The sequence below is a fragment of the Oncorhynchus clarkii genome, chromosome 27, assembly GCF_045791955.1.
Source record: "Oncorhynchus clarkii lewisi isolate Uvic-CL-2024 chromosome 27, UVic_Ocla_1.0, whole genome shotgun sequence".
In the NCBI taxonomy this organism is placed as follows: Eukaryota; Metazoa; Chordata; class Actinopteri; order Salmoniformes; family Salmonidae; genus Oncorhynchus; species Oncorhynchus clarkii.
This window is the reverse complement of record NC_092173.1, coordinates 15,357,398-15,426,504: the sequence shown is the minus strand read 5'-3', so window position 1 is coordinate 15,426,504 and position 69,107 is coordinate 15,357,398. Positions and strand designations below refer to the sequence as shown.

The window sequence follows — 69,107 nt, the reverse complement described above, 5'->3', positions numbered from 1 at the left end:
GGTAAAAAACTTCACACATCCTTAAAAAAGTGCTTTCTGGACCGTTTTTCAAAATTCTTTCAATTTTTGTGTCAATTACACATGTATAAGAACTTTATCAACATACTTTAGTCATACTTTATTATCATTTTTTTTTTTTTTTTTACTTGTGCATAAGGCATATGTTTTCTCCATTTGGAATATGATTTCATAGGAAGTCAAAAGTCGAAAATTTGATTTTTTTTTTAAACTTTAAAAACTAAAAAAAGTGCTTTCTGGACCGTTTTTCGAAATTGTTTCGATTTTAAGACAATTAATCATGTGTAAGAAGTGTATGAATATACTTTTGTAAAATGTTATTATCATAATTTTTTTTTTTTACTTGTGAATAAGGAATATGATTTGTCTATTTGCAATATGATTTCATAGGAAGTCAAAAGTCAAAGTTACCCAAAAATGTTTTGGATGTTTTTTTGTTTATGTTTCCTTACTTTTTCAAAGTCACTGTGCATTTGCAATATGTTTCAATGGGCAGGTACCGTCACGAATTTGTCATGCTCAAAAATTTTTAGATGTATTTTTTTTTGTTTCTTACTTTTTCAAAGTCACTGTGCATTTGCAATATGTTTTAATGGGCAGGTACCATCACGAATTTGTCATGCTCAAAATTCAAGCTTTACTTTGCTCAAACTATACCTTTGTCATCTTGTGATCTAAAATATGCAACTGGTTACCCAAAAAATGTGTTGATGTTTTTTTGTTTATGTTTCCTTACTTTTTCAAAGTCACTGTGCATTTGCAATATGTTTCAATGGGCAGGTACCGTCACGAATTTGTCATGCTCAAAAAATTTTAGATGTATTTTTTTTTGTTTCTTACTTTTTCAAAGTCACTGTGCATTTGCAATATGTTTTAATGGGCAGGTACCATCACGAATTTGTCATGCTCAAAATTCAAGCTTTACTTTGCTCAAACTATACCTTTGTCATCTTGTGATCTAAAATATGCAACTGGTTACCCAAAAAATGTGTTGATGTTTTTTTGTTTATGTTTCCTTACTTTTTCAAAGTCACTGTGCATTTGCAATATGTTTCAATGGGCAGGTACCGTCACGAATTTGTCATGCTCAAAATTTTTTAGATGTATTTTTTTTTGTTTCTTACTTTTTCAAAGTCACTGTGCATTTGCAATATGTTTTTTCACTATAAAATCATATTGCAAATGCACGTGCATCTGGTCACCCCCCCCAAAAAAAAAATTGATTTTTTTGTTTATGTTTCCTTACTTTTTCAAAGTCACTGTGCATTTGCAATATGTTTTTTCACTATAGAATCATATTGCAAATGCACGTGCATCTGGTCACCCCCCAAAACATTTTTTAGATTTTTTTTGTTTATGTTTCCTTACTTTTTCAAAGTCACTGTGCATTTGCAATATGTTTCAATGGGCAGGTACCATCACGAATTTGTCATGCTCAAAATTTTTTAGATGTATTTTTTTTTGTTTCTTACTTTTTCAAAGTCACTGTGCATTTGCAATATGTTTTTTCACTATAGAATCATATTGCAAATGCACGTGCATCTGGTCACCCCCCCAAAAAAAATTTTGATTTTTTTTGTTTATGTTTCCTTACTTTTTCAAAGTCACTGTGCATTTGCAATATGTTTTTTCACTATAGAATCATATTGCAAATGCACGTGCAACTGGTCACCTAAAAATAAAAATAAAATGTTTATGTTTCCTTACTTTTTCAAAGTCACTGTGCATTTGCAATATGTTTCAATGGGCAGGTACCATCACGAATTTGTCATGCTCAAAATTTTTTAGATGAATTTTTTTTTGTTTCTTACTTTTTCAAAGTCACTGTGCATTTGCAATATGTTTTTTCACTATAGAATCATATTGCAAATGCACGTGCATCTGGTCACCCCCCAAAAAAATTTTTTGATTTTTTTTGTTTATGTTTCCTTACTTTTTCAAAGTCACTGTGCATTTGCAATATGTTTTTTCACTATAGAATCATATTGCAAATGCACGTGCATCTGGTCACCCCCCCAAAAAAATTTTTGATTTTTTTTGTTTATGTTTCCTTACTTTTTCAAAGTCACTGTGCATTTGCAATATGTTTCAATGGGCAGGTACCGTCACGAATTTGTCATGCTCAAAAAATTTTAGATGTATTTTTTTTTGTTTCTTACTTTTTCAAAGTCACTGTGCATTTGCAATATGTTTTAATGGGCAGGTACCATCACGAATTTGTCATGCTCAAAATTCAAGCTTTACTTTGCTCAAACTATACCTTCGTCATCTTGTGATCTAAAATATGCAACTGGTTACCCAAAAAATGTGTTGATGTTTTTTTGTTTATGTTTCCTTACTTTTTCAAAGTCACTGTGCATTTGCAATATGTTTCAATGGGCAGGTACCATCACGAATTTGTCATGCTCAAAATTTTTTAGATGTATTTTTTTTTGTTTCTTACTTTTTCAAAGTCACTGTGCATTTGCAATATGTTTTTTCACTACAGAATCATATTGCAAATGCACATGCAACTGGTCATCCCCCCAAAAAAAATTTAGATTTTTTTTTTTATGTTTCCTTACTTTTTCAAAGTCACTGTGCATTTGCAATATGTTTTTTCACTATAGAATCATATTGCAAATGCACGTGCAACTGGTCATCCCCCCAAAAAAATTTTAGATTTTTTTTGTTTATTTTTCCTTACTTTTTCAAAGTCACTGTGCATTTGCAATATGTTTTTTCACTATAGAATCATATTGCAAATGCACATGCAACTGGTCATCCCCCCCCAAAAAAATTAGATTTTTTTTATGTTTCCTTACTTTTTCAAAGTCACTGTGCATTTGCAATATGTTTTTTCACTATAGAATCATATTGCAAATGCACATGCAACTGGTCATCCCCCCCAAAAAATTTTAGATTTTTTTTGTTTATGTTTCCTTACTTTTTCAAAGTCACTGTGCATTTGCAATATGTTTTTTCACTATAGAATCATATTGCAAATGCACGTGCAACTGGTCACCCAAAAATAAAAATTTTGGATTTTTTTTGTTTATGTTTCCTTACTTTTTCAAAGTCACTGTGCATTTGCAATATGTTTCAATGGGCAGGTACCATCACGAATTTGTCATGCTCAAAATTTTTTAGATGTATTTTTTTTTGTTTCTTACTTTTTCAAAGTCACTGTGCATTTGCAATATGTTTTAAAGGGCAGGTACCATCACGAATTTGTCATGCTATAAAAATCTTGCAGGAATGTGAAATTGACTGGCCCGATGAACTCGGGATGGCTTTGCAGTGATTCTGGGTCATCTCAATCGCTCGTTTGGGTTGATTTCAGAATGTCGCTTTTGGTGATGTTTTTTCACTATAGGATCATATTGCAAATGTACAAGAGTCAAGTGGACAAGAGTCCATCAGTCAATTAGATATCATTCTGACCACCAAACTGATACAAACTGACACCAAACCCACTTTTTCCAACTCGTTTAGTAGCCAACTATTACATACTTCAGAGCTGGCCCAAAATTCACAACCCCTTCGGTTCAAACCATAAAAAAACCATAAAACACGTAGTTACGTTCTAGCTGCGGGTCCATTTCTTATGTTATGTGTTGGCCTAGCTGAGGCGACCCCGAATCCCAAGTTTCGGCTCGATAGGTCATTTGGTGTCCGAGAAAAACCCTAATTGGTGCTGAAAATCCACTATTTTCCATGACTTGCTACGGGGTCCTTGAATGAGCTATTGGACAGAAACGTTGGGGTCTGTCTATATGGGCCGAGACGTTTGCAATGCACCTAGTCTTGCGACTCTGGGACATTTCTAAATGTCGTCATTTTCGTGATGCAAAAATGAATTGAAGTTATTTCAAATGTACGAGGCTGTTTCTCGGTCCGAGAACCTTCTAGAGCCACGTAACTCACCACGCACCATCTACGGGAGGTCTAGAACAGGTTTCTAAAGTTTCGGAACTCTAGGTCCGACGGTTCTTTTTTAGCTCCAACAAAGCTAACTATTGGAGCCAGTGTCTGTCTCTACGCACCCCAATTACGTCCCTCCTTCCAAGTTGTGTTTTAGTGTGATTTTTTTTTCCTTTGAATTTTTTTGGGAAAAATGACTGATTTACAGTTCATGGGGGTTGCCTAATCACACATATGAAGTTTTGGAAAGATCAGACTTTTTTAACCCTTCGAAACAGCCCCTAAGACACCAATTATGGCACTTCCGGTTGGCACAGGAAGTTATAAATCAACACATATCCTCATTGGGGTATGCTGTTACAGAATCCTGAGTTTTAAGTCCTTACGTTAAGAATTGACTGATCTACACAGGGTTGAATGCACTATGTCTATCAAACTGCATGCAGTGTATGGGTAAACACTTTTAGGGGCATTTTAACCACTTCCGGTTGGTCCAGGAAGCTTAGAATCAACACAGGTAGACCTCATAGTGGCCTGATGGACTGGTACCGAAGACAGGTTCATACGGCATTCATAACCCACATAGGCCTCAGGTTGAAATTAGGGGTGCAGGCAATGTATTCCTATGGGGAGAGATGACACTGTAATCTGTGAGATCAAAAAACACTGTTTTACTGTTAAGGGTTAATGCCACACGGTCAAGGTTAGGCTTGTTCAGATCGGGAGGACCTTAGGAACATTCATGTGGTGCAATTTTTCTTCTCACTCTAACGGTTCTCTCACTGTCACCCAAAAGCAAATGACATTGTGGTGCAGGCTTCATTTTGGGCCTACTATTCTAATGCTCGCTGCGCCTAGACCGAGCGAGCTACGGTCAAGCGGGATATCTCGCTGAACTCGGTACGGCCTAGAGATTATGGTAATGCCATTTCCTGCTCTCTGTGTCTTTAAGCACCGCACTTTATCACTCCATCCTTCCTGTGTGTGTGTGAGGGAGCTTTTCTTTGACATCTGTTGGGATTAATGACTGATTTACAGTTCAGAAGGGTTACCTAGTCACACATATGAAGTTTTGGAGAGATGTGACTTTTTTAACCCTTCGAAACAGAGAGTGTGACCCAATTAAAGGCACTTCCGGTTGGCACAGGAAGCTATAAGTAAACACATGTCTTGATTTACATAGCCACTTACAGAATCCCGAGTTTTAAGTCTTTACGTTAAGAATTGACTGATCTACACAGGGTTGAATGCACTATGTCTATCAAACTGCAGGCAGTGTATGGGTAAACACTTTTAGGGGCATTTTAACCACTTCCGGTTGCTCCAGGAAGCTTAGATTCGACACAGGTAGATCTCATAGTGGCCTGATGGACTGGTACCGAAGACAGGTTCATACGGCATTCATAACCCATATAGGCTTCAGGTTGAATTTTGTGGTGCAGGCAATGTATTCCTATGGGGAGAGATGTCACTGTAATCTGTGAGATCAAAAAACCCTGTTTTACTGTGAAGGGTTAATGCCACACGGTCAAGGTTAGGCTTGTTCAGATCGGGAGGACCTTAGGAACATTCATGTGGTGGAATTGTGCTTCTCACCCTAACGGTTCTCTCACTGCCACCCAAAATCAAATGACATTGTGGTGCAGGCTTCATTTTGGGCCTTCTTTTTTTCAAGTTTGCTGCACTCAGAACGAGCTACGGTCAAGCGGGGCGTCTCCTTGAACTCGGCACAGTCTGGAGACTATGGTGATGCCATTTTTTGTGTTGATTTCAGAATGCCATTTTGGTGATGGTCCCTCTCCGTTTAAACATATTGCAAATGCACAAAAGTCAACTAGCAAGTCAGTGTCCATCAGTCAATTAGATGTCATTATGACACCAAATGGATATCAATTGACACCAAACCCACTTTTTCCTACTCATTTAGTAGCCAACTATCACATATGTCAGAGCAGTCCCATAATTCACAGCGCCTTCGGTTTAAAACATAATAAAAAGGTAAAACACATAGTTACGTTCTAGCTGCGGGTCCAGTTCGGACATTATGTGAAGGCCTATGTGAGGCGACCCCGAATCCCGAGTTTCGGCTCGATAGGTCATTTGGTGTCCGAGAAAAACCCTAATTGGTGCTGAAAATCCACTTTTTTCCATGCCTTGCTACGGGGTCCTTGAACGAGCTATCGGACAGGCACGTCGGGGTCCGTCTCTATGGGCCGAGCCGGTTTCAATGCACCTAGCCTTGCGTCTCTGAGACTTTTCTAAACGTCGTCATTTTCGTAATGGTCAAAATGAATTGAAGGTATTGCAAATGTACGAGGCTGTTTCTCGGTCCGAGAACCGTCTAGAGCCACGTAACTCACCACGCACCATCAACCGGAGGTCTAGAACAGGTTTCTAAAGTTTCGGAACTCTAGGTCTGACGGTTCTTTTTTAGCTCCAACAAAGCTAACTATTGCAGCCACTGTCTGTCTCTACGCACCCCAATACGTCCCTCCATCCAAGGTGTGTTTTAGTGTGATTTTTTTTTCCTTTGATTTTTTTTGGGAAAAATGACTGATTTACAGTTCATGGGGGTTGCCTAATCACACATATGAAGTTTTGGAAAGATCAGACTTTTTTAACCCCTTGAAACAGCCCCTGAGACACCAGTTATGGCACTTCCGGTTGGCACAGGAAGCTATAAATCAACACATATCCCCATTGGGGTATGCTGTTACAGAATCCTGAGTTTTAAGTCCTTACGTTAAGAACTGACTGATTTACACAGGGTTGAATGCACTATGTCTGTCAAACTGCAGGCAGGGTATGGGTAAACACTTTTAGGGGCATTTTAACCACTTCCGGTTGGTCCAGGAAGCTCAGAATCAACACAGGTAGACCTCATAGTGGCCTGATGGACTGGTACCGAAGACAGGTTCATACGGCATTCATAACCCATATAGACTTCAGGTTGAAATTAGGGGTGCAGGCAATGTATTCCTATGGGGAGAGATGACACTGCATTCTGTGAGATCAAAAAACACTGTTTTACTGTTAAGGGTTAATGCCACACGGTCAAGGTTAGGCTTGCACGGATCGGGAGGACCTTAGGAACATTCATGTGGTGTAATTTTTCTTCTCACCTAAACGGTTCTCTCACTGTCACCCAAAAGCAAATGACATTGTGGGGCAGGCTTCATTTTGGGCCTACTTTTCTAATGGTCGTTGCACTTACACCGAGCGAGCTACGGTCAAGGCGGATAGCTCGTTGAACTTAGCACAGTCTGGAGACTATGGTGATGCCATTTTTTGTGTTGATTTCAGAATGCCATTTTGGTGATGGTCCCTCTCTGTTTAAACATATTGCAAATGCACAAAAGTCAACTAGCAAGTCAGTGTCCATCAGTCAATTAGATGTCATTATGACACCAAACCCACTTTTTCCTACTCATTTAGAAGCCAACTATCACATATGTCAGAGCAGTCCCATAATTCACAGCGCCTTTAGTTTAAAACATAATAAAAAGGTAAAACACATAGTTACGTTCTAGCTGCGGGTCCAGTTCGGACATTATGTGAAGTCCTATGTGAGGCGACCCCGAATCCCGAGTTTCGGCTCGATAGGTCATTTGGCGTCCGAGAAAAACCCTAATTGGTGCTGAAAATCCACTATTTTCCATGCCTTCCTACGGGGTCCTTGAACGAGCTATCGGACAGAAACGTTGGGGTCCGTCTCTATGGGCCGAGCCGGTTTCAATGCACCTAGCCTTGCGTCTCTGAGACTTTTCTAAACGTCGTCATTTTCGTAATGGTCAAAATGAATTGAAGGTATTGCAAATGTACGAAGCTGTTTCTCGGTCCGAGAACCGTCTAGAGCCACGTAACTCACCACGCACCATCGACCGGAGGTCTAGAACAGGTTTCTAAAGTTTCGGAACTCTAGGTCTGACGGTTCTTTTTTAGCTCCAACAAAGCTAACTATTGCAGCCACTGTCTGTCTCTACGCACCCCAATACGTCCCTCCATTCAAGTTGTGTTTTAGTGTGATTTTTTTTTCCTTTGATTTTTTTGGGGAAAAATGACTGATTTACAGTTCATGGGGGTTGCCTAATCACATATATGAAGTTTTGGACAGATCTGACTTTTTTAACCCTTCGAAACAGCCCCTGAGACACCATTTAAGGCACTTCCGGTTGGCACAGGAAGCTATAATTAACCACATATCCTCATTGGGGTATGCTTTTACAGAATCCTGAGTTTTAAGTCTTTACGTTAAGAACTGAGTTATTTACGGAGGGTTTAGTATGTGTGTGTTATTTCAGAAAATCATAGAAAATCACAGAAATGTCGCAGAGCTCCGCAGCACACTTTAAAAAGATTCGTATGAACACCCTGCAACTGGATCTGTAACCGTTGAAAAAAAAAAACGCCTATTTGTGACCATCACCAAGATGTCATTGTTCCGTTTCTCTTAAATGACGATAGATAAATGGCTGTTTTTTTTTTTATTGACACCGGAGGCTCCTTGACTTTGACCTGAAGTGGAAAAATAATTTCTCTATTTCCATTTAGGACCTTTAATCCCAGAAAAACGGCCATAACTCAAAAACCGTCGAGGCCTAGACGCCATCTTGTTCGGGGCCAACTGCCCATTATGCCAAACCTACGCTCACCAAGTTTCGGCTTCGAAATATTTTCCGTTTTCGAGATAAGGCCCCGTCGTGATTCGTGATGTTTTGCCAAATTGCCATATGATTCCGTATGCCCTCTTGTGGGAAATTCCGGGACAGCGGAAAAACGGTCAAAAACTTGTTTATTTTTTAAAACGGAAACCGAATGTCCGACAAAGTTCATTTGATGACTTCCCGGTAGGTCTGGCCCTACCGCACGGCCCGACGCCGACCGCGAATTTTACAAACGATTTCGGACGTCTAGTAAGGGACCGTACATTTGCAATATGGACTTTCTCACTGATCATACACGAAATGCCGAAATGTTCCCTTAAGGTATGGAAGAAAATTAACAAAAGCTATGGAGAACTCAACCCAAGTCAAGTTATTTTATCTCTTTGGCTTACAAGAGACATTTAACAACAAATCGGTATATTTTACCTTGTCTCTTATCACATACCTTCTCATCATCACTGTGAATCTGACTCTGATCATAACAATCATTCAGCAGAAAGGTCTCCATGAGCCCATGTATATCTTTCTGTGTAGTTTATGTGTCAATGGATTGTATGGAACTGCTGGTTTCTACCCCAAGTTCTTACTGGACCTTCAGTCAGATGTTCAGGTGATATCTTATGGTGGATGTTTCACTCAAGCCTATGTAATATACACATCTGTCATGTGTGAAATGTCTACTTTAACAGTGATGTCTTACGACAGGTATGTGGCAATATGCAGACCACTACTATATCATACAATTGTGACATCTTTAACTGTTAGAAAGTTACTCTTATTTTCTTGGTGTTATCCTTTATTTATAGGACTCATAGTAGTTAGTTTAACCGTCAGAGTTCCTTTGTGTGGATCTCGCATTGATAAGATCTTCTGTGACATTCCGTCTATACTGAAACATGCATGTTTACCCATTCCAATCAATCAGATTTTGAACAAATTTGTAATTATGGTTCATGTTTTACCGATACTTTTCATTGTATTTTCTTACTGTCAGATTGTAAGAAATTGTGTAAAGTCAGCTAAGGGAAGGATTAAGTTCACACAGACATGTGTGCCACATTTAATAACAATATTTATTTTCATCACAGTGACCCTGTTTGACAATTTGCAAGGATGGAATAGTAATGTTAATATTACACTAAATATGCGTAATGCAATGGCCGTACAATTCCTTGTTATTCCACCTGTCTTTAACCCTGTCATATATGGACTTAACCTCCAGCAGATTCGAAGGGCAGTTTTTAGAAAGTGTAATGCACATAAAATCATTGATATGAAATGTTAGTTACATAATCTTACACACCAGGGAGACTTCCTGATACAATAAGTCAACAAATACAAAGGTAAAATCTGACAAAACTGTTGCAAGGTTAAATGGCGCCTCATTTCTTGATACCTGTCGCCAAGGGCGCAACTTTTGTTTTAGAAGTGGAGAGGAAGGGGGGGACAACACCTGGCAGGGGGTCCTCCCTAAATTTCACTCTACCCGACCCCAAAAAATCTTAGTCAACCATTGAGTAGTCTTTTCTTTCGATCTAATGGATTTGTATACATTTAAAAATATATATTTTTCCATTTATACACCCAACCTATGTGACAATTTATTTTACAATTTCTACCAATCTGCTTACCAGTAATAATTTTCATGTGCACATTATTGTGGAACATTTTCGTTTAATATATAATAGTCTTTGTATCTCAAAATCATTGTCTGTGGTTTATCTACAATCTTTGTCATGGGGTATGTTTTTCATGGGGTATTGATAGACATAGTAAACAATGCACACAATGAAGTTATGAAACAATGAATAGCCATGAAATGGCAGGAGAGAGCTCATTCTGGAGAGAGACATGCCTTGTGCGTCTGAGCCACAATCCCCATCTTCTTGGACTGGGGGATCCCTGCGGCCTCCTCAATGGATTAGTCCACTAAAACAGGCGCAAATCACATAGGTGTCTCGTTGTGCCATAAAATATATACATATGCTTGACCAAAAAAATCTAATGTTTTCTACACATGCCCATTTTGTCATACAGTATTCCATAAGGCACACAGACCTTATCAAAGTTTAACAGTATACCCCTAATCTAGTAATAAATCTAATCTAGTGATACATTATTTGACATTTCGTGCATCCATTGTGACATTGTGGGAGGATGACCAACCTTCCAATTTTATGGCAAAGCATTTCTTAACTGCTATAAATGCTATGGCTACACGGTTTCTTATTATAACAGCCTCCAGTATCAACATTTCCAAACAAACAAAAAGAGAATGTAGCCAGCATTCACAAGAATATGCTGGAATATGCAAATATGTCCCCTTCTGTTTTTTACACCTCCAGCTATGGAACGCCGTTTGGGTCTTTTGCGTGTCAAAAAGATACACGACAAATAATACTATGTAAACTATATGCAAATGTTGGCCAATCACTATATGAAAAACTTCTCATTCATCATCACCAACAAACGACTAAGTCATGTCGAACCTTGAAAACATGAGAGACCGCTTTTTACGTTGTTCCAGCCAAGTGCAACCACCTTTACAACCACCCCAGGAGGATTGGGTGGTTCAAAGGTAGGATTCATTCTGGTAGGTTAGGCAAAAGTCAACATTAACCAGCACAACTACCTAGTAACGTTAGCTAGCTAATGATTGCAACAGCTAACGTTACCGCGGGGTGCGTGACTCTGGGCGGCGTTGATTATGCTGAGTGTCATTATTGTAATTTTTATAACGTTTGCACATGTCACATTTCAATCATTCAGGAGACGGAATAATGCTGGAGTCCAAAGATGGCAAACCGAGAGGTGCAGGCTGATAACTATGAGGGTTTGCCTCATCGCTGACCCTACCATCCATCTGGCAGCTGAACAGGACAGGTACATTTTCCCTATATCCATATAGTACATGAGGACACGGTGCGGTGCACAGTGCTTGCTTTGTAAGTAAGCTAAGTGTGAATCTATCTTGTGATTAAACATAGACTTATTAAATGTTATTTTACTGATTTGAAGATAATGGACTGTTTCCCTGTTTTATATTAGGATCATTTTTCCATATCTCAGTATCTTTAGAGTATCCTGTGAGGCAGATCAATGTGCATTATGGTCAGGAGGAGAGCAGCTTCTTGAAGGTTTTGGGGAAACATTCCTCCAGATGAATCCAAATGTAGAGGCCTTTAAAGACAGACAGGAAGAGGAGGCTCATTCTCCTACAGCTGGACAGCATGTGTCCAGCTGCAATAAAATCAGCTGGGCTAGGGAGATTGAACTCTAGCTCTAGTACTCTATATCATCGACTGTATCCTTATGTAATACATGTATCACTAGCCACTTTAGCTATGCCACTTTGTTTACATACTCATCTCATATGTATATACTGTACTCGATACCATCTACTGTATCTTGCCTATGCTGCTCTGTACCATCACTCATTCATATATCCTTATGTACATATTATTTATTCCCTCACACTGTGTACAAGACAGTAGTTTTGGAATTGTTAGTTAGATTACTTGTTGGTTATTACTGCATTGTCGGAACTAGAAGCACAAGCATTTCGCTACACTCGCATTAACATCTGCTAACCATGTGTATGTGACAAATAAAATTTGATTTGATTTGATTTGAAAGGTATTAAGACTGAAGGTATTTGATAGCTTATGTGTTAGGAAGGGGGAGGTAGATTGAGCTCTATTATGTCGCGTGATAAATGCCAGAGGTAATGAATTAATTTTAAAATAAACTGGATTTCCCTCTGTACACAAACGTTATAAAGTAATTGAGCAACTAGTGATTTCTTGTATTTTTATGTTAAAGGAAACTGTAAGGGAGGACAGAACCTCAGAGACAGAGACTCCGCCTATGGAGATTGGCCTCCCTGTTGCCTCACAACAAGCTTCAATGACACTAGAGGTTTGGAACGTTAAATTACTTCTTCCACTTTTAGCATCAAATTATAAAGTATAATATTAGTTCTAGGATTGTCATTGTAACGTAACAATCAGAATGGCTTTATGTATTACTGTACCTGTATTGATTTCAGTCTCTAGAGGAAATGTGGGAGATACAACATCTTCAAGACGAGGCCAACCATCTCTCTCTGGCTGCAGACCAGGAGAAAGTATGTATATGATATAGCTTAGTAAATCTGTTCAGATCACACATCAACGGCATTCCAACAGGAAACACTTACATTTTCATACACAAAATTCATTCAATACTTATTTTTGCCACAGGAGATTAAATGTCATCGTTTTGAGGAGTGGGAGAGCAGGCGGGGGAAGGTAAGGGATTTCACTAAGTTGATATCATCTGTGCATTACGTAAGGGATAAATGCAGACGTTCTTTACATTACCTTGGAAATAATGGACGACGCAGCGGGACAAGGTGGAGCCGAGTCCCTTTGCGGAGTTCATTTTTCCAAGGTAATGTACAGAAAGGAGACGTTTATCCTTCTTATATTACAGTTACCAAGAAAATAATACTAAAGCACACATTTATCGGCAGAAATCCTGCTGCTACTGCTACTATGCACTGGCTTCTTGCTCCAACCAGCACCTCAGGCTTCACCTGTTTCACCTTCACCCTGTTTCACCTTCACCAGGTTATGTGTTCCTGCCGGGGGCATTGGTATAGCTTATCACACTCACTGCCTGTAGGCTATTTTATATTGACGCTTTGCTTGGGCAGTGAGCTACCCTGAATAAGCAGAGCCTACATCGCCACGGCTTGTATTATCCATTGCTTAATACATGGTAAAAATGTATTTCTACATGCCTTTTTCTTTCTGAACTGGTTTTAATGCCCATTCTAGAATTCAACAATGCTGTGGTATAAAACATATTTGTAACTTAACACTAACAGTAATGCATAATGTAGTCAATAGAGGAGAGAAGACAGAGGGTGGTCTCTCATCCAGAGCAGCCTGATGGAGTGCCCTTTTAGATAAAATACCCAGATGCGAGGGAGCGGATTAGGAGATTACGGCTCTCTGAATCCATTCAGGTAAGTCATTAATTTACTTGTTGATAAAGTCAGTACTATAAATGTACATTTCAGGTTGAATTACAATTGTTAATGTTAGTCTTTTGTTATATAGATGTTGTTTGATTTTGTGGGGGAGGATGATGACTGGAGTGAGGTTTTTACCCTCCAGGCAGCAGTGGGCTTCGCAACCCTGAAGAGCACGATTAACGGGTCATTGGAGGACCATGGCATTCGGGAGTCAACAACACTGTATGTGTTGTGGTTGTCTGTGGAGGATGTGCAGGTGACTAGCATGACAATACCTAAAAATAATATATTTGATGTTTGTATTGGACTACATTTGAACTACTTGATAGTTATAACCTTTGTGTGGTTGTTTCTGTCCATTTACAGGCCATCCTATCACCTCACCTCTCACCGGCCCCCCACTTTCTCCTTCTCCCTCACCTTCACCTTCCCCTCCCTAATCTCCATCTCCATCATCGGACCCAGAGAATGAGTTTTTTTAAGAGCATTTGTTTATAAACAAAATGTAGTTTTTAAAACCTTAATGTGAGAGTATTTTCCCTTAGGATCAATCCTTATTCGATTTGTCATACATTTTGAATGACATAATGGACATAAGTGCCATTTTACGTACGCTCTGGAGCCGAGTGGACCACTGCCCCATTGCCAACATGATAAATGTCCACAGGGGCAACGTCCTAAACAGTAGCCTGTTTGCATTTCAACGCAAAAACTTTAATGCAGGGGCTAAGATGGACGTTGCCGTTGTGGATGTTGAGTCCAAGGTGGAGGGGGCAGTTGACCAAGGGGGTCCCTCCAGGGAGTATTACAGGCTCCTCATGAGGGACATCATGGACTCGGCCATCTTAGAGGGTCCGGAAGGAGCGAAACGGCTGTCCCTTGAGGTTCAAGGTAAGCCTTCTTTTTACCCATATTAAGGTCTGATTTTCATGTAAAATACAGAATTTAAGCTAAACAATTACTGAAGAGGCTTTTTCAGGTGCTCTGTCCAGGGCGATATATCATAGGGATTACAAAGCTGGAACACAATTGAAATTGTCTTTTTAGCATCACATGAGGGCCTTTATGGAACCATTGGGGAAATTATCAGGGTGTGTGTGGTCCATGGAGGGGTTGGGCCACACTTCTTCTCTTAGCGACTCTTCGCAGCAGTGTGTGGGAAGCCTGCACCTCCACTCAGTTTGGAGGAGGTGAGCCACACTACTCTGAGAGCACATATGGAAAATGTAAGTTTGATGTCCTCGCTAACAGCAACAGGAAATAATAGATCATAATTTTTTACATGTATGGTTTCTTTGGCTGTGTTTAAAATTCTCAATTGCCTGTCATACATTTTTCAAATTCTAGATCAAAAAAGCAGAGGACCTATCAGAGGTGAATAACAAATTGGAGGAATCGGCAGACTGGCTGAGCCTACTGGGGCTGAAATACAATGGAGGACAGAGATGGTGTGGTTAAATTGGTGGCTCAACAATTTGTCCAAGGGAGCATGCAGGTGGCCTTGGAACAGTAAGTCAACTCTGTCATAAATCTGTGAAGTACTTGTCATTACCTCCTCTAACATAAGTATTTTTAATCAGTCTACCCCCCTAAATCAATACACATCACTATATTGTCCTTAATACTTATTTTAAACATACATACTGTCTCTAAACCATGACCATGACAAACCATTGTTCCAGTTTATCGGTAACTGTATATTATTCCATTTTGTGATTTAAATGTGTATTTTAAATGGCGATGGTGTTGGAGTTTGCTACTGGGGCAACAGTGGTGCCACCCCTTGGGTTCGAATTCCTTCACACAGCGCGAGAGCGTCTCGCTGGGAAGCAGAAGAAAAAGTACACAGAGGCAAACACGTGTGCTGTGACACTAAGGCTCCCTCTTCATAGCACCTAAAATGGTTTTACGGAATTCGTGACATCCGGTATTGTGAATTCCCCACATTTCGGTGTTGCATAAAAACATATTTTTACGATACATAATTGTATCTAGTAGCACTAAACTACAGTAGCAATAGAGTGTTTGAAAATGTAACTGCACATCAACATTTAAGCATTATCTACTTAGATCTGTATTGTTTGTACAGTGCATTCGGAACGTATTCAGACTCCTTGACTTTTTCCACATTTTATCACGTTACAGCCTTGTTCAAAAATGGATACCATAATTCCCCCCCCTCATCAATTTACACACAATACCCCATAATGACAAAGCAAAAACAGGTTGACATTTTTGCACATGTAATTAAAAAAATATATATTACATTTATGACCCTTTACTCAGTACTTTGCTGAAGCACCTTTGGCAGCGATTACACCATTGAGTCTTCTTGGGTATGATGCTACATTATTTATTTAATCCATTTTAGAATAAGGCTCTAATGTAACAATATGTGGAAAAAGTCAAGGGGTCTGAATACTTTCCAAATGCACTGTATTTCCATGTTGGCTGTTATTGTTCACTTAATGATCATTAATATTAAATTATACCGTCCATATTGTTTGTCTTGGTGTTTTTAAGGTTTAGTTTTAGAAACACTTTACTGACACTTCACTAATAACCTGTCAGAAATATATGTATAGGTGGCAGGGAAGTCAGGCGCAGGAGAGTCAAACGGAGTGTAAAAGGGAGTCTTTTAATAAATGTCCACGTAACATGCTCCATAACACTAATAAGAAAAATGAATATAAACAAATATGGGTACGAAGACCCGTCGCGCACCTATACAAAAAAACACTACACTGACAATAAACAATCTCTGACAAAGGCATGAGGGGAAACAGAGGGTTAAATACACAACAGGTAATGAATGGAATTGAAAACAGGTGTGTGGGAAGACAAGACAAAAACAATGGAAAATGAAAAACGGATCAATGATGACTAGAAGACCGGTGACGTCGAACGCCGAGCACCGCCCGAACAAGGAGAGGCAACGACTTCGGCAGAAGTCGTGACATAACCAATATTCTTTGCTGATATTGACTGAAGTACTGCTGATAATTTGATGTCCTACCTTAATAACAAATTAACTTCAGACATCGTTTAATTACAACTACATGAAATAAGGCTTCCCATCCATTACATTAAGTGACAGCTCCACTTCTGGGAACTGCACCTTCGTAGTGACTTATCTACCCTCCTGTAGGTTTTCAATCCAACCTCAATTGTAACTAACCTGATTAACTTATTAAGCAGGTAATTATTAAAATCAGGTGCACTAGATTAGGGTTTGAGTGAACCTACAAGACAGTAGCTCTCCAGGTACAAGGTTGAGAGCCCTGCACTAGTCCATCTTCAACCACATCACATCACACAATGTGTCAACAATGTTATGTTACTAACTGTAATAGGTTGCTGTTAATCACAATGATGTAAAATGTAACAGGGGCCGGACCACCGAATCCCTATCTTCATAATTATTATTTTTTAACCATAGGGTGTTCTCCACACAATTATTTATTTTAACAATTTACAAAAGTCCCGATTGGGCATTCCAAAAAATGTTGTTCTGTTTTAATAATGTCCTTTCAGAATATTCTGTTGTCCTCCCAAAGCAGGCACGCTCTGAAGGCTCCAATCCAGTGCTTGCAGTAGGCCTCTCCTGGGTCGTTTTGTGCTGAGTGTAAGACAAATATTGTGTCAGCAGATGGAATATTGTGCTAAAGTCCTATAGAGAAAAATACAATACCCATAGCAGTACCTGACACTCTCCAAATATGACCAAACAAAATCGTAATGGAATGGAGCTAAGTAAGCTTTTGTTAAGGCCACCTGTCTAAACTCTGGTCCCCATCCGTTCAGAGTTGAAGATGTCTGTCGTACTTTTCTAGAGACCAAATCATACAGTGTGTGAAAGAGGGGGAATGTTATTATAAAATGTATAATAGTTCTAATAGTATTATAAAAATTAACTGATTCAAAGGAATGAATGCCACTCAATACTCAGGTCACTGCTGAAGATATAGCGTCCAATCCCTCATCCAAGTAGGGGAGTATCAGGAGTGTAGTAAGTCAGGTTGGAGGAGGAACGAGTGGCGCTGAAGATATTACTGCCATAACCATCTGTAGAATTTTAACTCCCAGGCTGCCTCTGGGGCCATCCAATGGATTTATTGTCCGCAACAGTTCCATCTGTGTGTTGCTGATGGTGAACTGGATTTGTGCCACAATCACCCCTTCCAACCAATAAAGAGCTGCGGCGCCAGTGGTTGGAGGAGCTGTGGTGGTGGTTGGAGGAGCTGAGGTGGTGGTTGGAGGAGCTGAGGTGGTGGTTGGAGGAGGAGCTGAGGTGGTGGTGGTGGTTGGAGGAGGAGCTGAGGTGGTGGTTGGAGGAGCTGAGGTGGTGGTTGGAGGAGCTGAGGTGGTGGTTGGAGGAAGAGCTGAGGTGGTGGTGGTGGTTGGAGGAGGAGCTGAGGTGGTGGTTGGAGGAGCTGAGGTGGTGGTTGGAGGAGGAGCTGAGGTGGTGGTGGTGGTTGGAGGAGGAGCTGAGGTGGTGTTTGGAGGAGGAGCTGAGGTGGTGGTTGGAGGAGGCGCTGAGATGGTGGTTGGAGGAGGCGCTGAGGTGGTGGCTTGAGAGCTGATGGTGGTTGAAATTGGGGCGAACAAATCCCTTGCTGCTGTCAGATTGGCCCTCTGCATTTCCAGGGAACCCGAGACGAACAACTGCAGAGGTGACTACCGTTGTTCAGTCCTCAGCCCATGGTGGTTCCACTGACTGGCAAACACAGCAAGATCTCTGTTCACCCGTGGCAGGAACACAAAGTGCAGTGCCCACAGATCCACCTCATTGTTGATGTCGATGATCTGCTCCGTCTCTAAGAAAGTGAACAGGTCAGGTAAACATTGGAGACTCCATGCCAGGCGTCCCCCCACAGCCGCTCTATCCCCTGGTTGTGAGAGCTCCTTCCTCTGAGGGCACTTCCCCTCTCACCACCCCTGAATTGCTCCATGAAGGCACAGATACAGTTGTTTTCACCACCCCGGTCACATCTCATCCGGGATGGTACTCCGTAGCTGGTGATGGCTGCTTCGAATGACTCCATGACTGTGGCAGTCCTGTTGTTGTCAGAGGCCTTCAGAAACCCAACAAGTCTGCTGTAACCATCCACAGCACCATGGATAACAATCCTCCACCTAAAAAACAAGATACATTTGTTATACAAAACCTTTTTTTTCTCTTCTAGTGACGCCATTCTGTTTTTATCATTGATAACATTATTACAGTGCCTTGAGATGAGGTAGTCATTCAAAAATCCTATTAAACACTTATTGCACACAGTGTGACTCCATGCAATTATTATGTGACATTTTTATTCCTGAACTTATTTTGGCTGATCATAACAAAGGGGTTGAATACTTACTGACTCAAGACGTTTTAGCTTTTCGTTTTTAAATGAATTTGTAAATAAAAAAAACAACATAATTCCACTTTGATATGATGGGGTATTGTGTGTAGGCCAGTGACAAAGTCTCAATTTAATCCATTTTAAATTCAGTTTGTACCAAAACAAAATGGGGAAAAAGTCAAGGTGTAAATATTTTCTGAATGGACCATATAAGCAGATAAATCATTATTTTTTTACAATGTTAAGTTTGTAAAAACATAGCGTGAATCGTCGTGACATATGAAATACGAGTGAGAGTGTGATCAATGTCTAATAACTACGTACATTTTTTATGAATGTGTTCAATTATTATGTGACGTCATATTCATGTCTTGATTGGTCAAGAAGCTAATTTGACGGTCAAATAGGGTTATTTGACATGTATCTTTTTGACATGCAAAGACCCAAATGATGTTCCAGATCCAGCAGAGGAATTATATTTCTGAGTGCATGATATTCAGTTTCACTGGAATATAATATATTATATGGATGGTCGTAAACTGCAGTAATTTATGTCTGGTTGAAGTCCATGAATGGGCATTGAAACATATCTGTATCCATTCATCATCCGAAGTGTCTCCCAGGTCTTCCTCACATTTTTGTTTGACGTGTTTTGTTTCATCAGAAAAAGCCTCTATCAACCCTTGATACAATTTGGAAATCAACTTCAGAGGTTTGTCAGACTGCCTTAAAATAGTTTCAGTCTTTGAAGCTTCTGGCTTGTCCAGTGTTTGCTGCACCGAGAGAATAAAGTGTTGCATCTGAAAAAGTTCATCTCAGCAGTCACAGACTGGTCTTCCCTGGCTGCTTGACCCTGCTGAGACCCCTGTCACCATCTGATCCTGCTCAGTCATGACAAAGAATTGCCTTGAAGTACATTTATACATTATATTATCCAAGAATAGAATCAATGGTTCAATCATTGAAATTACCATTATTCCCAGATCTCAGACTGTATCCTACCCATCAACTCAAGATGGGACTTTGTATCCATTCACTGATTGTTATAACACACTGCAAATTTCAACTGAGCTCTGTAGACTGGTCTTTACTGGCTGTCTGACCCTGCTGGGACACCGGTCACCATCTGATCCTTCTAAGACATGATGAGCATAATGTTGTGTACTGACTGTGCACCATGACAGTGAAGCCTGTAGAGCTGTTTATACAATAGTGTGAAACGTAGGGAATTATATAGGGAAACTGACAGATCAATAACGTTACATTGCTATACTGACTAATAAAAGCTCACATTACGCTGTCAAAAAACATCAGAATATCAGTGTTCAATTGTTTGGCCGCTGGTTCCATTTCATATATGAAATATAAGCTCTTTAATCCAAACCCTCAGCCACTCTCAGCCCATCCCACCTATCACCATAGACCACCCTTGTTTGGTTTTCCATGTGCCAAACATTTTTCAATTGTGCTGTGATGTTTTACAAAATGTTAAAACCTTTCTACTCGTATTTTATCCACAGATTGGTAGCTAAAGATGAAAACCTTTCCTATTAGTATTATTATATCATTTATTGACTGACTATGGTTTCCAAATCGCCCAACACTGCTATTTTTAAGGTTAATTTTTATTGCACATGATTTTTTTTAACCATTCCTGGACCTGTGACCAGAAACAAGCTACATAGGGGCAATACCAGAATAAAAGATCTATTGATTCTGTCTCTTCGCAGCAAAATCTACAGAGCTGAGATGGTTTTATGCCCCATATATATAGTAATCTATTGGTGGCAAAAATGTATTTAAATGGAAAAACTCTTAAGTGTTGAATCAAGTGTAGTTTGAATCAATCGTAACACTCTCACTACTTCATCACAGAGGGAAAGGCCAGCAAATCAAATTATTTATTGGGCAAACATTGCATCTTGAGTTAGATAGACATATTGACTAGCCAACCATTGATTGTAGCTTTGCTGGCACTTCCCTCTGTGATTAAGTAGTGGTAGTGTTATGATTTTTAAGAGGATGAAAAATAGCTTCTATACATAACTACATTTTGCAGTATTGCAGTCAACGGAAGTGCCATGTTCGTTAACAGATTTATAAATTTTATTTCAGTGCCAGCTGGCAAGTGTCTTCACTGACATTTTCAACCTCTCCCTGACCGAGTCTATAATACCTACATGTTTCAAGCAGACCACCATAATGCCTGTGGCCAATAAAGCGAAGGTAACCTGCCTAAATGACTACCGCTACGTAGCACTCACGTCGGTAGCCATGAAGTGCTTTGAAAGGCTGGACATGGGTTACATCAACACCATCATCCCAGATACCCTAGACCCATTCCAATTTGCATACCGCCCCAACAGATCCACAGATGACGTAATCTCAATCTCACTCCACACTGCCCTTTCCCACCTGGACAAAAATAACACCTATATGAGAATGCTGTTCATTGACTATAGCTCAGCGTTCATCACCGTAGTGCCCACAAATATCATCACTAAGCTAAGGACCCTTGGACTAAACACCTCCCTCTGCAACTGGATCCTGGACTTCCTGACGGGCTGACCCAGGTGGTAAGGTTAGGCAACAACACATCTGCCACACTGATCCTCAACACGGGGGCCCCTCAGGGGTGCGTACTTAGTCCCCTCCTGTACTCCCTGTTTACACTATTATTAAGTTTGCTGATGACACAACTGTGGTAGGCCTGATCACTGACGACGATAAGACAGCCTACAGGGAGCAGGTCAGAGACCTGGCCGTGTGGTGCCAGGACAACAACCTCTTCCTCAACTTCCTCAACCTCAGCAAGACAAAGGAGATGATCATGGACTACAGGAAAAGGAGTGCTGAACACTCCGACAGGCCTGTAGTGGAGCAGGTCAAGAGTTTCATGTTCCTTGGTGTCAACATCACGAACAGACTCTTGTGGTCCAAACACACCAAGAAAGTTGTGAAGAGGGCACGACAATGCCTTTTCCCCCTCAGGAGACTGAAAAGATTTGACACGTTGTAGTGGAAATTTCCTGTATTACCAAATCATGAGAGCAAACCACCACACAAGTCAGAGTTATCATAAAGTCCATCTTTAATTATTATGAGCTCCATCACAACCCTGTGACTCTCAGATCAATTCAGTCTATAAATGAATTCTCTGAGAGTGCTTACACATTGCAACTGAGATCCTTTATAGCAAAGACACACATAGCCAGACAGCATTGGCTATAAATTATCGTTCAGCTTTGTCTCCTAAACTATGTTCTTATCTCGCTCTTGGTACCACTCAGGACCAAAAACAAAACCTCATCCACTAGCATATATCAAATACATCCCTTCCTGGACAAGATCCCAGAGAGACAGTGACTGGCACACAGACATTGTGGAGCCAAGAGATAATTGGTTCCCCCTCAATCATCCCTTCACATGGTTTAAAAGATACGTTTACACATGACACATTCACAGATAAGACTAACCAGACCTCTCCCCCCTCTGGGCCCACATAAGCATGCTATAAAATGAATAAAACATCTTATTTATAAATGTTACCTAAAGAATTCTGATTCTGCTACGACATTCCCCTCTCAGGGACATTGTCCCTTCTAAAGAATCAGAATATTAATTACATACTCAATATTTAAAAGAAAAGAAAAAAAGAAAATCCCCTCAATGTCAAATACCTTAGCTTATATGTAAGCTTTCTCCCATCTGAAACTAATTTACAACCTTTATTCTACAAGACAAACTTGCACATGTTTAATAACACAGAATCATCCATTTGAGAAAAATAAAAACATAACATAGAAATGCTCCCTAAGTTACATGAGAACCAGTATCTTAACACAGGCCTCATCACAACATATAGGACAGACATCCCTCTAAGTCCTCATGCTCAGAAATATACTCAGGAATAGAGAATAAGTCAGGGAAATCATTCATATTCCAAATCATTATTAACAACCCAACTATTTATCCAACCAAAATTTAGAATGACATTCCTCAGTGATTCAAATTTGTCTTATCACTCAAAGTAAAATATTAGCAGATTTACATTCATTCAGTATAATTATCCCATAATTCTACTATTAACTTATTTAATCATGATTATAATACAGATCAGTATCTCAATGCATTCTTAATCTAAATTACTACAATTTACATGGTGTAGACCTCTTCAATCAACCTGATACCACAAAAGTAAAAGCAAAACAACAAAAGCAACAAAAGCAATTTTATTGGCACAGTTGACCAACCCCCTCTCTCAGGCACTGATTCTTCTGGCGTCTCTTTCATTCTTCTTCAGATAGCTTTACAGTTCAAAGTGGACGGCCCATGATAATGTCCCAATTTCAATGTCTCATCTTTACCACTCATGTCTTGTCCATTCGTCAACCAATACACCAGCATCATAACAAAATGTTAGAACAGATCTCTCTCCATGATCACTCCAAGGGGACTCACAGTATGAGAGAAACATGAAAGAAAATCAGTTGATAGCTTAGATCTGATACTGTACACCAATTTCTGGCTTGGGTCCTTTCTCTCAGTAGAAGTGGTTTGGAAGGCCTTCTTCAACGCCTTTGTCACTCTTCTTGAGCCAGTTAGAGGGGGGTTTGAGGTACACACACTATTCGGTCCAATTATCTCTTCCATGCATTAAGATACCATCTGATGTCCCTTTTCATGATAACCTCGAAAGAACAGATCAGAACAACAGTTTAGTTCAGTTCATTAACTACATGATAAATTATTACTTTTACCAATTATTCTTAATACACATATCTAAACATATTTCACAGAGAATATCAACACATTCTATTGAAACTATTCTTTCAAATTGGTTTATACTCCCCATCTCACTGTCAACTCCATCGTAGAGCCAAGGATCAAGAAGTTAGACCTATACCCCTCGGGAATAGAACAAAACAATGCAATACACTCAACAATACAATACACTCCTTCACATATCACTCAAGGTGTATAACGTCAATTCAAACCCTCAAAATACTGAATCCTGCCCCATGTTTTACACATATCTCTCCGTATGAGAGTAATGTAAAACAAAACTGGAAAAAAATATAAAACAAAATTTCAACTAACCTAATCAAATTAAAATCACTAAAACTAAAAAAAACTCCACAAAGAAAAATTATTTAACCCATGTGGTCATAGGAAAATAGACTTAAAGCAGCATACCCTTAGTTAAAAGCAATATCATCTCCTTCTTCACAGTGGTCCAAATTACAAATATGGCTAAGAACTATAAACTCAAACATATTTACCAATTACACAAATTATCTTGAAAGCAGTATTACAAATGGCCATAAATTCATTATCCAAATGGCTTTCCAATGCGGGTGATCAAGCCACAACGGAAGGTCATCAGAAGGTCATAGGTCATACAAAACCCTTCAAATAAGTGTTTTTCACTATATTAGACAAATTGCAAACAATAGTCAAATAGTTCCTACATGTTGTATCCCAGGTTCCCAGAACATTCCTTTATCAAAATAATTAACGTGTGTAATTAAAACTCAGAAAATAAAAACTCATTAAAATCCCATGTGCGTGAGTGCCCCTTTAAGATATCTTTGCACTAAAACAAAAACTTCCACGTTTTTTATTTATTTTTGTATCATCATTTTTAAAATGAACAAGATAAAACGAACATTCAGATAGGATAATGGGGACAATTTCAGTGAAAAATATAAGAGGGCAACAGGACTTGTGCAAAGTTTCAGAATGATAACTTCCAAACTGAGTGTGCTACATGACATTTATCATGAAGTCACCCAGGTGTCCCACACAAGTAGCCCAAATGTACCCAAGTGGCCAAATTGGTGAAGGTATACATTTTGAAACAAATAACTATATACAAAATACCAAAATGGTATTCTAACACAGCCCCCCCAAAAATAGAGAAAAAAAAATGAAAAAAAAAGGGAAAAATAATAATTATTGATAAAAAAAAAATATATATATATATATATATATATATATATATATATATATATATATATATATATATATATATATATATATATATATATATATATATATATATATATATACACACACACACATTTACAAAATAACATGGGTAACTATTTACACACTTTCAATATTTGGAAGACCCTCAGTCCTCTATCAAATCAAATCGTTTTATATAGCCCCAGCCAAAAAAAACAAACAGCACGCAATGCAGGTGTAGAAGCACGGTGGCTAGGAAAAACTCCCTAGAAAGCCAAAAACCTAGGAAGAAACCTAGAGAGGAACCAGGCTATGAGGGGTTGCCAGTCCTCTTCTGGCTGTGCCGGGTGGAGATCACAGTGGTTGTAGAGGGTGCAACAGGACAGCACCTCAAGAGTAAAAATGAACCGTTTAGGGTTCCATAGCCGCAGGCAGAACAGTTGAAACTGGAACAGCAGCAAGGCCGGGTGGACTGGGGACAGCAAGGAGTCATCATGGCAGGTAGTCCTGAAGCATGGTCCAAGGGCTCAGGTCCTCCGAGAGAAAGAAGGAGAGAAAGAGAGAGCAGACTTAAATTCACACAAGACACCGGATAAGACAGGAAAAGTACTCCAGATATAACATACTGACCCTAGCCCCCACCCACTTTGCCATATAACCCCACCAACTTTGCCAAAACTCTAGACAATATTCTGCTGCTGATGCCAGATGCCATAGCAGTCTCTTAATGAGGTAAAGCAGAGGGTCACTGAGCATGTGGTGCATGTGATGGGAGACTTCATCTTGCAAACAACACAGCAACGCCTCCATGCTGTGCCCTTTTGACCCTTAGGCACATCCATGCCTGCACAAATATATTTGGGCAGATGAACACTTGTGGCAGGAGCAGAAGGGACAGGGTTTGGTGCAGTGGTGCTGTAGCCAGCAAGCTCCTTGATGCTCCCTCTAATGTAGACTGATTGGAGAAAGCATGCTGGCTGTGTTGAGATGTATGGGTTTGCATTCTACACAATACCATTATATATATATACACACACACACAGACATAGGCTATGGTCGTTCTCATACAAACAAACAGACCCTCACTCACAATGACTAGCTAACGTGTACTTTACCCATTTCATTACATCTTTATATATTGCAAATAAAATGTAAAAACAATCACAAATAATATTTTATATTCATTTCAAACAACGGCATAAGCATGAGAACAACTTACCAGTCCAAAACAATGTCCTCTCCGTTCAAAAAATATGCCTCAGTTTCAGTCTTCAAAATGGAGTCTTAAAAAAGCAGATCTGTCTCACTTTCATGATGAATTTCCTCTAAAATTGTTTCTACATTCGTATATCTAGTCTTAGAATTAGCTTTCCTTGACTTATTCGCCATGATGTTGGATAAATAAACATGCAAGTCACCGAAATACTGCTGTGCGTAATAAGCTTTGCTCCTTCACGGTTGAATTGGCAATGGCGAAAGAACGGTCCTTACGCCAGCGTTCAATGGAATGGTTTGTCTTACAACAAAGAATCATGGGATATTGCCGTTTACCTCTGCTCATTGGCTATCTACCCAGCTAGATTTCAAGACGATCAGTGGTCATTGGGTTAAAGACAGTCAATCAACGAGACAGTGGTCATATAATTGGTGCACAATGGGCTCGTCACTTGTTGTCTTCCAATCAGTTTTTCCGGGTCAATACGTCCCGCAAAATGACCCATCATGTTTGGTTGTGATACAAACAAACAGTTGATTGCAAGGAAACCAAACATGACTGGATAAAGTCAGGGAAAGTCTGTCTATTTTATGTTGGATGTTACGTCGAAAATTGAATGACACGAAATTCAACGAGATAAGCGTTCACAAAATGCTTTGTGTTAGGCTATAAAAGATGGATTTAACTGAACAAAAGACCATTCATTGTGTAACAATGAGCCTTGGGATTGTAACCAGAGCAAGATTTACCTTCAAAGGTAAACGATTTATTTCAATGCAATCTGTGATTTTGTTCCGCAAGTGCTGGCTGAATAAGTTGTTTGATATGGGGGTCTGTGCTCAGATAATTGCAGCGTATTCTTTCGCAATAAATCATGTTTTTAATCTGACAACGATTAGCAAGATTCTAGGCTTTCGAACCATGTGAGACACTTGTATTTTCATGAATGTTTAATATGACTATTTATGTAGCGATCACCGTATGTTGTCTAATTTAATCCCGCTAACGGGTTCGGTGCGCAGAGAGGTTAAGAGATTAAACTTCTTCTGGATCGGAGTCCCTTCCACGGGACGGTTGAGCACAGGATCATCTATTGTGTCATTGTAAGCTGCAGCGTTACGATTCCCCTTCACTGGAACTAAGGGGCTTAGCCCAAACCATAAAACACAGCCCTAGACCATTATTCCTCCTCCACCAAACTTTACAGTTGGCCGGTAGCATTCTCCAGGCTACCGCCAAACCAAGATTTGTCCATCGCACTGCCAGAGTCCAATGGAGGTGAGCTTTACACCACTCCAGCCAACGCTTGGCATTGTGCATGGTGATCTTACGCTTGTGTGCGGCTGCTTGGCCATGGAAACCCATTTCATGAAGCTCCCAACGAACAGTTATTGTGCTGACGTTGCTTCCAGAGGCAGTTTGGAACTCGTTATTGAGTGTTGCAACCGAGGGCGGGTGATTTTTACGTGCTTCAGCACTCTGCGTTCCCATTCTGTGAGCTTGTGTGTCCTACCACTTTGCGGCTGAGACGATGTTGCTCCTAGACATTTCCACTTCACAATATCAGCACCTACAGTTTACCGGGGCAGCTCTAGCAAGGCTGAAATTTGACGAACTGACTTGCTGGAAAGGTGTTATCCTATGACAGTGACACGTTGAAAGTCACTATGCTCTTCAGTAAAACAATTCTACTGCCCATGTTTTTCTATGGAGATTGAATGGCTGTGTGCTCGATTTTATACACCTATAGCCGAATCAGCTCATTCTACATCTGCATTGCTTGCCGTTTGGGGTTTTAGGCTGGGTTTCTGTACAGCACTTTTTGACATCAGCTGATGTAAGAAGGGCTTTATAAATACATTTGATTTGAAGGGTGACTTTAACTGTGTTAACCTTTCTAGCGCACCACATATGATTATGTTAGGTCATAGCCAAGTCAAAAAAACACAGCCATTTTTCCAGCCAAAGATAGGAGTCACAAAAAGCAGAAATATAGATCAAATGAATCACTAACCTTTGATGATCTTCATCAGATGACACTCATAGGACATCATGTTACACAATACATGTATGCCAATATTTTGACAGTTTTGGAAACTTTAGAGTGTTTTCTATCCAATAATAATAATAATAATATGCAACTGAGACTGAGGAGCTGGCCGTTTACAATGGGCACCTTTTCATCCAAGCTACTCAATACTGCCCCTGCAGCCATAAAAAGTTATGGCAAGCCTAAATAAATTAACCTCTTGATTCTAGCCATCCCGGATCCGGGATCGTGAATACAGCCTCATGCTCATTACCATAACGCAACGTTAACTATTCATGAAAATTGCAAATGAAATTAAATAAATATGCTAGATCTCAAGCTTAGCCTTTTGTTAACAACACTGTCATCTCAGATTTTCAAAATGTGCTTCTCACCCATAGGAAAACAATCATTTGTGTAACAGTAGCTAGCTAGCGTAGCATTTAGTGTTAGCATTAGCGTTAGCATTCAGCAGGCAACATTTTCACAAAAAACAGAAAAGCATTCAAATAAAATCATTTACCTTTGAAGAACTTCAGATGATTTCAATGAGGAGACTCTGTTAGATAGCAAATGTTCAGTTTTTCCTGAAAGATTATTTGTTTAGGAGAAATCGCTCCGTTTGGTGCGTCACGTTTGGCTACCAAAAAAACCTGAAAATCCAGTCATCAAAACGCCAAACCTTTTTCCAAATTAACTCCATAATATCGACTGAAACATGGCAAACGTTGTTTAGAACCAATCCTCAAGGTGTTTTTCACATATCTCTTCGATGATATATCGTTCGTGGAAGTGTGCTTTCCCTCCTGAATCCCAGGAGAAAATGCCCGCACCTGAAGATTACGCACCAATTTAGAAAAAGGACACCGGGCGGACCCCTGGAAAATGTAGTCTCTTATGGCCAATCTTCCAATGATATGCCTACAAATACATCACAATGCTGCAGACATCTTGAAGAAACGACAGAAAGCGCAGGCTCGTTCCTGGTGCATTCACAGCCATATAAGGAGACAAGGGAAAACAGAGCTTCAGAAATTCTGCTCATTTCCTGTTTGAAGTTTCATTTTGGTTTCGCCTGTAGCATGAGTTCTGTGGCACTCACAGATAATATCTTTGCAGTTTTGGAAACGTTAGACTGTTTTCTTTACAAAGCTGTCAATTATATGCATAGTCGAGCATCTTTTCGTGACAAAATATTGCGCTTAAAACTGGCACTTTTTTTTATCCAATAATGAAATAGCGCCCCCATAGACTCAACAGTTAAGGAGTAAACATCTGCTTAACAAATCACATAATAGGTTGCATGGTCTCACTCTGTGTGAAATAATACTTTCTGAATGACTGCCTCATCTCTGTACCCCACACATACAATTATCTGTAAGTTCCTTTAGTCAAGCAGTGAACTTCAAACAAAGATGTTAGAACACAGGGAGGTTTTGCAATGCCTCGCACAAAGAAGTAGATGGTGTAAACGGGTAAAAATAAACAAAAGCAGACATTGAATATCCCTTTGATCATGGTGAAGTTATTAATTACACTTGGATGGTGTATCAATACACCCAGTCACTACAAAGATACAGGCGTCCAGTTGCCGGAGTGGAAGGAAACTTCTCAGGGATTTCACCATGTGTCCAATGGTGACTTTAACCTTTTTGGGATAGGGGGCAGCATTTTCCCATTTGGATGAATAGTGTGCCCAGAGTGAACGGCCTCCTACTCTGTCCCAGATGCTAATATATGCATATTATTAGTATTGGACAGAAAACACTCTGAAGTTTCTAAAACTAATTGAATTATGTCTGTGAGTACAACAGAACTCATATGGCAGGCGAAAACCTGAGAAAAATCCAACCAGGAAGTGGGACATCTGAGGTTTGTAGTTTTTCAAAGCTTGGCCTACCGAATACACATTGAGATATGGATAAAGTTGCACTTCCTACGGCTTCCACTAGATGTCATCCGTCTTTAGAAACTTGAATGAGGATTCTACTATAAAGGAGGGGCTCATGAGACCTCTTTGAGTCAGTGGTCTGGCAGAGTGCCTTGGTCTCATGACGCGCGCTCCCGACAGAGTTACCTCTCGACAGAGTTACCTCTCGTTCCAGTGCTTTTCTGAAGACAATTCTCCGGTTGGAACATTATTGATGTTTTATGTTAAAAACATCCTAAAGATTGATTCCATACATCGTTTGACATGTTTCTAAAGGACTGTAACGGAACCTTTCAAGTTTTTTGTCTGGATGAAGTGCCTGCGCCTCATGAAGATGGATTACTGGGCTTAACACGCTAACAACAAGTGGCTATTTGGACATAAATTACGGACTTTATGGAACTTTGTGGAACAAATCAGTCATTTATTGACGACCTGGGATTCCTGACGGTGCCTTCTGATGAAGATCATCAAAGGTAAGTGAATATTTAATTTTAATTCCTTACGTAAGCCAGTGAGTCACTGGCGTACTGGTGCTCTTCCATGCCGTCCCTAGGAGGGGTGCGTCACTTGAGTGGATTAAGTCGCTGACGTGGTCCTCCTGTCTGGGTTGGCGCCCCCCCTTGGGTTGTGCCGTGGCGGAGATCTTTGTGGGCGATACTCGGCCTTGTCTCAGGATGGTAAGTTGGTGGTTGAAGATATCCCTCTTGTGGTGTGGGGGCTGTGCTTTGGCAAAGTGGGTGGGGTTATATCCTGCCTGTTTGGCCCTGTCCGGGGGGTATCATCGGATGGGGCCTTAGTGTCTCCTGACCCTTCCTGTCTCCAGTATTTATGCTGCAGTAGTTTATGTGTCAGGGGGCTATGGTCAGTCTGTTATATCTGGAGTATTTCTCCTGTCTTATCCGGTGTCCTGTGTGAAATTAAGTATGCTCTCTCTAATTCTTTCTTTCTTTCTCTCTCTCGGAGGACCTGAGCCCTAGGACCATGCCTCAGGACTACCTGGCATGATGACTCCTTGCTGTCCCCAGTCCACCTGGCCGTGCTGCTGCTCCAGTTTCAACTGTTCTGCCTGCGGCTATGGAACCCTGACCTGTTCACCGGACGTGCTACCTGTCCCAGACCTGCTGTTTTCAACTCTCTAGAGACAGCAGGAGCGGTAGAGATACTCTTATTGATCGGCTATGAAAAGCCAACTGACATTTACTCCTGAGGTACTGACTTGCTGCACCCTCGACAACTACTGTGATTATTATTATTTGACCATGCTGGTCATTTATGAACATTTGAACATCTTAGCCATGTTCTGTTATAATCTCCACCCGGCATAGCCAGAAGAGGACTGGCCACCCCTCATAGCCTGGTTCCTCTTTAGGTTTCTTCCTTAGTTTTGGCCGTTCTAGGGAGTTTTTCCTAGCCACCGTGCTTCTACACCTGCATTGCTTGCTGTTTGGAGTTTTAGGCGGGGTTTCTTTATAGCACTGATAAATTAGCTGAGGTAAGAAGGGCTATATAAATACATTTGATTGGAATTTTACAGTTTTGCCAGAGGCTATATCTAAGTATCTAACAAATCAAGAAATGCAAAACTGCCTGGATCGATTGACAACAGTGAATAACCTAATGTAAATGTGTAAAAGGTAAGCCCATCTAGCACCATAGCATTCACCCTAATGAAAAATAGGCCCTATACAGTACATACAAGCTTGGGGATTGATTGACATTGTGAGAGAGAAATCTTCGGAAATACTGTAGCATGAAAACAAACTATATCCTGTCTGAGATCTGGATTCATGTCAAGTTTTCTGAGGGGCTAGCTTTGGTATGTGACATCCCCTTGACCATCATGAAACGTCTCCTTGTCGTCATTGAATGTCTCATGGATAACGTCCGACACAAATAGTAATCTTTTCATAATGTTCCCTAATAGACATCAAAATTCCTAATTTTGACATTATACTGCAACCAAACCGGTATCTGTACTGAACTCCCTCTTATGGTCTCGAGGTTAATGTCATGTTTTAATGTTCCTACAATGTTCTCAGAACATCAGTGGGATAACATCTCGCTGAAACCCTTAAAGCAGCATTTCCCAAACTTGGACCCAAGGGTGCACGTTTTGGTTTTTGCCCTAGCACTACACAGCTGATTCAAATAATTAACTAATCATCAAGCTTTGATTATTTTAATAAGCTATCTAGTACTAGGAGAAAAAAGTTAATGTGCACCCCTTGGGGTCCCCAGGACCGAGTTTGGGAAACGCTACCTTAAAGGGACCTAATGGGAACGTCGCCAAATGTCCTTAGGACGTTCCCTGTTTGCTGGGTAAATGTTTTATTTAACCTTTATTTAACCTTTATTTAACTAGGCAAGTCAGTTAAGAACAAATTCTTATTTACAATGACAGCCTGGCCAAACCAGGACGATGCTGGGCCAATTGTGCTCCGCCCTATGGGACTCCCAATCACGGCCAGATGTGATACAGCCTGGAATCAAACCAGGGACTATAGTGACACCTCTTGCACTAAGATGCAGTGCCTTAGACCGCTGTGCCACTCGGGAGCCCAAGAGTAAATAGAATCTAATGAGTTGCTTGTATAATATAGTTCCATCTCTATGGAGTGGTTACTTGTTGACCCTGAAACTACAATACCATGTGATCATACACTATGATATATTTAGAGCCTAGTAGAACAAGTTATTGGAGCAGTATACCTCTGTCAAGCAAGAAGACATTATATGGACACAACTTTTTTTATTTCTTTCACACCTCAGAAGTCTGAATGTACAGATATTATCGGGGTCTTTATTTTTATTTTCAAGAACAAGAGTTTGAGGGAGGATGTGAATTAGTTTAGTCCAAGCCTACACAGAATCATATGATTCACACTTGAATTCACTCATATCCATACACACTCAAGCCATTTAAGGACAAAGAATTGCTGCATTGAACTATGGAAGAAAAGTAACAAAATCTATGGAGAACACAACCCAAGTCAAGTTATTTTATCTTTTTGGCTTACAAGAGACATTTAACAACAAATCGGTCTATTTCATCTTGTCTCTTATCACATATCTTCTCATCGTCACTGTGAATCTGACTCTGATCATAACAATCATTCAGGAGAAAGGTCTCCATGAGCCCATGTATATCTTTCTGTGTAGTCTGTGTGTCAATGGATTGTATGGAACTGCTGGTTTCTACCCCAAGTTGTTACTGGACCTTCAGTCAGATGTTCAGGTGATATCTTATGGTGGATGTTTCACTCAAACCTATGTAATATACACATCTGTCCTGTGTGAAATGTCTACTCTAACAGTGATGTCTTACGACAGGTATGTGGCAATATGCAGACCACTACTATACCATAACGTTGTGACATCTTTAACTGTTAGAAAGTTACTCTTATTGTCTTGGTGTTATTCTTTATTTACAGGACTCATAGCAATTAGTTTAGCTGTCAGAATTCCCTTGTGTGGATCTCGCATTGATAAGATCTTCTGTGATATTCCGTCTGTACTGAAACATGCATGTTTTTCCATTACCGTTAATCAGATTTGGAGCAAATGCCTAGTATTGGTTCATGTTTTACAGTTACTTTTCATTGTATTTTCTTACTGTCAGATTGTAAGGACTTGTGTAAAGTCAACGAAGGGAAGGATTAAGTTCACACAGACATGTGTGCCACATTTATTAACAATTGTTATTTTCATCACAGTGACCCTGTTTGACAATTTGCAAGGTTGGAATAATGTAAATATTACACTAAATATGCGTAATGCAATGGCCGTACAATTCCTTATTATACCACCTGTCTTTAACCCTCTCATATATGGACTTAACCTCAAGCAGATTCGACGGGCAGTTCTTATAAAGTGTAATGCACATAAAATCATTGATATGAGATGTTAGTTACATGATTTTACACAACAGGGAGACTACCTAATATCAGAAGTCAACAAAATAAAGGTAAAATCTGCCAAAACCTTTGCACGGTTAAATGGCACGTCTCATTTCCTGATACCCATCGCCCTCTTCTGGGCAAGTGATTTATAAATAGTAATTGTAGCACACTTCCTAACCAGGAAAAAGGTTGAATGCGTCCCAAATTGCGTTCTATTCCCTTTGTTGTGCACTACTTTTATCCAGAGCCAAAGTAGTGCACTAGAAAGTGAATAGAGAGCAATTGATAGAACAAATCGGTGGCTCCTTATGCAGTTAAGACATTTCTAAAGAAGAATAACAATATGCAAAGCTGTTGTTTAAATATATATTTTCCCAGCTGGGTGCTTTATTCTTAATACTCTCAGAAAATAAATAATGCTTCAGGTTACAGTACAGTAAAAATATATTTTTTTTTAGGTTATTGAGTTGTGATAATGCATCTATGTGCTTATAACCAGGACTCTTCTTCAGTGTATCTCTCAAAATAAATTGATATTCACAACAACTTTGAAAGACAATTAATTATTTTATTGGTGCAATAACAAGAATATGCATGTATCTAGAAAATATGGTTGCATATAGGCAGTGGTGGAAAAAGTACCCAATTGTCAAACTTGAGTAAAAGTATAGATACCTTAATAGAAAGTTACTCAAGTAAAAAATGAAAGTCACCCAGTGAAATAGTAATTGAGTAAAAGTCTAAATATACTTAAGTATCAAAAGTAAATGTGATTGCTAAAATATACTTAAGTATCAAAAGTAGAAGTAAAAGTATAAATCATTTCAAATTCCTTGTCACGACTTCTGCCGAAGTCGTTTCCTCTCCTTGTTCCGACTGAGTTCGGCGGTTGACGTCACCGGTCTTCTAGCCATCACCGATCCATTTTTCATTTTCCATTTGTTTTGTCTTGTTTTCCCACACACCTGGTTTTCGTTCCCTCATTACGTGTTGTGTAATTAACCCTCTGTTCCCCCCATGTCTTTGTGTGGTATTGTTTGTGCACATGCTTGTGCACAAGTGCTTGTGCACATGTTGACTGGTACGTGTCGGGTTTTGTACCCATGTTGATATTTTCTTGATGCCGTTGGATTTGGAATTAAACTTCTCTGGCTATTACCTAGTTCTGCTCTCCTGCGTCTGACTACCCTGCCACCAGTTATGCACCCCTTACATTCCTTATATTAAGCAAAGCAGACGGCTCCATTTTCTTGTTATTAAAATGTACAGATAGCCAGGGGCACACTCCAACACTCAGACATTATTGACAAAAGATTCATTTGTGTTTAGTGAGTCTGCCAGACGAGAGGCAATAGGGATTACCACGTGTTCTCTTGATAAGTGCGTGAATTTAAAAATTTTCAGCAGTTGTCATACCAGGCAGTGATGCAACCAGTCAGGCTCTCGATGGTGCAGCTGTAGAACTTTTTGAGGATCTGAGGACCCATGTCAAATCTTTCAGTCTCCTGAGGGGGAACAGGTTTTGTTGTGCCCTCTTCACGACTGTCTTGTTGTGCTTGGACCATGATAGTTGATAGAATGGGGGTGTGCTCGGGTCTTCCTTTTGCTGTAGTCCACAATCAACTCCTTTGTCTTGATCATGTTGAGGGAGAGGTTGTTGTCCTGGTACCACACGGCCATGTCTCTGACCTCCTCGCTATAGGTTGTCTCATCATTGTCGGGATTAGGCCTATCACTGTTGTGTCATCAGCAAACTTTATGATGGTGTTGGAGTCGTGCTTGGCCATGCAGTAATGAGTGAACAGAGAGTACAGGACTGGACTGAGCACGCACCCCGAGGGGACCCGTGTTTAGGATCAGCGTGGCGGATGTGTTGTTACCTACCCTTACCACCTGGTGGCATCCCGTCAGGATGTCCAGGATCCAGTTGCAGAGCGAGGTGTTTAGTGCCTGGGTCCTTAGTTTATTGATGAACTTTGAGAGCACTATAGTGTTGAACACTGAGCTGTAGTCAATGAATAGCATTCTCACATAGGTGTTCCTTTAGTCCAGGTGGGAAACGGCAGTGTGGAGTGCAATAGAGATTGTATCATCTGTGGATCTGTTGGGGCGGTATGCAAATTGGAGTGGGTCTAGTGTTTCTGGGATAATGGTGTTGATGTGGGCCATGCCCAGCCTTTCAAAGCACTTTATGGCTACAAACGTGAGTCCTACGTGTTGGTAGTCATTTTGGCATGTAACCTTAGTGTTCTTGGGCACAGGGACTATGATGGTCTGCTTGAAACACGTTTGTATTACAGACTCAAAACTATCAAAATGAAGAAAGTCGCACACTCCATGTATAATCTCCCAGCAATTGAATGGGTATTTACCAACGTTTTGGCATCACTGTGCCTTCATCAGGGTAATGTCATAAATACTTGAACCAGGTATCCACTGCATACATTAATGACTTTGATGTCCAGATAGATCTATTCAAGTTTTTCCGTAATCTGAGATTGCGTGAGTTCTTTGATAAGAGTGATACTTACATGACTCCACTTGAAATGTCATCCTCAGTGAGATGTATACATACAGTAGGTCTACCACGCTAATCAATAGACTTACCTGTCCTACCGAGAGTCAAGGAGGAGATGGATCCATTAACCCATTTGAGGTACCTGAGAACTCTGAGAGAACTACATTTAGAGCAACAAGTTTATTTGTACCTCCCCCCAAACGCAATGCCTCCATAGAAACCTTCTATAGGATTGTGGAAAATGATGTAGGTTACTTACTGAAAGACAAACAGAAACACAAATCCTATGATAACCTGAGTAGAGATAAGAGAATGGCTCTTAATTAAGGACTTAAAGTCAGATCCTTCGGTTATCATAAAAAAAATGTGACAAAGGAGGAGGAATTTGTATACAAAACAAATGTGACTATGTGAATGAATGTCGCCAACAACTATCTAAAGGTGACTTCTATCGCAATCTGAATTGTGACCCTACTCTGGAATTCCAGCATAATATCTCATCCACAGTGGAAAGCTGTTTGGAATCAGGATGTCACGACTTCCACCGAAGTCGATCCCTGTTTTGCAAGGAGGAATGGGAAAAAATGTCAGTCTCTCGATGTGCAAAACTGATAGAGACATACCCCAAGCGACTTACAGCTGTAATCGCAGCAAAAGATGGCGCTACAAAGTATTAACTTAAGGGGGCTGAATAATTTTGCACGCCCAATTTTTCAGTTTTTGATTTGTTAAAAAAGTTTGAAATATCCAATAAATGTCGTTCCACTTCATGATTGTGTCCCACTTGTTGTTGATTCTTCACAAAAAAATACAGTTTTATATCTTTATGTTTGAAGCCTGAAATGTGGCAAAAGGTCGCAAAGTTCAAGGGGGCCGAATACTTTCGCAAGGCACTGTATCTCCTATCACAGCCATTAAACTCTGTAACCTTGCATAAGTCACCATTGGCCTCATGATGAAATCCCTGAGTGGTTTCCTTTCTCTCCAGCAACTGAGTTAGGATTGACGCCTTTATCTTTGTAGTGACTGTGTTTATTGATACACCATCCAACTTCACCATGCTCAAAGGGATATTCAATGCTTTTTTTTTACTACTAGGTTCCCTTCTTTGTGCAAGTCATTGGAAAACTTGAATCTGTGTTTGAAATTCACTGCTCGACAAAAGGAACTTACAGGTAATTGTATGTGTGGGGTAGAGTGGTAAGGTAGTCAATCAAAAATGCTATTATTGAACAGAGAGTCAGTCCAGGCAACTTATTATGTGACTTTTTAAGGAAATGTTTAGTCCTTGACTTATTTAGGCTAGCCACAACAAAGGGGTTGAATACTTGACTCAAGCTTACTTGATATTTCTAAAATCATAATTCCACTTTCACATTATGGTGTGTAGGCCAGTCACACAATTTCAAGACAGTAAGAAAATCAGAGGAGGAGAAAGGGATTGAACCTTGGTCTCTGGCAGGGAGTTGTATGGGACTTATGATGATGAGGGTTACCACACTACAGCTCTGCATAACAAGCATCCTGTTTAATTCTCACACTACGATTGGAGTGTATGTAACTGTAACATTAGAGAAAAAAAACTGGTAAGCAGAGACAGTGTGTCAATTGTATTTGTTATTCAAAATATAAATATTATTGAACTACAATAGGGATGAATGATGTTTGCTGAATGTTCTACTCAATGTCCATCACAGCCACAAGGTAACAATGTTTTTCCATGGTGATGCCTATGGTATTAAACACTTTGAAGAGTAATACTGTGGAAATAATGCAACTGTCTGAATACTTATGTAAACACTTATGCAAATGTGATATTTCAGTTGTTTTTTTTTATACATTTGTAAAAATGTCTAAAAACCTGTTTTTGCGTTGACGTTATGTGGCATTCTATGTAGATTGATGTGGGGAAAATATAATTTAATACATTTTCAAATAAGGCTGCAACGTAACAAAATGTGGAGAAAGTTAAGGGGAAAGTTCAGTACTTTCCAAATGCACTGTACATAGCACCCAAACTCCTGGAAGGTTAATGAGAGATTTTATATTGTAGCCTGCCCAGCCCATTGATGATGTTACATGCTTCTTCTATATTGTAGAGTACCAGATTATAGGGTCCCTACATATACTGTACATTGTTTTAAAGGATCATAGGCCACTAACACAGCCTGTTCAATAACATAACATTAAGGATGTGTATTCTTCTGATGTGCTGTACTATCCAACAAAACTATAATTTTCATTTAGGAATGTCACTCTGACCATGTTCTCACCTTGCCCCAACCTGGGCTTTTTCCAGAGGCGTTTTAAGGAACTCAGTCGGGCTTTTAACTTGCTCTTGAAAGTTGTAACAATAGAATGCACAAGGTGCAATTTAGAAATTGGGTAGTGAATCAGTAGTTTTCCTCTTGTCATGTCAGTCATGTCAGGGGCGGCAGGTAGCGTTTAGAGCATTGGGCCAGTAACCGGAAGGTTGCTGGATTGAATCCCAGAGCTGACAAGGTAAAAATCTGTCGTTCTGCCCCTGAGCAAGGCAGTTAACCCACTGTTCCCCAGGCTCTGAACATATAGCCTCTTTGCTGAACTTCTCCTTTGGCTGTTATTTGTGATTTTACAAGGTAGATACAATACTGCACATCTTCCACCTATACTTCACACTTTTTTATTTTAGAATACATCCACCACTTTTAATCCTATTATGTATGGCATTAGGATGATTCACATTAGGAAGCCTTGTAAAAAGGAGCTAGGCCTTAACCCTAAAACATAACCTGAATGTTTATTTTTGAAATATGGATTATTATTATTTTTAGCATTTTTAGTTGCCATTGACAGCACAAATAAGTGTCATTTTGGAATAGTTTCTCTGCTTCCCAATTATTTAAAGAGAAGTGTTAATAATGAAGAGAAATATCCTATCAGAATTTTCTTTGGTGGTCTACCCAAAAATCATTGCCGTCATTGTAAATAAGAATTTTTTCTTAACTGACTTGCCTAGTTAAATTTAAAAATGGCAGACTTGTTTTTAAAGAATAAAGTATAAGAATCAATTGAGGAGCTTAGTTTAAGCAGTTCATCATGGATTAGAAATGGTTGGTCTAAATTTTGGATTTAGCATACTTTACATGTAATCAATTGATTTAGCGTTTTAATGTAATAACTAATATGAGTGCAGGATACAAAGTATAGTATTGTTTGATGATATCAGGAGAATGAAAATATATCTATATTGGTTAGTGTTAGAAAAAATAATTTATTACATTCAATACCATTCATTCTTTACAACTCATAATTTTCATTCATACTTCAATACTGGTATTTTAATTTAACTAAACAAAAACCCCAAACAAAACCTCAGGGGAGCATCTTCCCTCCCCGTCATCCTACAAACTACCTTTCCCTATCTCCCCGTCCCTAATCTATCCCCTTACAAATCTAAATGACACCCAGCCCTAAACCCCCCTTCCACCTCTCCCGGGCAGCATGCTGCCCCCACTTCCTCTCCTCCCTCTTCATCCTCCCCCTCAAATCTCCTTCCACCCTCCTCACTATCCCTTCCACCCCCCAATCTCTCCCTGTCTTCACCATGTTCTGCCTGGCTTCCCACAGCCCCCGTTTAAAGAGACTCATGAGAAGCCAGAGCAGAAACCTGTCCCTATCCGTCCCTCTCGCTCTCCCTACACCTCTCTCTAACCTGGCCCACGTCAATACAAAATCCCCCATTACCAAACCTAACAACACCCGTGCCCTAGCCCAAACTACTCCGGCAAAGGCACAGTCCCAAAAGACATGGCGCACAGTCTCCTCCCTGCCACAAGAGGATCTTGGACAGGTGGGGGATTGCACCAAACTATACCGGTACATGATGGAACGTACCGGCAAGCACTTATGGAGGCTCAACCAATTCAGGTCCTTGAGCCTGTTGTCCAGACCCCGCGCCTGCACTCCCTCCCAGACCACTTCCGAGATGCCCACTACAGGCGCCGGACTCCCTGCCTTTCTGACCTCCTCCTACAGGTGCCTGTGATCTAAACCTACTCGGGCAACTTGAACCTCAGGGTGCACAAGCAGCCACTTGGCTGCATGACCAAAGTGCCACAGCAGCTGTTCCGCCCGAGGACCCATGTTAGACCACACCATTACGCTTCTCGCCTGATAGGAGAAGAACACCCGCAGGAGGTAACCGGACAGGTGTATCACTGGATGAGCAAGCTCCGTTAACAAGAAAGAAACAAAAATTGCGTCCAGTTTGAGGGGGAAATGTGGTACCCCCCTACCTCCCTCCCTGATGGGACAGAGCATGCGTGCCCTGGCGACCCACTCGCACCTGCCACTCCACACGAACTGAAACACAAGCCTCACTAGAGGCCTCCTCAGACAAGCCGGCAATGGGTAGATGTACGCCAAATACAAAAGAGACGGCAACACATCCACCTTTAGGACCAGGACTTTGCCCATAAAAGACAAATACCTAGCCTTCCACATTGCTAGCTTCCTCTGTACCACTGCGATACGCATGTTCCAGTTTAGCGTCGCTGAGCCGGAGGTCTCAAAATGGACCCCGAGAATCCTCGTGGATCCTCCAGATCCACAAAATCTGCATTTTCTTGCGCTGCACGAGGCGAAGATGTGGCCATAGGCCATACAGCGCCTGCAAAATGGAGGCTGACGTGCATAAAACAACGTCCCCCTGTCAGCCCCCAGGGAGAACATAGCAGGAGGATGGAGGTAGCCACCATGTCCCTTTGGGTCCTCCCTGAGGAGGGCCTGGAAGCCTCTCCTCCCATTCCAAAACCCAAGGGAGTCTTTGAGGTGCCTTGCTGAGGAGACGTTATCCATGTATCTCCCCAGAAAGGCCCTCACCTCTTCGTCCTTAACGTATGGGTTGTATATGTTGACAGTTACAACCCTAAAGTTGTTCCTCGCCAGGCTTGTTATTTCATAGTGGCTCATCGGCCTCTCACCTCCCACTGCTCTTGCCCTTCTCAGGATATCATCGTGTTTCTCCTCTGTATGTAGTGCCACGTCGTATGCTCCCTCCAACGAGTTGCCTTGGAAACAAAACACGTCCTTCACCATCAGCTTTAGAATCCCCATCAATATTATCCTTCCAAAAGTTTCCCGTCCTAAAGGCTCCAACTCCTTTTCCTTCCAAGCAAACCGAATCGTGTTGGCCAGCCCAATCCCAGGGACCGACCGTGTTGATGTATTTTGCACCATCTCCGCAAGGAGAATGGCGCTTGTTCTCTTCTCTTCCAAAACAAGGGAAAAAGAAAAAACCAAAGTGACTGAGCCTATCTGGTGCAAACAAATCACCCACAAAACACTCAAAGAATATGGCTGCCTAAATATGGTTCCCAATCAGAGACAACGTTAAAAACCTGCCTCTGACTGAGAACCACTTCAGGCAACCATAGACTTTTCTAGACAACCCCACTACCACAATCCCAATACCTACAAAAACCCCAAGACAAAACACACCACATAATTAACCCATGTCACACCCTGTCCTGACCAAAAATAATAAAGAAAACACAAAATACTTAGACCAGGGCGTGACACTATGTGCTTTCCTGCTCTCATGTTTTACTTACTCTCTGACACACATGATATTTCCCTTCTTTATTGTTGTGTCCAGATTTACGGTTTAACATCATTTAGTAATTTAGCAGTTATGTCCTATGACCGGTACATTTCTATTTGTTAGCCTCTATAGTATAACAATATTATGACACCTAAAATAATTTGTGGCTTAATTCTGCTGTCCTGGTTGTATTCTTTTTTCATCAACACCATCATTATCTCCCTGAATTTGCGACTGCAATTTTGTTTGTAACGTTCTAGACAGTGTATTGTGATAACTACTCGGTAGTCAAGCTTGCCTGTTCAAATACTATGCTGAATAACATATCGGGTCTTGTTGCCACTTTGGTTTCTTTGTCTTGTACTATATTTCCTACCATATACTCAAGAAATTACATCAAGTTAATTACAGTTTGATTGGTTAATAAGTTGCGACTTGCTTGTCATAAACTCAAAATACAGTGCCTAGAGTGAATGTTTACACACCCTTGCAGTTTTCACATTTTGCCTTAATTTTCAATCAAAAAGGAATTACATTGGGATTTTCACCCATTCATCTACACAACTACTCTACATTTTTGAGTGGAATAGTTGCGGAGAGGGTTGGAAGAAAGCAGCAGTGCCTTCCTTTCGGTAGCCGGGCGCCAGGTTCAGTCTTGCCTGCATCACCACAGCGGACTCAGTTACCACTTTGCAAGCTTCAGGAATAGTCTGCCTGTACGCCATCCGCACAGGGTCGAAAGAAAAGGTGTGTTGAGCTGGCTGTGCCAAAGACCACAGAACTTGATTTATGCTATCGAGTTTAACACCCATTCTCACAAAAATGTCCGCGACAACCAGTAAGTAGTGAGATACTTCCTTGGGGCCTATGCGGAGTGATAGTGCACACACCCCTAAAGCAGTGAAATGTGTCTGGTGAGTCATTCCCAGTGGGAATCTGAACGTTTTCGGAAAAAGGGGGTTTGTAGTTTTTGAAATGTTGTTGAACATTTCCAAACTGATTGCAGATTTTTCTGACCAGTATGGTATCCTCAACCATTGTGCCATTTAGGCACATGCGCATATCAGTGGAGGGCGGTATGTGTCGGCTGGAGATTCACCCATGCCACACGGGAAAAACCTCATGTTCGGTCAACTTTAGAATTGAACTTGTCACACTGTCATCTGCCACTGATGGCAGAGTCATGACCAAGTTGACCAGGGGTTTCCCTGTTGATGTCGCCATTCCTTCTTCATTGCGTAATGTTTTGCATGTAGCCTTCGATGAAGGCGGTGGTGTCAGTGGAGGTGGCATGGTTATTTGTGACCATACTTGGTGTCACACCCTGATCTGTTTTCACCTGTCTTTGTGCTTGTCTCACCTGTCTTTATGCTTGCCCATCTTCCTCATTATCCCCCGTGTATTTATACCTGTGTTCTCTGTTTGTCTGTTGCCTGTTCGTCTTGTCTTGTTACATCTTACCAGGGTGTTTTCCCGTCTCCCTGGTTTCTTTAGTTCTGTTTCCTAGGTTCCCTGGGGCCTGCCTTGACCCGAGCCTGCCTGCCGTTCTATACCTGCCTGACTCTGCCCTGGATTACGGACCTCTGCCTGCCTTTGACCTGTCTTTTTCATGCCCCTTGTTTGAGTTAATAAACATCTGTGACTCTAGCTGTCTGCATCTGGGTCTCATCCTGAGTTCTGATACTTGGTTGTTTTTCCAATCCATTAGTGGTACCAAAAGGTATATTAAATATATCCCAATCAGCATCTGCTGGGTGTCAATGCTATTCACGTACACAGGGTGGATAAGTGACATACTCTAGAAGTTGGAGGAGATGCCTGGTGAGAGGCGAGGTAGCCTGAGTGAAACCTCAAAGTTTAGTGTCGTATTGTTCCATTTTTAACCAACTTTTGCTGGGTCCACTGCCCTTTTGAGTAAGTTTGAGATAAGAGGGAAATTGTCGAGCCTGAATCGATCAGCGCATCACAGGTTAATCAGTCCTCTAAGACTGTTTTGAGGTATGGCTTGTTTGAGTAGTTTTTTTCTCGTCATATCACCAACAAAGTGGAGTGGGTGTCCGCAACGGTGTGGTGTGTTATCTGTGTCAATTATCAAGACAGTGGCATACTTTGTGACCAGGTGGGTCCTCTATCTGAGTTTGGGGAGTATGGACGATGTCACAGGGTCCCCAGAATATCAATTGCCTGGAACTCGTGACCGTGAACTTAGCGATCAGGCTCCTCCTCTCGCATTTGTTGGGCCGGCATGTGCTGGTTAGATCCGACAACATGACGAAGGTGGCATACATCAACAGAAAGGGGGTGACTCGGTCACTCTCCCTCCTACTGTGGAGCCATACACATTCGTTCTCACTTTGGGCGGTGCATGTTCACAGTTGCCTCAACTCTGGTGCAGAGATGCTATCCAGAGGGGCCCTCTTCCACAAGATTGGAGACTACACCCCTGGGTGGTAGCCCAGATATTAGAGAGGTTCAGAAGGGCCAACGTAGATCTTTACCCACCGAGCGAAAACACACGCTGTCATCTATTTTTCTCGATGAGTGTCCCGATTGCCCCGATGGGAATGGAAGCTTTGGTGCAAGAGTGTCCTCTGACCCTCTTTTACGCATTTGCGCCAGCTGCTCTGACTCATTATCATTAATTATTGTGGCTCCGTTGGCTCAAGTAGCCTTGGTTAGCGCTCTCTAAGCAGCGTCTCTCCAACTGGATTGTAGAGGCTATCTCCCTGGCGTGTAGCAGCAAGGGGCAGGGGTTACCTAGCAGTGTATGCGTCCACTCCACCAGGGGTCTGGTTTAAAGGGTTGACTATAGGAGATATTTGTGCTGCGGCGAGTTGGGCATCACCACACACTTTTGTGAGGGTTTATTACTTGAATGTCACTGCTCCCAGTATAGCACACTGTGTGCTTATGGCTGGGAAAGGGGATAGTCACTAGGCAGCGCGCCATGATCACAATACCCAGACTGCCTCATCTGGTTATTGTGTAAATAGCGTTTTTGTTTTGCTGGTCTTATTATTAAATGCTTTGTGTCACATGTTGTGTCTGTGCCGGTTCTGTTCTTTTTGTGACTTTTTTAGTTTGAGGCTATTGAAGGTTTAAGGCCTACGTTTGATAGTCATGGCTTGCCACTGAGTTTTTAGCACATTCTTCAGATGTTGCGTTATGGTCCCCTGTATGTTTTGTCTAGTTCCATTTTTGTCCCAGGATGTCCCAGAGGACAGTTTTAGGACAATCCTGGGACGTTGTTTCATGGTCCCGTGGATGTTTTTTTTGTAGTTCCTGGCTTGTCATGGGGATGTCACTTGATAGTCGCAAAGAAACGTTTTCTACCCAGGGCACGCGTACCCTAGTAGCATTACACATCAACCCTTGTTACTGTTGCCAAGCTCATCAAGTCCCTGATTAGTGAACCACTGGTCCATTCACAGCTCTTTGTTTTTTGGGCAATGTTAGGGACACCCAAACACAATGCTTTTCAACGTACATATTTGACATGTTTTACAGTACATGATTACATTGTGCATGTTCAGTTATACAGCAATATTCAGATATCCTAGTAGGTAGTGAGCCCTAGTAGGAAGTCCACTGTGTGCAGCTCACCCTGCACTAACATACAGTGCCTTGCGAATGTATTCGGCCCCCTTGAACTTTGCAACCTTTTGCCACATTTCAGGCTTCAAACATAAAGATATAAAACTGTATTTTTTTGTGAAGAATCAACAACAAGTGGGACACGATCATGAAGTGGAACGACATTTATTGGATATTTCAAACTTTTTTAACAAATCAAAAACTGAAAAATTGGGCGTGCAAAATTATTCAGCCCCCTTAAGTTAATACTTTGTAGCGCCACCTTTTGCTGCGATTACAGCTGTAAGTCGCTTGGGGTATGTCTCTATCAGTTTTGCACATCGAGAGACTGAAATTTTTTCCCATTCCTCTTTGCAAAACAGCTCGAGCTCAGTGAGGTTGGATGGAGAGCATTTGTGAACAGCAGTTTTCAGTTCTTTCCACAGATTCTCGATTGGATTCAGGTCTGGACTTTGACTTGGCCATTCTAACACCTGGATATGTTTATTTTTGAACCATTCCATTGTAGATTTTGCTTTATGTTTTGGATCATTGTCTTGTTGGAAGACAAATCCCCGTCCTAGTCTCAGGTCTTTTGCAGACTCCATCAGGTTTTCTTCCAGAATGGTCCTGTATTTGGCTCCATCCATCTTCCCATAAATTTTAGCCATCTTCCCTGTCCCTGCTGAAGAAAAGCAGGCCCAAACCATGATGCTGCCACCACCATGTTTGACAGTGGGGATGGTGTGTTCAGGGTGATGAGCTGTGTTGCTTTTACGTCAAACATAACGTTTTGCATTGTTGCCAAAAAGTTCAATTTTGGTTACATCTGACCAGAGCACCTTCTTCCACATGTTTGGTGTGTCTCCCAGGTGGCTTGTGACAAACTTTAAACAACACTTTTTATGGATATCTTTAAGAAATGGCTTTCTTCTTACCACTCTTCCATAAAGGCCAGATTTGTGCAATATACGACTGATTGTTGTCCTATGGACAGTCTCCCACCTCAGCTGTAGATCTCTGCAGTTCATCCAGGGTGATCATGGGCCTCTTGGCTGCATCTCTGATCAGTCTTCTCCTTGTATGAGCTGAAAGTTTAGAGGGACGGCCAGGTCTTGGTAGATTTGCAGTGGTCTGATACTTCCATTTCAATATTATCGCTTGCACAGTGCTCCTTGGGATGTTTAAAGCTTGGGAAATCTTTTTGTATCCAAATCCGGCTTTAAACTTCTTCACAACAGTATCTCGGACCTGCCTTGTGTGTTCCTTGTTCTTCATGATGCTCTCTGCGCTTTTGACGGACCTCTGAGACTATCACAGTGCAGGTGCATTTATACGGAGACTTGATTACACACAGGTGGATTGTATTTATCATCATTAGTCATTTAGGTCAACATTGGATCATTCAGAGATCCTCACTGAACTTCTGGAGAGAGTTTGCTGCACTGAAAGTAAAGGGGCTGAATAATTTGGATCATTCAAATGATCAAATGCACGCCCAATTTTTCAGTTTTTGATTTGTTAAAAAAGTTTGAAATATCCAATAAATGTCGTTCCACTTCATGATTGTGTCCCACTTGTTGTTGATTCTTCACAAAAAAATACAGTTTTATATCTTTATGTTTGAAGCCTGAAATGTGGCAAAAGGTCGCAAAGTTCAAGGGGGCCGAATACTTTCGCAAGGCACTGTAAATAACATTAGCATGTCTACCTCTGCTAAGCTTAAACTGACATGCCTCGACAGCCACTGAGCGTTTTGAAGCACAAACACCAGGAGATTTGGTTGAAAGGTTACAGCCATTCTCATAACAACGCAGCCGCTGACAACTCGTACATAGGGTCTGACCTTTTCGTTTGCGCCTCGGACGCCTCGGATTTCAGAATAAATCGGTAGGATAACTGGTCCCCTTGAGTACCAGTACCAATACCAGCAACAGTCAGTCCACCTACAATCAGTAAGAAGGTTAGAGACCTACCCAATCAAATTACCCTTGACAACAGCGACATAGGAGTCACGCAGAGTGCAACACGTGGAAGGGAATCTCCAGTGCACTCTTCCAATGGTTAACACACGTCACTAATAAATAGAATCCTCCATTCAGGAGAGAAATTAGAAGTCATGGAAAGTCATGAAATTAGATGTCATGAACCATGATCACACCACGTACGACTGGTCCATTACTTAAAGAGTACTTCCGTCGTGAGGTTAGCTCGTCCGTGAAATAGACTTCATACCTATCACCACTACAATAGTGGAAGACACAGTGACTTGTTGGAAAAATCTACTACAGACTCCCTCGACACCAATTCTGACTGACCTCCAGGCATTGACCTGAAAATTACCTGACTACATCAGACTCATTCTGAACAAGTTGTAATCTGCCAGGATACTTGGTTTTCTTCCCTTGACATGCGCGCTTGTGTAAGCATAAACGCACATGCACAACGGAACATCTAATTAGGATTTATGCTAGGATCACTTAAGGGTCCAAGCAAAATATCAGCCTTAGTAAAGTTGAACATTTACTTCTAGGCCTTTGACTTTACAGCACTCACCAGTTTTCTTCCCAGAAGTCCATAGGTCATCCCTGTAGACTGCCCAAAACTAGTGCCTTACAGCTGTTGACTTATCATATAGTTATCAACTTAGGATAGTGCCTAAGCAACACACCAAGTAGGAAAACCCCAGATATGGCATTAGAGACAATACCATGATAGTAATTTTGCCAGAACATTGGACGTACAATAAATACTTATTTTCCACCATAATATGCAAATCAATTAATTAAAAATCCTACAATGTTATTTCTGTAATTTTTTTGTTGTTTTGTGTAGTGTTTAGTTTTAATAAAAAATATGATGATCACGTACCCCGCTGCGTATTGATCCGATCCTTCCAGGTCCTCCTCTCCTCATTCCAACAACGATCGTTACACTAATGATATAAAGATTTGTGGGGGCTGTTTTGTTAGACTTCAGTGCGGCTTTTGACATTATCGATATTAGTCTGCCGCTGGAAAATGTCATGTTTTATGGATTTACACACCCTGATATATTGTGGATAAAGAGTTACCTGTCTAAAAGAACACAGAGGGTGTTCTTTAATGGAAGCCTCTCTAACACACTCCAGGTAGAATCAGGAATTCCTGAGGGCAGCTGTCTAGGCCCCTTACTTTTTTCAATCTTTACTGAGTTAAGCCAGTGTGTCTATGTATATTGTAACGGTTGTCATAGGTGGAAGAAGGTGAAGAGGACCAAAGTGCAGCATGGTACGTGTTCATGTATAATTATTTTAACACAGAACACGACGATCAAAATAACAAAAATGAGACCAACATGAAACAGTTCTGTCTGGTGCAGACACTGAGACAAACAACTACCCACGAAACACAATAGAAAACAGGCTACCTAAATATGGTTCTCAATCAGGGACAACGATTGACAGCTGCCTCTGATTGAGAACCATACCAGGCCAAACACAGAAATAGCAAATCATAGAAAAACGAACATAGACAACCCACCCAACTCACGCCCTGACCATACTAAAACAAAGACATAACTAAAGAACTAAGGTCAGAACGTGACATATATGGATGACTCAAAACTATACACTACATCTACTAAAGCGACTGAAATGACTGCAACACTTAACAAAGAGCTGCAGTTAGTTTCAGAATGGGTGGCAAGGAATAAGTTAGTCCTAAATATTTCAAAAACTAAAAGCATTTTATTTGGGACAAATCATTCACTAAACCCTAAACCTCAACTAAATCTTGTCATGAATAATGTGGAAATTGAGCACGTTGAGGGGAATAAACTGCTTGGAGTAACCCTGGATTGTTATCTGTCATGGTCAAAACATATTGATACAACAGTAGCTAAGATCGGAGAAATCTGTCCACAATAAAGCGCTGCTCTGCCATTTTAACGGCACTACTACAGGCCCTAGTTTTGTTGCACCTGGACTACTGTTCAGTAGTGTGGTCAGATGCCACAAAGAGGTACTTAGGAAAATTGCAATTGGCTCAGAACAAGGCAGCACGGCTGGCCCTTGGATGTACACATTAACATTAACAATATGAATGTCAATCTCACCTGACTCAGAGTGGAGGAGAGATTGACTTAATCACTACTTTTATTTGTGAGAGCTATTGACATGTTGAATGCACCAAGCTGTCTGTTTGAACTATTGGCACACAGCTCGGACACCCATGCATACCTCACAAGACATGCCACCAGAGGTCTCTTCACAGTCCCCAAGTCCAGAACAGAATATGGGAGGCGCACAGTACTACATAGAGCCATGACAACATGGAACTATTTTACATCAAGTAACTAATGCAAGCAATAAAATTAGATTGAAAAAACAGAAAAGAATACACCTTATGGAACAGTGGAGACTGTGATGCAACACGAACATTGGCACAGACACACACGATAACATATGCACTATACACACACGATAACATACGCACTATACACACTCGTACACATCTATTTTGTGTTGTTGATATGTGGTAGTAGAGTAGGGGCCCGAGGGCATACACTTAATGTATAGTTAAATCTTTTGTGAATGTATTGTAAAGTTTTTAGAATTGTGTAACAGCCTTAATTTTGCTGGACCCCAGGAAGAGTAGCTGCTGCCCTGGCAAAAACCTCCAGGGGACCAAGACATAACATCCTGACCACTTTAGACAAGCATTTCGTGACATTCTGGGGACATCCTAATGATTAATTTTGTTTGCAGGGACATTTCCTTGGGGCTATCACCCAACGTCCTAATGACTAGTAAAATGAAAGTCTTGAGAAAGTCCTAAAAAGGTACTGATATGGTCCTCAATTACGTCCTGGTAAACTACAGGGAGCTAGACAAAAGTCCCCCAGAGAACGTTCCTTGGGACCATCACATGACTTCCTGAAGTCTAGTAAAATGAAGTCCTGAGAACATCCTAAAAAGGTCCTGAGATGGTCCCCTGTGATGTCCTGGTAACTTAGCCGGAAATAAACAGAACGTTCCCTTGGGACCATCATGTTTCTTCCCCTTGGCCATCATGAAACATCTCCTTGTGGTCATTCATTGTCCGATGGTTAATGTCTTATAAGAAACAAATTATCACATTTCAGGAGAAGACCCCGAGGCAGACAGTGTCAAAGTAACAAAAGTTTATTACTAGAACATGGTGCAGGCAAAATGACAGGTTAGGGGCAGGCAGAGGTCAGTAATCCAGATGAGAGTCCATAATATACAGAACAGCAGGCAGTCTCGCGGTCAGGGAAGGCAGAGGTCAATAATCCAGGGTGGTGTGACAAGGTACAGAACGGTAGGCAGGCTCAGGGTCAGGGCAGGCAGAATGGTCAAAACCGTGAAACCTAGAAAACAGGAACAAGAAAAAGACAGGAGCAAGGGGGAAAACGCTGGTAGGCTTCACGAACAAAACGAACTGGAACAGACAAAAAAAGAACACAGGTATAAATACACTGGGGATAATGGGGAAGAAGGGTGACACCTGGAGGGGGGTGGAGACAAGCACAAAGACAGGTGAAACAGATCAGGGTATGACACAAATAGGAACCTTTTCATAATGTTCCCTAAGGGACATTAAAATACCTTATTATATCGTTATACTCGGACCAAACCGGAATATGTACTGAATTTCCTCTTATGGTCCCAAGGTTAACGTCATGTTTTAATGTTTGTAGAGTAGTCTCAGAACATCAGTCCTGGGGACATTCGGTGATGTTCTCATCAGGTCCCTTTAAGACAGCATTTCCCAAACTCGGTCCTGGGGACCCCAATGGTTGCACATTTTCATTTTTGCCCTAGCACTGCACAGGTGATTCAAATCATCAACTAATCATCAACCTTTGATTATTTGAATCAGCTATGTAATGCTAGGGCAAGAAATAAAACATGCAGCCTTGGGGTCCCCAGGACCGAGCTTGGGAAATGCTGTCTTAAAGGGACCTGATGAGAACATCACCGAATGTCCTAAGGACATCCTCAGTTTTCCTGGTTAAAACATAAATAGACTGAGTAAATATAATTAAATGAGTTGCTTGTCATACACTCTATATACTGTAGTTCCATCTCTATGGAATTGTTACATGTTGACACTGAAACTACAATCCCATGTGAGCATACACTATGGTATATTTAGAGGCTACCAGGACAAGATATTGGGGCAGTCTCCCCTGTCAAGCAAGAAGACATTTCATGGATACAAGTTTCTTTATTTCTTTCACACCTCCGAAGTCTGATAAGGTACAGATATTATCGGATATTTAAAAAATAAAAATTGTACGAGTTTGAGGGAGGATGAGAATTTGTTTTGTTAAAACTATTGTGTTTAGTCTGAGCCTTAACAGAATCAGATGATTCACTCTTGAATTCATTCACATCCATACACACTGAAGCCTTGTAAGGACTAAGAATTGTTGCATTGACCAGAGGAAGAAAAGTAACAAGCTATGGAGAACTCAACCCAAGTCAAGTTCTTTTATCTCTTTGGATTACAAGAGACATTTAACAACAAATCGGTCTATTTTATCTTGTCTCTTATCACATACCTTCTCATCATCACTGTGAATCTGACTCTGATCATAACAATCATTCAGGAGAAAGGCCTCCATGAGCCCATGTATATCTTTCTGTGCAGTCTGTGTGTCAATGGATTGTATGGAACTGCTGGTTTCTACCCCAAGTTCTTACTGGACCTTCAGTCAGATGTTCAGGTGATATCTTATGGTGGATGTTTGACTCAAGCCTGTGTAATATACACATCTGTCACATGTGAAATGTCTACTTTAACAGTGATGTCTTACGACAGGTATGTGGCAATATGCAGACCACTACTATATCATACCATTATGACATCTTTAACTGTTAGAAAGTTACTCTTATTGTCTTGGTGTTATCCTTTATTTGTATCACTAATAGCACTTAGTTTAACAGTCAGACTTCCTTTGTGTGGATCTCGCATTGATAAAATTTTCTGTGACAATCCATCTATACTGAAACATGCATGTTTACCCATAACCATCAATCAGATTTGGAGCCGATGTTTAATAGTGGTGCATGTTTTACAGTTACTTTTCATTGTATTTTCTTACTGTCAGATTGTAAGGACTTGTGTAAAGTCAGCTAAGGGAAGGATTAAGTTCACACAGACATGTGTGCCACATTTATTAACAATTGTTATTTTCATCACAGTGACCCTGTTTGACAATTTGCAAGGGTGGAATAACGTAAATAGTACACTAAATATGCGTAATGCAATGGCCGTACAATTCCTTGTTATACCACCTGTCTTTAACCCTCTCGTATATGGACTTAACCTCCGGCAGATTCGAAGAGCCGTTTTTAAAAAGTGTAATACACATAAAATCATTGATATGAGACGTTAGTTACATCTTAAACAATAGGGAGACTTACTGATATCAGAAGTCAACAAAATGAAGGTAAAATCTACCAAAACTGCTGCAAGGTTAAATGGCCCCTAATTTGTTGATGTCTATCGCCCTCTTCTGGGAAAGTGATTTACAAATATTCCAAGAATAGAGTAATTGTAGCACACCTCCTGAGCATGAAAATGCTTGACTGGGTCCCAAATGGCACCCTATTCCCTTTATGGTGCACTGCTTTTGACCAGAACCAAAGTAGTGCACTATTTAGGAAATGGGGTCCAATGGATAGCACAAATATGTGACTCCTTATACAGTTAAGAACTTTTTAAAGAAGAACAGCAATATGCAAAGCTACTCCTTCAATCTATATTTTCCCCACTGGGTGCTTTATTCATAATACTGTTAACAAAAATAAATTATGTCATTAATGGTTGTGGTTACAACACAGTAAATATATAGCTTTTTTTTTTCTTGAGTTGTGATAATGTATATATGTGCTTATTAACATGCGTCCACAGTGTATCTCTCAAAATAAATGTGTTCACAACCACTTTGGAAGGCAATTCATTGTTTAATTGGTGCAATAACACAAATATGCATGAAACTAGAAAGTAAGGTTGAATGTAGGCTACACATTTGGAGTGATTATAAATGGCATTAACAAGATACAATAAATAGTGAACAGAAATATCACATTCTGAATTCCCATTGAATTTATTTACTAGACGTAGATTTTTCTCCAGCGTATACATATTCTATATTAATATTCGGACCATTTCAAATCATGTATTTTGACTGTCTTCTGGTGGTATTAATATACAAGTTATTGGAGCAGTATCTCTGTGTCAAGCAAGAACACATTTCACAGGCACACGTTTCTTTATATCTTTCACACCTCAGAAATCTGAGCATATATATTATCGGGATCTTTTATTTTATTTTTAAAAATAAGAGTTTGATGGAGGATATGAATTTGTTTTGTTAAAACTACTGTGGAAACGTAATCAAATAATTCACACACATTCATTCACCTCCATACACACTCAAGCCATTTAAGGACTAAGAATTGCTGCATTGACCAGAGAAAGCAAATCAACAAAAGCTATGGAGAACTCAACCCAAGTCAAGTTAATTAATCTATTTGGTTTACAAGAGACATTTAACAACAAATCGGTCTATTTTATCTTGTCTCTTATCACATACCTTCTCATCGTCACTGTGAATCTGACTCTGATCATAACAATCATTCAGGAGAAAGGTCTCCATGAGCCCATGTATATCTTTCTGTGTAGTTTGTGTGTCAATGAATTGAATGGAACTGCTGGTTTCTACCCCAAGTTCTTACTGGACCTTCAGTCAGATGTTCAGGTGATATCTTATGGTGGATGTTTGACTCAAACCTATGTAATATACACATCTGTCATGTGTGAAATTTCTACTCTAACTGTGATGTCATACGACAGGTATGTGGCAATATGCAGACCACTACTATATCATACCATTGTGATATCTTTAACTGTTAGAAAGTTACTCTTATTGTCTTGGTGTTACCCTTTATTTATAGGACTCATAGTAGTTAGTTTAACTGTCAGACTTCCTTTTTGTGGATCTCGCATTGATAAGATCTTCTGTGACATTCCGTCTATACTGAAACATGCATGTTTACCCATAACCATCAATCAGAATTTTAGCTTTGATATAATAGTGGTTCATGTTTTACAGATACTTTTCATTGCATTTTCTTATTGCCAGATTGTAAGGACTTGTATAAAGTCAGCTAAGGGAAGGATTAAGTTCACACAGACATGTGTGCCACATTTATTGACAATGGTTATTTTCATCACAGTTACCCTTTGTGACACTTTGCAAGGATGGATTAGTAATGTAAATATTACTCTCAATAAGCGTAGTGCAATGGCTGTACAATTCCTTGTTATACCACCTGTCTTTAACCCTATCACATACGGACTTAATCAGATTCGAGTGGGCAGTTTTTAGAAAGTGAAATACACATAAAAGCATTGATGTGAGAGGTTAGTTACATGATCTTACACAACAGGGAGACTTCCTGATTTATATCAGAAGTCAACAAAAATACAGTTAAAATCTGGCAAAACTGTTGCAAGGTTAAATGGCCCATCATTTGTTTTATCTATCGCGCTCTTCTGTGAAAATTATTTACAAATATTCCAAGAATAGAGTAAGCAATTGTAGCAAATCAAAATGTATTGCTCACATACACATATTTAGCAGATGTTATTGCTGGTGTAGAAAAATGCTTGTGTTACTAGCTCCAACAGTGCAGTAATATCTAACAATACACACAAATCTAAAATAGTAAAATAATGGAATTAAGAAATACAGAAATATTAGGACGAGCAATGTCGGTGTCTGGAGCATAAATATATATGATTTATACAGTGCATTAGGAAAGTATTCAGACCCCTTCCCTTTTTCCATGTTTTGTTACGTTACAGCCTTATTCTAAAATGGATTTTTCTTTTTAAATGTCCTCAATCTACACACAATTCTCCATAATAACAAAGCGACAACAGTTCGAGGGAAAGATGAGCAAAGTACAGAGAGATCCTTGATGAAAACCTATTCAGACTGGGGCGAAGGTTCACCTTTCAACAGGACAACGACCCTAAGCACACATGCAAGACAACGCAGGAGTGGCTTCGGGACAAGTCTCTGAATGTCATTGAGTGGCCCAGCCAGAGCCGAGACTTGAACCTGATTGAACATCTCTGGAGAGACCTGAAAGTACCTGTGCAGCGACGCTCCCCATCCAACCTGAGAAGAATGGGAGAATCTCCCCAAATACAGCTGTGCCAAGCATGTAGCGTCATACCAAAGAAGACTCGAGGCTGTAATCGCTGCCAAAGGTGTTTCAACAAAGTACTGAGTAAACGGTCTGAATACTTATGTGAATGTGATATTTCCGTTTATTTTTATGTATATTTACACTTCCAGTCAAAAGTTTTAGAACACCTACTCATTCAAGTGTTTTTACTTTATTTTTTACAATTGTTTTACCATTTATTTTACCACCATATTGTATAATAATAGTGAAGACATCAAAACAATGAAATGACACATATGGAATCATGTAGTAACCAAAAAAGTGTTAAACAAATCAAAGAGAGATTCTTCAAAGTAGCCACCCTTTGCCTTGATGACAGCTTTGCAATCTCTTTGCATTCTCTCAACGAGTTTCATGAGGTATTCACTTGGAATGTATTTAAATTAAGGTGTGCCTTGTTAATTTGTGGGATTTCTTTCCTTCTTAATGCGTTTGAGCTAATCAGTTGTGTTGTGACAAGGTAGGGGAGGTATACAGAAGATTTGGTAAAAGACCAAGTCCATGTTATGGCAAGAACAGTCCAAATAAGCAAAGAGAAGCGACAGTCCATCATCTATTTATTTTTAAACAAAAAAAACATTATATTTATTTAACTAGGCATGTCAGTTAATAACAAATTCTTATTACTGGGGATCAATGGGTTAACTACCTTGTTCAGGGGAAGAACAACAGATTTTTGTCTTGTCAGCTTGGGGATTTGATCTAGCAATCTTTCAGTTACAGGTTACCCAACGATCTAACCACTAGGCTACCTAACGCCGCAAGATGTGAAGGTCAGACAATCTGGACAATTTCAAGAAGCACTATCGAGCACGATGATGAAACTGGCTCTCATGAGGACCGCCACAGTAAAGGAAGACCCAGAGATACCTCTGATGCAGAGGATACGTTCATTAGAGTTAACTGCACCTCATATTGCAGCCAAAATAAATGCTTCACAGAGTTCAAGTAACAGACATCTCAACATCAACTGTTCAGAGGAGACTGCGAGAATCAGGCCTTTATGCTGCAAATAAACTACTACTAAAGGACACCTAAAAGAAGAAGAGACTTGCTTGGGTCAAGAAACATGAGCAATGGACATTAGACTGGTGGAAATCTGTCCTTTGGTCCAAATTTGAGATTTTTGGTTGTGAGATGCAGAATTAACGGATGATCTCCGCATGTGAGGTCCCACCGTGAAGCATGAAGGAAGAGGTTTAATGGTGTGAGGGTGCTTTGCTGGTGACACTGTCTGTGATTTATATAGAATTCAAGGCACACTTATCCAGCATGGTTACCACAGTATTCTGCAACGATACACCATCCCATCCTGTTATCACTTAGTAGGACTATCGTTTGTTTTTCAACATGACAATGACCCAACACACCTCCAGGCGGTGTAAGGGCTATTTGACCAAGAAGGAGAGTGATGGAGTGCTGCATCGGATGACCAGGCCTCCACAATCACTTGACCTCAACCCAATTGAGAAGGTTTTGGCTGAGTTGGACTGCAGAGAAGGGAAATCAGCCAACAAGTGCTCAGCATATGTGGGAACTCCTTCAAGACTTTTGGTAAAAGCATTCCAGGTTAAACTGGTTAAGAGAATGCCAAGAGTGTGCAAAGCTGTCGTCAAGGCAAAGGGTGGCAACTTTGAAAATCTAAAATCTAAATTATATTTTGATTTGTTTAACACTTTTCTGTTAAAGTATGTATAAAATAGTGAAAATAAATAAAACCCTTGAATGAGTAGGTGCGTCCAAACTTTTGACTGGTTCTGTATATCACCCTCTTCTGGTAAAGTGATTCACAAATATATCAAGAATTGATTAATTGTAGCACACTTCTTGAGCAAATTGCACCATATTCCCTATTTAGTGCACTATTTCTGACCAGAGCCAGTAGTGCACTATACTGTAACGGGAAAAGGGTGTAGTCAATAGTGCAATTTTGTGACTCCTTATGGAGGTATTTACTTTCCAATGAAGAACAGCAATATGCAATGCTCCTCTTCAATATACACACTACATAATCAAAGGTATGTGGACATCTGCTCTTCGAACATCTCATTCAAAATCAAGGACATTAACATGTAGTTTCTCATCTCTTTTCTGCTATAACAGCCTCCACCCTTCTGGGAAGGCTTTCCACTAGCTGTTGGAACATTGCTGCGGGGACTTGCTTCCATTCAGCCACAAGAGCATTAGTGAGGTCGGGCACTGATGTTGGGCGATTAGGCCTGGCTCACAGTCGGCGTTCCAATTCATCACAAAGTTGTTCGATGCGGTTGAGGTCAGGGCTCTATGCAGGCCAGTCAAGTTCTTACACATCGATATCGACAAACAATTTAGTATGGACATTGTGTTGTGCGAGGGGCATTGTTCTCCCGTGTGGCGCAGTGGTCTAAGACACGGCATCTCAGTGCAAGGGGTGTCACTGCAGTATCTGGTTAAAATCCAGGCTGCTTTACATCCGGCTGTGATTGGGAGTCCCATAGGGTGGTGCACAGTTGGCCCAGCATCGTCTGGGTTTGGCCGGGGTATGTCGTCATTGTAAATAATAATTTGGTCTTAACTGACTTGCCTAGTTAAATAAAATATTACATTTTTTTATTAAAAAACTTGTCATGCTGAATTAGGAAAGGGCCTTCCCCAAACTGTTGTCACAATGATGGAAGCAAAGAATAATCTAGAATTTCATTGTATGCTGTAGCGTTAATATTTCCCTTCACTGGAACTAGGGGGCCTAGCCTGAACCATGAAAAACAGCCCCAGACCATTATTCCTCCTCCACCAAACTTTACAGTTGACACTCTGCATTCGGGCAGGTAGCGTTCTCCTGGCACCCACCAGACCCACATTTGTCCGTCGGACTGACAGATGGTGAAGCATGATTCATCACTCCAGAGAATGCGTTTCCACTGCTCCAGATTCCAATGGTAGAGAGCTTAGCACAACTCAATCCATTGTGCAGTGTAATGTTAAGCTTGTGTGCGGCTGCTCGGCCATGGAAACCCATTTAGTGAAGCTCCCAACTAACAGTTATTGTGCTGACGTTGCTTCCAGAGGCAGTTAGGAACTCGGTAGTGAGTGTTGCAACCAAGGACAGGCGATTTTTACTCGCTAAGGGCTGTAGCACTCGGCGGTCTCGTTCTGTGAGCTTTAGTGACCGACCACTTTACAGCGGCGCTGTTGTTGTTCCTAGACGTTTCCACTTCACAATAACAGCACTTACAGCTGACCGGGGAAGCTCTAGCCGGGCAGAAATTTGACAAACTGACGTGTTGGAAAGGTGGCATCCTATGATGGTTCAACGTTGAAGTTTACTGAGCTCTTCAGTAAGGCCATTCTACTGCCAATGTTTGTCTATGGAGATTGAATGGCTGTGTGCTCAATTTTATACACCTGTCAGCAAAGGGTGTGGCTGAAATAGCCGAATACACTAATTTGAAGGGGTGTCCACATACTTTTGTATATATAGTGTATTTTCCCCCACTGGGTGCTTTATTCTAAATACTCTGAAAATAAAATGATGTCAATAATGCTTGTGGTTACAGGACTGTAAAATCATTTACATTTTAGGGGGTTGTAGAGTTATAACGCATCTATGTTCTTAAGCAGGCCTCTTCCTTAGTGTATTTCTCAAAATAAATGGATCATCACAATCGCATTTGAAGGCAATTCATTGTTTCATTGATGCAAAAACAAGAATGTGTATGTAACAAGAAAGTATGGTTGAATGTAGCCTACAAATTTTTTTGTGATATAAATTGCATAAAGAAGATACAGGAATACTGAACAGAAATATCTCATTCAGAATTTCAATTTAATTTAATCACGACACAAATGTTTCTCAAATTTGAACATATATTCTCTATTCATATTCTGACAAAAGGATTGTCTACAATAACATTCTGACCATTCAAAATGATGTATTTGTACTGTCTTATAGGCTGTGTATAGCTTCAGGCAGTAACAGAAACAGAAACAGAGGAACTTTCAAATATGAGGGACTAACCTCGAAATAGGCAGAGTCAAATGATTTACACTTGTGATTGGATAAACCTTGCATTTTGAGTTGGATTGACATATTAGCTAGCCAACCATAGATTGTAGCTTTTCTGTTCCTTCCCTCTGTGGAAGTGTTATGCTTTTTCTATTAGGTTAGGAGGACAAAAAATATCCTACTATACAGATCTACATTTTGCACAACCATTTTATTTCAGTGGCAGGGATAGCTATGTTTGTTTTGCAAAAATAGAGTAGCACATACAAGTGCAAGAAAAAGGTTGCCAGTTCTCTGCATTGAGTTTCTTGTTAAAGTTTAACATTTTGTAGTAATTCACCTGTATTCAGCCACCACTGGGGGATCTAACCTTGAATGGCAAGATCCTCCATCAAAGACTTCATTCTATATGTAAAATGCTCACCTGCCATGCATGGTTAGGAAGTTCACCAAATTTGAAAGTGTAACTTTGTCTTGTGGGGGCAGTGTGGCTTTGAGAAAATAAATTACACCACAAAGTTATTTGTGAATGTCAAATAGCATGTTAGTTAACAGCCAAAGCGGTTAGTGTATTGGAGGCGTGCTTTGGTGTGGGTGTTTCTTGTGCGTGTCTTTGCAAATTGGAAGCGTTTGTACATACAAAACAGTAAAACGGTTATAGTCACTAACCTGTCTAGATAACTTGAAAACTAGTCTAAACAGCTCTGCTATGGGGACTAAAATGGTCCGAGTGAGGTGTTCTCTCATTTGTGTCACCCTAACCTAATGTACAGTTGAAGTCGGAAGTTTACATACACCTTTGCCAAATACATTTGAACTCAGTTTTTCACAATTCCTGACATTTAATCCTAGTAAAAATTCCCTGTTTTAGGTCAGTTAGGATCACCTTTAACGGCTGTTGGTGGAGGAAGGTGAGGACCAAGGTGCAGCGTGGTACATGTTCATATTGTTTAATAGGAATAGAACACTGAAAATACAAAAAAAACAACAGTGAATGAACAAAACAGAAACAGTTCAATACAAACACTCAACAGAAAACAAAACCCATGTGGGCAAGAGCTACCTAAGAATGGTTGTCAATCAGAGACAACGATAGACAGCTGTCCCTGATTGAGAACCATACCCAGCCAAAAACAAAGAAATAAAGAAACATAGAAAAAGGAACATAGAATGCCCACCCTAGTCACACCCTGGCCTAACCAAAATAGAGAATAAAAGCCTCTCTATGGCCAGGGTGTGACATCACCACTTTATTTTAAGAATGTGAAATGTTAGAATAATAGTAGAGAGAATTATTTATTTCAGCTTTTATTTCTTTCATCACAATCCCATTGGGTCAGAAGTTTACATACACTCAATTAGTATTTGGTAGCATTGCCTAAGAATTGTTTGACTTGGGTCAAACGTTTCGGGTAGCCTTCCACAAGCTTCCCACAATAAGTTGGGTTAATTGTTGTACATTCCTCCTGACAGAGCTGGTGTAACTGAGTCAGGTTTGTAGGCCTCCTTGCTCGCATATGCTTTCTCAGTTGTGCCCACAAATTTTCTATAGGATTGAGGTCAGGGCTTTGTGATGGTCACGCCAATACCTTGACTTTGTTGTCCTTAAGCCATTTTGACACAACTTTGGAAGTATGCTTGGGGTCATTGTCCTTTTGGAAGACCCATTTGCGACCAAGCTTTAACTTCCTGACTGATGTCTTGAGATGTTGCTTCAATATATCAATATAATTTTCCTCCCTCATGAAGCCATCTATTTTGTGAAGTGCACCAGTGCCTACTGCAGCAAAGCACCCACACAACATGATGCTGCCAGCCCCGTGCTTCACGGTTGGGATGGTGTTTTTCAGATTGCAAGCCTCCCCCTTTTTCCTCCAAACATAACAATGGTCATTATGGCCAAACAATTCTATTTTTGTTTCATCAGAACAGAGGATATTTCTCAAAAAAGTGCAATCTTTGTCCTCATGTGCAGTAGCAAACCGAAGTCTGTCTTTTTTATGGCGGTTTTGGAGCAGTGGCTTCTTCCTTGCTGAGCGGCATTTCAGGTTATGTCGATATAGGACTCGTTATACTTTGGATATAGATACTTTTGTACTTGTTTCCTCCAGCATCTTCACAAGGTCCTTTGCTGCTGTTCTGGGATTGATTTGCACTTTTCGCGCCAAAGTACCGTTCATCTCTAGAAGACAGAACCCGTCTCCTTCCTGAGCGGTATGTCAGGTGTGGTGTCATGGTGTTTATACTTGCGTACTATTGTTTGTGCAAATGAACGTGGTGCCTTCAGGCATTTGGAATTTGCTCCCAAGGATGAACCAGACTTGTGGAGGTCTACAATGGTTTTTCTGAGGTCTTGGCTGTTTTCTTGTGATTTTCCCATGATGTCAAGCAAAGAGGCACTGAACTTGAAGGTAGGCCTTGAAATACATCCACAGGTACACCTCCAATTGACTCAAATTATGTAAATGAGACTATCAGAAGCTTCTAAAGCCATGACATCCTTTTCTGGAATTTTACAAGCTGTTTAAAGGCACAGTCAACTTAGTGTATGTACACTTCTGACCCACTGGAATTGTGATAGTGAATATAAGTGAAATAATCTGTCTGTACACAATTGTTGGAAAAATGATTTGTGTCATACACAAAGTAGATGTCCTAACCGACTTACCAAAACTATAGTTTGTTAAACAAGAAATTTGTGGAGTGGTTGAAAAATTATTTTTAATGACTCCAGCCTAAGTATATGTAAACTTCTGACTTCAACTATAGCAGGCGTAAAAAAACGGCTGAGTGGCGTTTCTTTCATTCTGGTCCTGACGAGAGTGAAAAAGGCTGTTGGGGGAGGTTCTCTTCTGCACTGTTCAACCAATCCAGCAAATGTGGTGGAAGAGTTAACATGGCTGGGGAAATATTCAAAGTGACCAATGACCTGTATGGAACAAAATACAAACACATTATTGTGGCTCAAATTAAATACAAGCTAATACATTTTTCCAGGCAGCGGTGTAACGTATTCGCTGGGAGTCATGAAGCAGGTGAAAAAGGTGAGTTTAATGATAAGAATCAGGCAGATTAACAAAACAGGAGAAGCGTATGGAACGTGATCAAAACCAACACTGCATTATGACTGAGGCTAATGAGGGCTAAATAAAGGTAGAGCAATCAAAATCAAATTAAATCAAAACAACAAAACAATGCAGTAAACAAAATCTATAAAAATACTTTTAAAAACATAAGAAAAATAAATAAAAGTAACAAGTAATTAAAGAGCAGTAGCAAAATATCAGGGGGGTACCGGGTCAGAGTCAATGTGCGGGGGCACCGGTTCGTCGAGGTAATTGAGGTAATATATACATGTAGGTAGAGTTATTAAAGTAACTATGCATAGATAAAAACAGAGAGTAGCAGCAGTGTAAAGGGGGGGGCAATGCAAATAGTCTGGGTAGCCATTTGATTGAATGTTCAAGAGTCTTATGACTTGGGGGTAGAAGCTGTTTAGAAGCCTCTTGGACCTAAACTTGGTGCTCCGGTAGCAGAGAGAACAGTCTATGACTAGGGTGGCTGGAGTCTTTGACAACTTTTTGGGCCTTATAGAGGTCCTGGATGGCAGGAAGCTTGGCCCCAGTGATGTACTGGGCCATACACACTAACCTCCTTAGTGCCTTGCGGTCGGAGGCAGAGCAGTTTCCATACCAAATAAAATTAAATTAAATTTGTACAAGTGCTGTACAGAAACCCGGCCTAAAATCCCAAACAGCTAACAATGCAGGTGTTGAAGCAAGTTGGCTAGGAAAAACTCCCTAGAAAGGCCAAAACCTAGGAAGGAACCTAGAGAGGAACCAGACTATGAGGGGTGGCCAGTCCTCTTCTGGCTGTGCCGGGTGGACATTATAACAGAACATGGCCAAGATGTTCAAATGTTTATAAATGATCAGCATGGTCAAATAATAGGTCTGGGACAGGTAGCACGTCCGGTGAACAGGTCAGGATTCCATAGCCGCAGGTAGAACAGTTGAAACTGGAGCAGCAGCACGGCCAGGTGGACTGGGGACAGCAAGGAGTCATCATGCCAGGTAGTCCTGAGGCATGGTCCTAGGGCTCAGGTCCTCCGAGAGAGAGAAAGAAAGAGAGAAAGAGAGAATTAGAGAGAGCATACTTAAATTCACACAGGACACCGGATAAGACAGGAGAAGTACTCCAGATATAACAAACTGACCCTAGCCCCATAAACTACTGCAGCATAAATACTGGAGGCTGAAACAGGAGGGGTCAGGAGACACTGTGGCCCCATTTGATGATACCCCCGGACAGGGCCAAACAGGAAGGATAAAACCCCACCCACTTTGCCAAAGCACAGCACCCACACCACTAGAGGGATATCTTCAACCACCAACTTACCATCCTGAGACAAGGCCGAGTATAGCCCACAAAGATCTCCGCCATGGCACAACCCAAGGGGGGGGCACCAACCCAGACAGGAAGATCACATCAGTGACTCAACCCACTAAAGTGATGAACCCCTCCTAGGTACGGCATGAAAGAGCACCAGTAAGCCAGTGACTCAGCCCCTGTAATAGGGTTAGAGGCAGAGAATCCTAGTGGAAAGAGGGGAACCGGCCAGGCAGAGACAACAAGAGCAGTTCGTTGCTCCAGAGCCTTTCCGTTCACCTTCACACTCCTGGGCCAGACTACACTCAATCATATGACCCACTGAAGAGATGAGTCTTCAGTAAAGACTTAAAGGTTGAGACCGAGTTTGCGTCTCTCACATGGGTAGGCAGACCATTCCATAAAAATTGAGCTCTATAGGAGAAAGCCCTGCCTCCAGCTGTTTGCTTAGAAATTCTAGGGACAATTAGGAGGCCTGCGTCTTGTGACCGTAGCGTACGTGTAGGTACAGTGGGGCAAAAAAGTATTTAGTCAGCCACCAATTGTGCAAGTTCTCCCGCTTAAAAAGATGAGAGAGGCCTGTAATTTTCATCATAGGTACACTTCAACTATGACAGACAAAATGAGAAAAAAAATCCAGAAAATCACATTGTAGGATTTTTTTATGAATTTATTTGCAAATTATGGTGGAAAAAAAGTATTTGGTCAATAACAAAAGTTTATCTCAATACTTTGTTGGCAATGACAGAGGTCAAACGTTTTCTGTAAGTCTTCACAAGGTTTTCACATGCAGATCTCCTCTAGAGCAAACAGTTTTGGGGCTGTTGCTGGCCAACACGGACTTTCAACTCCCTCCAAAGATTTTCTATGGGGTTGAGATCTGGAGACTGGCTAGGCCACTCCAGGACCTTGAAATGCTTCTTACGAAGCCACTCCTTCGTTGCCCGGGCGGTTTGTTTGGGATCATTGTCATGCTGAAAGACCCAGCCACGTTTCATCTTCAATGCCCTTGCTGATGGAAGGAGGTTTTCACCAAAATCTCACGATACATGGCCCCATTCATTCTTTCCTTTACACGGATCAGTCGTCCTGGTCCCTTTGCAGAAAAACAGCCCCAAAGCTTGATGTTTCCACCCCCATGCTTCACAGTAGGTATGGTGTTCTTTGGATGGAACTCAGCATTCTTTGTCCTCCAAACACGACGAGTTGAGTTTTTACCAAAAAGTTATATTTTGGTTTCATCTGACCATATGACATTCTCCCAATCTTCTTCTGGATCATCCAAATGCTCTCTAGCAAACTTCAGACAGGCCTGGACATGTACTGGCTTAAGCAGGGGGACACGTCTGGCACTGCAGGATTTGAGTCGCTGGCGGCGTAGTGTGTTACTGATGGATGCAAACCCCAAAGTATGCATGAAACCTAGTTTTGACCATCACCTTCCATCTCTCTCCAAAAACACGCCCTCCAAATTAGTACAGTCCAGAATGATTTTCTGGATGGTGTCTGGGATGAACAGTACAAAAAAATACTTTATGTCCTTCACATGAGTAACCGCGATCTGCGTCGGCCCTGGTTGCATCTTTATGGCATTGGCAGCCTTGCAGGGTGGCTCATTCCTTGGGAAGACACTCCTTCCACATGCACTTCTTTCTCTACAAATGTTTTTTATCAGGCCCTCTGAACAGTGATTATTTTTTCCATACTGATTGATTGTGGTAAAGAGCAACACATGCAAATCTATTTATTTGTTGAGCCCCTCCCCCAATTTGCACGGCTGGGGTAGAGTGTGGGAAAATACAGATTTATTTTTTACAACGTATCGAAATAATGTTGTTTCACACACTACAAAGGGTAAAGAGTGGGAGAAAAGTGGGAGACAGGCAGACAGGGAGGGAGACAGACAGGTGCTTTGTTGAAACAGCAGGCCCAGGGTGGAGGAAGACAGAGTGAAGGCACGCAACAAACCTTTTTGTTGAATTTTTACTTGTTTTTACCTACACACATACTTTCCCACACCTTTATTACCCTCGGGTGGACCCGAACACCACATATGCAACATAAATGTGTAGGGGGGTGCACAGTGTACACTCAATGTAAATGTGTTACAGTGCCTTGCGAAAGTATTCGGCCCCCTTGAACTTTGCGACATTTCAGGCTTCAAACATAAAGATATAAAACTGTATTTTTTTGTGAAGAATCAACATCAAGTGGGATACAATCATGAAGTGGAACGACATTTATTGGATATTTCAAACTTTTTTAACAAATCAAAAACTGAAAAATTGGGCGTGCAAAATTATTCAGCCCCTTTACTTTCAGTGCAGCAAACTCTCTCCAGAAGTTCAGTGAGGATCTCTGAATGATCCAATGTTGACCTAAATGACTAATGATGATAAATACAATCCACCTGTGTGTAATCAAGTCTCCGTATAAATGCACCTGCACTGTGATAGTCTCAGAGGTCCGTTAAAAGCGCAGAGAGCATCATGAAGAACAAGGAACACACCAGGCAGGTCCGAGATACTGTTGTGAAGAAGTTTAAAGCCGGATTTGGATACAAAAAGATTTCCCAAGCTTTAAACATCCCAAGGAGCACTGTGCAAGCGATAATATTGAAATGGAAGGAGTATCAGACCACTGCAAATCTACCAAGACCTGGCCGTCCCTCTAAACTTTCAGCTCATACAAGGAGAAGACAGATCAGAGATGCAGCCAAGAGGCCCATGATCACTCTGGATGAACTGCAGAGATCTACAGCTGAGGTGGGAGACTCTGTCCATAGGACAACAATCAGTCGTATATTGCACAAATCTGGCCTTTATGGAAGAGTGGCAAGAAGAAAGCCATTTCTTAAAGATATCCATTAAAAGTGTTGTTTAAAGTTTGCCACAAGCCACCTGGGAGACACACCAAACATGTGGAAGAAGGTGCTCTGGTCAGATGAAACCAAAATGGAACTTTTTGGCAACAATGCAAAACGTTATGTTTGGCGTAAAAGCAACACAGCTCATCACCCTGAACACACCATCCCCACTGTCAAACATGGTGGTGGCAGCATCATGGTTTGGGCCTGCTTTTCTTCAGCAGGGACAGGGAAGATGGTTAAAATTGATGGGAAGATGGATGGAGCCAAATACAGGACCATTCTGGAAGAAAACCTGATGGAGTCTGCAAAAGACCTGAGACTGGGACGGAGATTTGTCTTCCAACAAGACAATGATCCAAAACATAAAGCAAAATCTACAATGGAATGGTTCAAAAATAAGCATATCCAGGTGTTAGAATGGCCAAGTCAAAGTCCAGACCTGAATCCAATCGAGAATCTGTGGAAAGAACTGAAAACTGCAATTCACAAATGCTCTCCATCCAACCTCACTGAGCTCGAGCTGTTTTGCAAGAAGGAATGGGAAAAAATGTCAGTCTCTCGATGTGCAAAACTGATAGAGACATACCCCAAGCGACTTACAGCTGTAATCGCAGCAAAAGGTGGCACTACAAAATATTAACTTAAGGGGGCTGAATAATTTTGCACGCCCAATTTTTCAGTTTTTGATTTGTTAAAAAAGTTTGAAATATCCAATAAATGTCATTCCACTTCATGATTGTGTCCCACTTGTTGTTGATTCTTCACAAAAAAATACAGTTTTATATCTTTATGTTTGAAGCCTGAAATGTGGCAAAAGGTCGCAAAGTTCAAAGGGGCCGAATACTTTCGCAAGGCACTGTATTTGACATGTTCTTCGCAGAAAATGAGCCAAGGCCAGTGAGTATCAGGAAATGAAATGAAATGTTTTTATTTTTTTATTTTAGTAAACATTGAAAATGGGTCCCACAGACCCGAACACCACACAAGGGTTAAGTTAATATTAAGGCTATGTGAGCGGTAATAGATTCCAGTTTTCATTTAACCCATCTGAACAGTAGGCTACAATTCCCCTAACTTCTGGCGTTGACAGAGATGGCCGCCTCGCTTCGCGTTCCTAGGAAACTATGCAGTTTTTTGTTTTTTTTACGTGTTATTTCTTACATTGGTACCCCAGGTCATCTTAGACTCCGGAGAAGGGCACATCGTGCACCACTCCCTAGCATACTTCTCGCCAATGTCCAGTCTCTTGACAACAAGGTTGATGAAATCCGAGCAAGGGTAGCATTCCAGAGGGACATCAGAGACTGTAACGTTCTTTGCTTCACGGAAACATGGCTCACTGGAGAGACGCTATCGGAGTCGGTGCAGCCAGCTGGTTTCTCCACGCATCGCGCCGACAGAAACAAACATATTTCTGGTAAGAAGAGGGGCGGCGGCGTATGCTTTATGGTTAACGAGATGTGGTGTGGTCACAACAACATACAGGAACTCAAGTCCTTCTGTTCACCTGATTTAGAATTCCTCACAATTAAATGTCGACCGCATTATCTATCAAGGGAATTCTCTTCGATTATAATCACAGCCGTATATATTCCCCCCCAAGCAGACACATCGATGGCTCTGAACGAACTTTATTTGACTCTTTGCAAACTGGAATCCACATATCCTGAGGCTGCATTCATTGTAGCTGGGGATTTTAACAAGGCTAATCTGAAAACAAGACTCCCTAAATTGTATCAGCATATCGATTGCGCAACCAGGGCTGGCAAAGCCTTGGATCATTGCTATTCTAACTTCGGCGACGCATATAAGGCCCTCTCCCGCTCTCCTTTCGGAAAAGCTGACCACGACTCCATTTTGTTGCTCCCTGCCTACAAACAGAAACTAAAACAAGAAGCTCCCGCGCTGAGGTCTGTTCA

The 69,107-nt window shown here is 40.8% G+C and overlaps 4 protein-coding genes across 4 annotated transcripts; all 4 read left to right on the top strand.

The window, feature by feature from the left end:
- Window positions 1–8,931: 8,931 nt before the first annotated feature.
- Window positions 8,932–14,077, top strand: LOC139385427 (olfactory receptor 1D2-like). Its single transcript, XM_071130478.1, has 3 exons — window positions 8,932–9,525; window positions 13,691–13,827; window positions 13,972–14,077. Exons 1-3 carry the CDS (start codon window positions 8,932–8,934, stop codon window positions 14,075–14,077), a joined length of 837 nt encoding a protein of 278 aa, XP_070986579.1.
- Window positions 14,078–33,072: 18,995 nt separating this feature from the next.
- LOC139385425 (olfactory receptor 1D2-like) lies at window positions 33,073–34,008 on the top strand. The gene has a single exon (XM_071130476.1). It carries the CDS (start codon window positions 33,073–33,075, stop codon window positions 34,006–34,008), a length of 936 nt encoding a protein of 311 aa, XP_070986577.1.
- An 18,135-nt stretch (window positions 34,009–52,143) lies between these two features.
- Window positions 52,144–53,079, top strand: LOC139385424 (olfactory receptor 6N1-like). The gene has a single exon (XM_071130475.1). It carries the CDS (start codon window positions 52,144–52,146, stop codon window positions 53,077–53,079), a length of 936 nt encoding a protein of 311 aa, XP_070986576.1.
- A 1,104-nt stretch (window positions 53,080–54,183) lies between these two features.
- LOC139385423 (olfactory receptor 4N2-like) lies at window positions 54,184–54,860 on the top strand. The gene is made up of 2 exons (XM_071130474.1): window positions 54,184–54,739; window positions 54,832–54,860. The coding sequence occupies exons 1-2, from the start codon at window positions 54,184–54,186 to the stop codon at window positions 54,858–54,860; spliced, it is 585 nt and encodes a 194-aa protein (XP_070986575.1).
- The last annotated feature ends 14,247 nt before the right edge of the window (window positions 54,861–69,107 follow it).

What these genes read in the sequence shown, in the direction of transcription:
- LOC139385423 (XM_071130474.1), top strand. Translation starts at nt 54,184, where the DNA reads ATGGAGAACTCAACCCAAGTCAAGTTAATTAATCTATTTGGTTTACAA. An exon ending in GTCTATACTGAAACATGCAT is followed by an intron (nt 54,740 to 54,831) that starts GTTTACCCATAA and finishes TCTTATTGCCAG; the next exon opens with ATTGTAAGGACTTGTATAAA.
- LOC139385425 (XM_071130476.1), top strand. Translation starts at nt 33,073, where the DNA reads ATGGAGAACACAACCCAAGTCAAGTTATTTTATCTTTTTGGCTTACAA.
- LOC139385427 (XM_071130478.1), top strand. Translation starts at nt 8,932, where the DNA reads ATGGAGAACTCAACCCAAGTCAAGTTATTTTATCTCTTTGGCTTACAA. An exon ending in ATCAGATTTTGAACAAATTT is followed by an intron (nt 9,526 to 13,690) that starts GTAATTATGGTT and finishes TTTGTTATATAG; the next exon opens with ATGTTGTTTGATTTTGTGGG. An exon ending in ATTCGGGAGTCAACAACACT is followed by an intron (nt 13,828 to 13,971) that starts GTATGTGTTGTG and finishes GTCCATTTACAG; the next exon opens with GCCATCCTATCACCTCACCT.
- LOC139385424 (XM_071130475.1), top strand. Translation starts at nt 52,144, where the DNA reads ATGGAGAACTCAACCCAAGTCAAGTTCTTTTATCTCTTTGGATTACAA.